This window comes from Seriola dumerili, unplaced genomic scaffold (assembly GCF_002260705.1).
Source record: "Seriola dumerili isolate Sdu_G_001 unplaced genomic scaffold, Sdu_1.0 BDQW01000017.1, whole genome shotgun sequence".
Lineage (NCBI taxonomy): Eukaryota > Metazoa > Chordata > Actinopteri > Carangiformes > Carangidae > Seriola > Seriola dumerili.
Window position 1 is genome coordinate 5,802,283 of NW_019174272.1, and position 69,444 is coordinate 5,871,726.

At 41.5% G+C, this 69,444-nt stretch overlaps 7 protein-coding genes and 2 pseudogenes across 8 annotated transcripts in view; 3 read left to right on the forward strand and 6 right to left on the reverse strand.

Annotated features, from left to right (window-relative positions):
* Positions 1–387: 387 nt before the first annotated feature.
* On the forward strand, positions 388–4,651 carry rorb (RAR related orphan receptor B). Its single transcript, XM_022755350.1, has 10 exons — positions 388–622; positions 1,242–1,327; positions 1,442–1,583; positions 1,824–2,255; positions 2,751–2,872; positions 3,286–3,418; positions 3,581–3,688; positions 3,923–4,033; positions 4,127–4,239; positions 4,471–4,651. The coding sequence occupies exons 1-10, from the start codon at positions 604–606 to the stop codon at positions 4,633–4,635; spliced, it is 1,431 nt and encodes a 476-aa protein (XP_022611071.1). The 5' UTR covers positions 388–603; the 3' UTR covers positions 4,636–4,651.
* A 5,238-nt stretch (positions 4,652–9,889) lies between these two features.
* On the reverse strand, positions 9,890–26,699 carry LOC111229137 (transient receptor potential cation channel subfamily M member 6-like). 2 transcript variants are annotated; one of them, XM_022755335.1, is made up of 40 exons: positions 26,565–26,699; positions 26,349–26,428; positions 26,095–26,133; positions 25,326–25,515; positions 24,783–24,996; positions 24,326–24,450; positions 24,050–24,221; positions 23,720–23,894; positions 23,466–23,589; positions 23,306–23,378; positions 22,881–22,981; positions 22,628–22,762; positions 21,955–22,008; positions 21,596–21,730; positions 21,360–21,479; positions 20,593–20,864; positions 20,093–20,321; positions 19,633–19,779; positions 19,359–19,514; positions 18,413–18,541; positions 17,965–18,216; positions 17,698–17,872; positions 16,963–17,077; positions 16,666–16,862; positions 16,410–16,542; positions 15,422–15,860; positions 14,482–15,175; positions 14,107–14,204; positions 13,147–13,249; positions 12,827–12,873; positions 12,643–12,701; positions 12,498–12,523; positions 12,342–12,392; positions 12,120–12,185; positions 11,710–12,008; positions 11,483–11,565; positions 11,202–11,407; positions 11,029–11,080; positions 10,779–10,891; positions 9,890–10,008 (listed from the first exon to the last, which is right to left on the reverse strand). In XM_022755335.1, the coding sequence occupies exons 1-40, from the start codon at positions 26,580–26,582 to the stop codon at positions 9,914–9,916; spliced, it is 5,991 nt and encodes a 1,996-aa protein (XP_022611056.1). In that variant the 5' UTR covers positions 26,583–26,699; the 3' UTR covers positions 9,890–9,913. The 2 variants fall into 2 exon arrangements, 1 of the variants encoding a protein (XP_022611056.1); XR_002665398.1 differs by lacking the exons at positions 9,890–10,008; positions 10,779–10,891; positions 11,029–11,080; ... (23 more) ...; positions 21,596–21,730; positions 22,881–22,981.
* Positions 26,700–31,957: 5,258 nt separating this feature from the next.
* Positions 31,958–36,933, reverse strand: carnmt1 (carnosine N-methyltransferase 1). The gene is made up of 8 exons (XM_022756594.1): positions 36,797–36,933; positions 36,140–36,335; positions 35,849–36,015; positions 35,474–35,614; positions 35,130–35,308; positions 34,470–34,583; positions 32,878–32,981; positions 31,958–32,790 (listed from the first exon to the last, which is right to left on the reverse strand). Exons 1-8 carry the CDS (start codon positions 36,931–36,933, stop codon positions 32,596–32,598), a joined length of 1,233 nt encoding a protein of 410 aa, XP_022612315.1. The 3' UTR covers positions 31,958–32,595.
* Positions 36,934–38,144: 1,211 nt separating this feature from the next.
* On the reverse strand, positions 38,145–50,048 carry LOC111227273 (annotated as a pseudogene).
* Positions 42,051–43,859, reverse strand: LOC111226267 (annotated as a pseudogene).
* On the reverse strand, positions 43,844–51,730 carry LOC111226281 (dual specificity protein phosphatase 26-like). Its single transcript, XM_022751351.1, has 4 exons — positions 51,552–51,730; positions 50,862–51,073; positions 50,536–50,768; positions 43,844–43,872 (listed from the first exon to the last, which is right to left on the reverse strand). The coding sequence occupies exons 1-3, from the start codon at positions 51,728–51,730 to the stop codon at positions 50,572–50,574; spliced, it is 588 nt and encodes a 195-aa protein (XP_022607072.1). The 3' UTR covers positions 43,844–43,872; positions 50,536–50,571.
* Positions 51,731–52,407: 677 nt separating this feature from the next.
* bag4 (BCL2 associated athanogene 4) lies at positions 52,408–56,668 on the reverse strand. The gene is made up of 5 exons (XM_022759278.1): positions 56,395–56,668; positions 55,689–55,808; positions 55,248–55,478; positions 54,759–55,028; positions 52,408–54,415 (listed from the first exon to the last, which is right to left on the reverse strand). Exons 1-5 carry the CDS (start codon positions 56,482–56,484, stop codon positions 53,945–53,947), a joined length of 1,182 nt encoding a protein of 393 aa, XP_022614999.1. The 5' UTR covers positions 56,485–56,668; the 3' UTR covers positions 52,408–53,944.
* A 467-nt stretch (positions 56,669–57,135) lies between these two features.
* lsm1 (LSM1 homolog, mRNA degradation associated) lies at positions 57,136–59,605 on the forward strand. Its single transcript, XM_022756606.1, has 4 exons — positions 57,136–57,314; positions 57,462–57,530; positions 57,725–57,840; positions 59,060–59,605. Exons 1-4 carry the CDS (start codon positions 57,269–57,271, stop codon positions 59,228–59,230), a joined length of 402 nt encoding a protein of 133 aa, XP_022612327.1. The 5' UTR covers positions 57,136–57,268; the 3' UTR covers positions 59,231–59,605.
* A 2,474-nt stretch (positions 59,606–62,079) lies between these two features.
* LOC111228851 (G protein-coupled receptor kinase 5-like) overlaps positions 62,080–69,444 on the forward strand; it is a 24,462-nt gene continuing 17,097 nt past the window's right edge. The window contains exon 1 of the mRNA XM_022754946.1: positions 62,080–62,536. Within this exon, the coding sequence (XP_022610667.1) occupies positions 62,485–62,536 (52 nt within the window). The 5' untranslated portion in view covers positions 62,080–62,484. The remainder of the gene's footprint in view (positions 62,537–69,444) is intronic.

The window sequence follows — 69,444 nt, forward strand, 5'->3', positions numbered from 1 at the left end:
AACACATTTCAGTATGCACATGCATTGATTCAAGACACATTCATACATGCATACAGTAACACAAACACAGGCACAATTCTCTTTGTAAATACACACTTCTATAAGCATCAACTTCAATCACACAGTGCAAGTTTTATATTGTTCTTAAGGGGGATCATTTAGGCAAAACGTATGCAAATCTGGAATATAAAACTGAGAAAGTTGTACTTTCTGTTCTGCTTGTTGACCTTGTCTGTTGAGGAACCTTTCGGAAAGTTCATAAAACTTGCAGAATTTCCTACAGGTGGGACTACGCAAGGAGATTACATGTGAATGGCTATTTCAGCTGTGGCTAAGCCAGTGCTCAGCAGAGGAGGGAACCTGCTCGTCGGGAAATAATTTAGGATTAGATAGGCTGTCTAATCTCTTTATAGAGAGTGTGCCATCTCAGCAGACATACCTGCCTACCTCTACATCCATCTCATATGACTTAGAAGGAACAGCGGCTTTCTCTTTCCATATATTATGGATAATAAGCTGAAAGACACCACTGACAGGTGCTTCAGTGTGTTACACTGAAATACTTGCAGTTGTTCATATTCCGTGCCTTTGGTTGATCTGTACATGGAGCTACCTATACACAGTGAGTAAAATTTAGACAGAAATAAAAAGTAGTTGAATTAGTGCATTTGTAGATTAGGTAAAAGCTACTGAAACTCAATGTGTGTTTGTGCATGTGTGCATGTGTGTGTGTGTGTGTGTGTGTGTGTGTGAGGGAGAGAGAGAGAGAGAGAGAGAGAGAGAGTTGAGCAAGTGTGGTCTTTCAGCGATGCAACCTGTTTTCTCATTACGGGCAACCTTGCTAACCTGCAGGGGTCTCTCCTTCAAGCGCAACACAAAGAACCCACACACAAGTAATGTCATACTGTTATTTATGAGTGTGTGAATGTGCATGCACGGTGTGCACGTATGCAGTCCTCAATGTCCCAGTCATTAGAAGAACTCCTACAGGGACATACAGAATATCCAGATGTCACTGTGCCCTTGTGAAATCACGCACACATCCACACACACTGTAACCAGGTCCTACAGCCAACCTGGTTATGTACTGTTTTTTTTTTTTTTTACCTCAATTTAGACCACCAACTGAGGTCTAAGAATCTGTGAACTGACTGAATCAGGTGTTGGAAACAAAAGTCTTTGTTCTGTCTAAAATGAGTTTTGTAACACACGTCTTTTCTATCCTCTATTTTTGCTTACAGCCCAAATCGAAGTTATACCATGCAAAATCTGCGGAGACAAATCATCAGGTATCCACTACGGAGTCATTACATGTGAGGGATGTAAGGTGAGACATTAACATTACATTACGTTACATTTCTCTTCATTTTGGCTCAGGAATGTCTGTGTTCTACGGTTACCCGGAAGTCTGTATTCATGCTTTTTGTTGACATGCAACCAGGGTTTCTTCAGACGGAGTCAGCAGAACAATGCATCCTACTCCTGCCCCCGCCAGAGGAACTGCCTCATCGACAGAACAAACCGCAATCGCTGCCAACACTGCCGCCTGCAGAAATGTCTCGCACTAGGAATGTCCAGAGATGGTGAGACCCAGTGTGTCTGTATCTATATCTATAAAAAAAAGAGTAATGATTCATTATCACTGGTCATTTAGTGTAACAACACAAATACATGCAGAGCCAGTGCACATTTGTATCTGAGGTAAAGTTCTTTGGATCAATTGTGCTGTTTTTCCCAATTTTTCTACTTTACCTAGAGGAGCTGAAACATTATGGCAGGTTTTTAAATTTTGTCTCTGTATGTTGCATTTTCTTTCTATACAGCGGTAAAGTTTGGCCGCATGTCCAAGAAGCAACGCGACAGCCTGTATGCAGAGGTCCAGAAGCACCAGGCACGACTGCAGGAGCAGCGGCAGCAGCAGACAGGCGAAGCAGAAGCTCTGGCACGTGTTTACTCATCCAGCCTAACCAACGGACTGTCCACCCTTAACCATGAGATTGGGGGCACCTATGCCAATGGTCATGTCATTGAGCTGCCCAAAGGTGGCCATGGTAATGGAGGCGGAGTCCCGGGGGGCTACTATGGGATGGATTCCACCCAACCGTCTCCAGACCAGTCAGGGTTGGACATGTCGGGCATGAAGCACATTAAGCAGGAGCCGGTGTACGACCTGACGCCTGTACCCAACCTGTTCAGCTACGGAGGCTACCAGGACAGTCAGCTGGGACCCAATAACGTCAGCATGGGAGAGCTAGGTAAAGACCGATATTTTGCTCCGTTTGTGAGATAGACACGGTAGTATGGTTTCACATTTAAAATCTACCTGAATTATCCACATGGAAAATGAATGGTTACCCACAAAGTAGTCCTGCTAGAAAGCGTGAGTCAGAGTGCTAATCTGAGTGCAGAACAGCAGATCAGACAGGCTTACACAGATAGCTGACAAGGTGTCATATTAGTGTATGTACAGCTCAGGCAGTTTGCACATGTTAAGAATTTGTTAAATTTAATCACTTAACACAAATCCAAGGGAATGTTAAATTAAGCAGTAAAAGGGGAGCAACGAGAAAAAAAACAACTTCCTCTAAATATTCAACAGATCATAGCACCTACAGTACAACATGCAGAATACGTGCTTTCCCTACCCATACACATACCATATACCGCTGTATCAAGAGTATAACTGAGCGGGTAAATGAATGGACCTTCTGTATGGAAAGGAATAAATGAGTATGAATCCTCTCCTCCAGATCGTATTGCTCAGAATATCATCAAGTCCCACTTGGAGACATGTCAGTACACAACAGAGGAGCTGCAGCAGCTTGCCTGGCAGACACACTCCTATGAAGAGGTCAAGATGTACCAGAGCAAGGTGAGACTTGATATTGATCTATGATATTTAAAATGTCCCATGTATTTCTGCTCTTCTTGTGTTTCTATTATTCTAGTTACTTACTCTACTTACACCTGCCATACTAGAGGTATAAGCTACTTCATTGTTGCCGCGTTCTTACGTCTGTATTAATGGCCATTTGAAATAATTTTTTCATCATTTTCATCAGTGAACATTCAAATTCAGCTCGTCTTGTCCCCCTCTCTTAACATGGAAATGAAACACATCTGTATTTATTCAGGCAATGGGACAACATAACATACAGGCAACATAAATATGAAATGAGGGTGACAAGATTTTTAGTTTCATTTACTCACATGAATACAACTACTATAACTACTATACTAAGTGCAGAATATATAACCATTAAACTGGGTATGTTTGTTTCCTAGCCCCGGGACGTGCTGTGGCAGCAGTGTGCCATCCAGATCACCCATGCAATCCAGTACGTGGTGGAGTTCGCCAAGCGCATCTCAGGGTTCATGGAACTGTGCCAGAATGACCAGATCCTCCTGCTCAAGTCAGGTGAGACTAGTGGACTGACAATGCCGGGCCAGGCCCATCCCTTTGTCTTGCCAGACGATGTCGCTCAAAGGAGCAAAAGTCCTTTGCTTTCTTAATTCTTTTTGCCCTTTGGTCAGTCTATCACTGTCAGGCTCAAACTATCTCTCTGCCTGGTTCTTCCAGGTTGTCTGGAGGTAGTCTTGGTGCGGATGTGCAGAGCGTTCAACCCTCTCAACAACACTGTGCTCTTTGAGGGGAAGTACGGAGGCATGCAGATGTTCAAAGCTCTAGGTGAGGCATTACTACCTATGCATTTTGTCTTGGTATATATGAGGGAAAAGGCCACTTGAAACAGAAAAAAAGAGGAAAAATGTAAAAATAAATAGATAAATAAATAAATAAATAAAAATCCTCTACCCTGTGAGGTATTTTTGCTCATCAGCACATGCATGACCAGAGTAAGTGTAATGAAAATCTCTTTTTTTTGTCTGCCCCTCCCTGTCCTCTTCCCTGTTTCCCTCCAAGGTTGTGATGACTTAGTGAGTGCGGTGTTTGACTTTGCCAAGAGTTTGTGTTCACTGCAACTGACAGAGGAGGAGATTGCTCTGTTCTCAGCAGCTGTACTAATTTCCACAGGTCAGTGAGCATTCCTTAAGATTATTACAATCATAAAGTAAACAATCTGCATCGCCTTAAAAAAATACTTATAAACACTTTTTTTCCGCTCAGATCGGCCATGGCTGATGGAGCCTCGGAAAGTCCAGAAGCTCCAGGAGAAGATCTACTTTGCTCTGCAGCACATTATGCAGAAGAACCACATGGACGAAGATGCACTGGCTAAGGTAGGCCAAGCCTTTGTAGTGAGATAAGTTGTACCAGGACAGACATATCAAACACATACGGCAGCTCCTCTGGCCTCATGGAGAGGTGGTGCAATGTGGAAAAAAAACAACAAAAAAAAAACACAAGAAGCTCAACTGTTGTACAAAAACTGACTTCTAAGCTTGTCCCTTTCTGTGGTTTATCAGTCTAAATTTCCTTGTCCTTGACTGTCTCTCCCTCTTGTCTCGCAGCTGATCAGCCGAATCCCAACATTGTCAGCCCTGTGCACTCTTCACACCGAGGAGCTCCAGGCCTTCCAGCAGCTCCACCCAGAAACAGTCAACGTCCTCTTCCCTCCGCTCTACAAAGAACTCTTCAATCCCGACCCCAACTCTGCCATGGCCATGCCCAAGTGACTGCCTGTGGTTCAAATGCAACAAACGGTGCCAGCGCAGGACCAAGAAAATAAGACCACAGCCACGTCTGACGAGACGGCAGTGTCGACTATGTCATCATCGTGGCAACCACATATTCCTGAGCTCCCCCAGCCTCATTTCAGGCTGGGGGTCGAGGAATCATCTGCCAGAAACTTACAGTTACCGCCAACAATACTAGGAATGTCCAGCACTTATCCCATCCTGTTCACCGATACAGTCTGAAGAATGTATATATAAATGAAACGCGCCCCAAGTCACAACCTGAGCGGGGCTTCCTCCTGTCTCCTGAACTGAACTGACTGACCAGAAATGTACAGACTTTAAAACATCTAGGAACAATTTTAAGCTGTCAATCTTTAAGAAAAAAAAATGGGTAAGTTAATTTGTTTTAACTTTGAAAAAAATCTTTTTTTTGTTTGTTTGATTTTTTTTTTTTTCACATGAAGACATTGTGAAGTTGAAGAAGCTGGATGGGGGAGGGAAATGTGGATTTAGAGAAGCTATTGTAGATATTCTCCTAGTGCAGAGCGGATTCCAGTATTATTCTTGTTCTGTTAAAATAAGTTAGTCCTAATTTAAATATACAGCAGCCCACTGTGGCTGACTATACCTTGTCTATGTGTTTTTATTTTATTTGATAGTTTCTTGTGTACAGAATTTGTAAAGTTGAGACTTGTAAAAGAATATTGGGTAAAAACCGGGAGCCGATTCAGGTTTGTTGATATACAGAAGCCTTGTCTGGATTTTGTTCATATGTAAAGAAGGTACTAAAGCCTTCTGATGAGAACTTATAGAAATGTAAAGAGAGCATATGAAGGATTTAAAAAGAAAATAATGGCTACTACTTTTCAAGGTGAAGATATATACATAAATATTCTATTTTGCAAGAAAAAGAATCTGGCAGATTTGCCGTCCTATCAATCATTTTTTTCTCGCTGCAATAATTACGTCCAATAAAAGCTGGACTGCTTTCGAACAATCAACCAGAAACAACCAATCAGAAACTAGGACCTCACAATGAACCCCCCACCTCTTCCCAAAGTCCCCTCAACCTTCCCCATTATTTCTTATGTATTAGGGCCTTGACATGAGATTTCAGCAGACAGAAGTGTACAGAAATTTCACCCACAAAAAAAGATAAAATCAAGACAAACTCACAACTTTCCAATCTTCAAAGTGTGTATGAGCGCTGTATGCCCTCATCCCTCCAATTACTATTTGCACAATCCAGTCCATGGATGTCAATCACTCCGGGCTGTGAATATGAAGGACCCTTTTCTCTAAAGAGCAATAACTTTCACACTGCCTTTCTGATGTTACTCCTTTCCTTTCCTCCTCTTCAGCTGTTCAGAACAGGGTAGCAGTTTTAACTGGAATGCACTATATTTGACGATTCATCATTAATTCTGTCTAACAATCATCTCTATGGATGGCACTCATTCCACCACAGACTCTGCAGTGTTTTCAGTGTGACACAACATGATCTGGGGTTAGGACATAAGACAGAGCACTGACTGAAAGATGTGAAGAAATGCTGATCAGCCTCCAGCGATCTTTAACGGCATTTAAAGCTGCAATATTGCATCAATGATTCATACAGGAAGCTGTGATAGACAATCACTTTTTGCTTTTTTTTTTTTTTTTTGTCATTCCATAATTATTAGCACTTACAGACATTACAGTCTACAGTCATTTTTTTTGGTCACTTTTTCTACATTAACATTATGTTGATTTGCATTTGGCCACTATGTAAAATCACACTGGTTTTACTGGGCGTTTAAAACTATCTGATCATGGTGTTGTGATCATCTGGCAGTTATCCCTATCTTATATGGTGAAGGAACAATCATTGAGCAGACACGTTGTTGAGGTTTGTGCAGTTCTGTGTTCAGCCACTAGATGCTCTATATGCATTGGTTTTGTAAAGAGGTCTGTAATGAGCTATGACAACAACAAAAAAATGAGAAGTTTACCAAAATAAGTGACCCACTTCATAATATTAGCACAAAATGATTCTGCTGGTGGTAAATTTACAGTTTGAAATCTTAATTCTTGTTTGATAAATTGGCACTTAGACTCTTACCTCAGCCTTAATTACTACAATTATATTAGTGGACTTAGATTTAGTGCTATTTATGATGACTAAAAGTGGATTTCTCCATTAGCTCGTCTGATGTTTTCAAATATTCATTGCACAGTGGCCAAATCTCTAAATCTCTATAGGCATGGACACAGTCACAGCAGTTATGCGTTCATTAAACACTTGAACCGTTAATGTTTTCACCCCTCCGCACGTTTTCTCCATGTGATGGGCAAAACGGTGTCTACAGCAACGTTAAACATTAGTGTTCTGCTCACATCTATCTGTTCCATGCTGTGTTAGTGATCCATTCGCAACAGTTTCCTTTCTTCAACCACTCCCCCCCACCCTCCACCCCCCCGACCCGACCCGACCCGACCCCAGATCAGAGGCCAGTGACTCTTTAAGACAATCACTTGCTCATTAAGGCTCGATGCACTACACAGCATCTCTCAGGGAGCAGCTCTTTTTCTGTTCGCATTAAAAGAGGGTTTAATATTTTTGCAAATTTACAAAAAATTTAATTATGAAAGAATAACTTTTTAGGATAAAAAATGGCATACTGTACGCTGTCAATGTATGCCTGCAATTGCATCTGCCCAGACAAGGCTTTGATAAGTGTGTGTCTGTGTGTATGTGTGTATAGAGCATGAATTCACTGTCCAAATCTCTTTAGAGCCCAGACTATATAACAAGCATTGTTACGTAGCACAAGAAAAACAAAAAAAATATACATATACATATATATCTATATATATTTACACTGTATGTCAGTGTGCTCTTGTCACCACTGTACACTCATGTTTACTGCTTATTTTGCTGCTTTCGGGACAGTGAGGGAAGTCCACTAGTAAGCTGTGAATCAAGCGCCATCACAACACCCCTGGGACAGTGAATTCCAACTCTGAATATGAAGTTGTTGTGTGTGATGTTTTTATTTTCCCTTGTTAGACTGTGAATCAGAGGGGTGGGATGGGGTTGTGAAAGGGGATGTGCTGGCAAGAACGAGTGGCAACGCAACACTGTAAGTAAGATACTGTAGCAATAAGAACTGGAGGCATTTACTACTGTCATGTTTGCATTGTAAGATTATTTTTTATTTTATTACTATTTACTATTATTATTGTTCTTATTATGACTACTATTCTTCTATTACTATTAGCCTATTGTTGTTCTGTTCTATTTGCATGACGTTTCATTGCAATGAAACATTTGGGGCTTATTTGTGTTTTCTCTTCTCATGATATTGTGGGTTTCGTGGGAGGGGTTATTGGCAGGGTGGGCGATGGGTTTCAGGGCAAATTCTACGTCAATTCAATCAGTTCAAAGCAAAAAATTTTTTCACAAGCTGAAAGAATTTTTAAATAAAATACTCTTATTTATACACAACCAATTTAAAAATTTGTTGTTGGATTTGAAATGATTTTTTTTTTCTCAACCTTTGAATGTGTGAGTTGGTTTAACCAGACAGTGAACGGCCCTTTTCTGAACTGGCCTTATTGAACCAGATCAGAGACCCTTAACCTGCAGCGGGAGGGAACGATGCGGGGAGGGTCATCTATTCTGAATGTTATGGAGTAGCCTGTTCAGTGTGAGGGGCTGAACGCATCATGCGCCTTTACCACTCCATCGACACGGACTGACATCACAGAGCGCACAAGTAAAACCAGTCGTCATTTTATGTGACAACTCGGGCAATTTGTGCAGACATTTTTAATACACTTGGTTTGAAATGCATTTCCTACACTTAGTCAAATACACTCCAACCCAAACCTCCTCCTCCCTTTCCTAAGAAAACCTGTGTGATCGTGTGTGTGTGTGTTTGTGTGTGTGTGTGTCAGTGTGTGTGTGTGTGTGTGTGTGTGTGTGTGTGAGAGACAAAGAAACAGAGAGAGTGAGATGATGTTTGCTCTACCAATGCTTTGTAAACTTTCTTGATGCATTACACATGCGTGCAATTGGAGTAGTGTTGAAAATTGTTAATTTATTGTTTAGAATGTCTTTGCGTCCCAGCAAGAGCAAATAAAACAAAATGTAGCAATGTTCTGTAACCGAAACCTAAAAGGTGCTTGGGCTACAGAACCTCTTTTACACAGGACTAACAAAACAAAACGAAACAAAACAAAAAACACAAAAAAATGACTTTTTTTTTTGTTTTCAAAGTGCCATAGCTAGTGAGGAGACGAGGGATTGGCAGAGTGGGGCGTAGATGCTTTACTGTGTGAGTTTACTTGAGAAACCAATCAAAAAAAAGGGGAACTCCACGGAAAATGTGTATTTGATTACACTGACAAACTGTTTTTACATTTTATGCTTTTTTCATTTGGTGAGAGGGGACTCTGCTTGACTCTGAACTCTGACTCTACTATAACTCCATGAGCTCTACTGTACAGTTTTCATTTTCACACGAGAATGAAAGAGTGCGCGTGTGCATGCATGCATTTGCATTTAAAAGAGCCGCAAACACCCACATTTGATGGATCTGACTGGGTGGAAGTTCAGAGCAATGCAGGGCCCTTAGTGAGTCCTCCTTTGAGATGTATATACAATGTGAAGGTCTGAAGTGATTTTTGTTAAATTCTATATTTTATCGCTTTTGTAGACATTTTGTTGTGGGAAGAAAAAAAAATAAAAGAAATTTTATGGGTGCATTTCTGCCTCGTTTTGTGTCTCATGCATACACATTGTTAGATTATAACATTTAACTTTTTATATTAGGCAAACATGGAACAAGTTTCTCCTGGTAAATAAATCCATAATGTAATTGCCAACAGTAATTGTCTTGATATCAAAACATTTATAAAAGTACAAAAAATAGTCATTTACACTATTGTCAAGAAATCTGTTACTCCTGTGTTTCTTATACTGTTTCATGAGTTTTAGCATAAAGAAATAAACTCTTTATAAATATACTCTGCAACACATCTGCCGTCCTGACAGTATTTCCTGAATAAATTGAAAAAATATATTAGCATCCTTAGTGCAAATTACAACGTATTGTCCAATCATAGATGGCTCATGATGAAATATCGCTCTTCTATCTCCTTGTTTCTACTGTGAAGGAAGAAGGTGTGACGCAGTTCACCTACACAGTATTTGTATAGTGTTTCTTTGGTCAAACATGTTTTGGTACATGTGAGGGTGTGTCTTTTTTTTCCCTACTTCCTGGGTCAGAGGTTACACCCCGCTTTCATAGTCCTCTCGTTCTTCTTTCTCCGACGTCGGCTCTGCCTCGCTGCTGTTCTTGCAGCTGTCCAGATGCTTCCTTAAATCTGAACAACAGAAACATCAGTTAGCGACATGTCGCTCCAATAACACAGTCATTACCACAAGAAAGAGAATACTGACAGGCCTGGGAGGAAGTCCACGCATCCAGCATGAATAATTTGGTTTGATTTGTTGGAGAAATCTTGGAGAGGACACAAGAAGAGGAAGAGGAAATACAACACACCTTTGAAATATCAAAACAACTGTGTCTGAATGTTTGTGTTTGTGTGTTTGTTTGCTAGGCTTGTTTGTTTTTGAGCACAGTTTCTTTCCGAGCAGTTATCCTCTAGATGCCGGTATCATGTCTACCCAGAGACGTTAATTAATAGCTAATCAAAGCTAATGTCTCAGCAGCACATCGCCAGCACAAAGAAATGATTAATACGTAATCAAAGGCCGTGCAGCACAACGCACAAAGCAAGGCCCACCCCCATGCCTCAAACACTACTGTTGTTATAGAAATAAACGAACATTCGTGGCTTAATTAGCTGGCTGTTGGTATGAGCTGTCTTCATTTGAAGTTGTTGGGGATTTATCTCAGAGCCAATGTTGGCCTCCTGAGTGACGACACAGAGGTGACATACGAATACATGCATATACACACATGCACAAGAGAAAAAAAAACACATTATGAGAAAAGAAAATCCTATTTAAATGCTAATCAACATGTCACACACTCATTTAGGCACAAATACAGAACTCTGCAAGTATTATGAACAACGCTGACATGCATGTTGTCTTTGTCTCACGGAGACTGCTTTTGTACATTACCGACCTTCTAAGCCCAGTCTGCGGCAGCAGACACTGCAGGAGTGTTTCTGCAGGAAACCGTTGATGGCAGCATCTCCAAGGTTATCAGGACCAAAGAGCATCTCACTCCTGCTACCACTGCAACAGGGTCAGAGACGGCATTGAGAGACAAGACTGGAAAGTGTTGTCTGTCTTTCAGCAATATATATTTGAGATCATTTGAATCTGAAAACCAGATCTCATCAATAATCTTGATGCATAAATGGTCACTGTACCTGTGGTCATCAGCCATAATGACAGTTGGATCAGTCAGCTCCTCTCCTACTCCTGTCAAGAACAGAAATAAATGAACAAATACAGAAAGAAAGAAAAAACATAGATACACACTCAACAACTCACACGTTGGTACACACACACAGGCTTGCCACAAACACACACAAGGATCTACCTTGTATATCGAGCACCAGCAGCTCTCTGCTGGAGTACTCATAGGTCCAGTGCGAGAACGCCAGCAGCATTTCTTCCAGTGAACAGTAGGGGGTGATCTCTTCTCCTGTGTTGTTGTTGTACTTCCTGAAGTCACCAGACATGTTTCTTTCAATAGTCAGCCACTGACCATTTGAATGCCAGAGAACCAGCGATACATCAAGAAATCTGGTCAATAGAAAACACAGTTACTACATGCACAATCACACACACACACATACGCACGAGAAAACACACACAAACCTTGGTGAATGGTGCATATCTTCGGGTTTGACCTGGTTGAACACTTGCATCATCTTCTGGGCTGCTCTCTGCTGCTGGATCTCCTTCAGGGATGTCAAACACAAAGCTATATAAAGCTATACGTACCTAAATAGGAGCAATTTCATTAAATGGCATTGCCACCGCCTCCTAGAAATATCATCAGCAACAATTCAGGAATTCTCTGCCTATGTGCACTTCACACTTACCCTTAAACAAAGCTGCAGTGCCGTGCTACCGTGGAAGTACCTCTGCCAGGCACGGACCACCTCTGGCCTGAAGGCTTTGACCACATATACGTGACCAGGTCTGAGCACCTCCCTTTCCGCCCAAGTACACAACACCCTGCAGCCGAGCCGGAGCCCCCCATCCAGAGAGCCCTCCTCACTGGAGAGGGGCTGCAGCATTGCAGACAGACCTCGTGACGACCAGGAGGAGACTGCGCTGGATTCAGGGTCAGCATCAGAGGGCACTTCCTCCAGAGAGTAGATGCTCACCTCTTCACCTCCTGAAGAGAATGAGGAAGAAATAAGTCATTGGAAAGGAAAGGAAAGAAATTCATGAGACACATATATTTGTAAAGTAAACAAAATGAATAAACAAAAAATACTGAAGTTACCTAAAATGGAAACAGGAGTGAAGGGGATGGTATGAGCCAGTCTCATCAGATTGTTTCTCTCCATGGCTGTTAACACACAGACACAACAGTCAACATTATTTGGGAACTAAAATACAAGTATAATTCCAGGTAGGAAAAGCTTTTGGGATCTAGTGCACCAAAAATGTCGCAAAAATGCCACTGATTTAATAAAACACAAACTTTCTGCATATGTTTGAATACCTGAATAGTGCGGATACAAATTTTCAGTGGACTGGAATGAGGAGCTCTTGGCTGCAGCAAACAAATGAATTAAAAGTTAATGTCACAATAATGAACAAATGAACTATATAAACATATTTTACAGGAAATATATACAAACTGCAAGTTCTGAAATACCTTCAGGGGCAATACCACTCTGTAAACTGCAACAAAGACATAAAGAAGAAAATTCCATTATTTTATTATTACTATTAAATTATTATTAAAATTTCCAGTGTTTTGAAATTCACTGATATTATGGGAGGACAAAAGAAAAGCGGACCTGTGGCTCATGGATCTGGCCCAGCTGTTCCATGCTGAATGAGTGGGGCTCCACACATCCTGAAGGTCAGTGCAAAGATAATCAGACCGATCTCAATGACATAATATGCTCTCAATATTTCCTCAGTTTTTCTAGTCTTTCCACAATTACTACAGTATATTGCCACAATTTGCCACAGCTTTACCTGATGGGAAAACACTTTCTTCTGAAAAAAGTCCATAGGTTCAAAATCTGAAACAACATTGATATCACCAATGTTCAAATATTCAAAACAAAATTTACACTGTAAGTAACTTCTACTTTGCATATTTTATAAAGCCATTGTTTGTTGTCTCTTTACATACATTCAGTTGTTTGCATAATGAATTCAGAAAGGCCTTGTATGACAAACGGACAGGCTCTCTTATTGTCCTCTGCTTCTCCATCTCCATCTGGCTGAAAGCTTTATACACTGATACAGTACAGCAGGTACTCAATCTAAATAGGATTGTTTATGGTCCTTACTGAGCTGATTGAGGCTGGTTGAGGCCGACCAGCATGTAGGTTCTCCTCTCAGCCACCGCCACCTTCTCCAGCAGGCATCTGATAAATGGGACTGCATGGTTACCTGTTTCCCATAAGACATAAAGAGATGTAAACAGGGCCAGGTGGAGAGTCACAGAGTATAATACCTAGTATATGGCTGGAGGTTATTTGCATCCTGCCTACTGTCAGCCGGTTTCAGCCCTTTGTCTGTTTGTTTCCCTCCAACTCTCTGCTCAGATATACAGTATTTTAATACAGCTCAATTCCCAGTAAATCATTTACATGTTTTTCTGTTTCTATTGTCAGAAAACGGAGCAAGTATGAAATAGTCACTGTAACGTGGCCCATTAAGACTAGGTGTTAACCAGCAGTCACGTCTGAGCCATTAACAAGCTGCTGCTCTCCTGCTGAAATCCTGATCTTATAACCATGATGTCTTCTGACAAAATAACCATTCACATAAGTTCAAGACAAAGACTGTGCTGTGCTTTTGGCTCTATGTTTCTCAGAGAGAAAGGTAAAAACTCATTCACATCATGTGGTCAGCATACAGAGGTGTGCCTGCGGAGGGTAAGCCGGACCTCACGCTTGTGAAAAAATACTGGAAACTCTCTACTGAGGAAAGATGCTAAGCTAGAAAAGTCACTAGATTTGTGGCTGTGTGCTTTTTTGAAAAAAAGTCACTGAAGGGGTCTGAAAAGACAGTTAATCTAGCAACAACGGCACTCAGTTGTCAACATTGCTTTTTCGTGTCAAATCATTTTTCAAAGAGCAACAACCAATGGGGAAACTCCAAAACTCAGCCGACTGACCAATGATGTAACCTTATCAGTGACCTTATTATGACCCATGTAATGTTCAGTGCCTTACTGAACCTTTATGGTAAAATTTCAGTTGTCAAGAATGAAAATCTCAACAGTATGCGCTGTGTCACATTACAGTGTCTGGACTGCTCTCTTGTATCTTCACTGTCTTCCGGGTCTGGGTTTTGCCTCTGCTGTCCAAGACTTGAGTGAAGTCAGAGGACTTAGACCACTCTGAAGACATAAAGACACAAGTCATTAGTAGTTTTTTAGTCATTAATTAGTAACAAGCTTGTTTTTCTATTATCATCAGGGACAAGACACAGAGATAAGGAATGCTACATATCTGAATAATTATAATATTATAATAATCTGTGTCTTTTATAAATGACAAATTCTTATATTGATTGGCGTGTGGAGAAGCGTAAATGCATATTCTGTTGTCTTTAACCATTAACTTGTGATATATAGTTATGTTTTCTAACATCTGAATTACAAGTTTAAACAATACCTCTGCTCTTGAAGCACTGTAGCGATGTGTCGTCCTTGAAGCCCCTCCCACTGGACAAACTCTCTTTGTTCATTGCTTCATTCAGAGAGGGAAATGATCCCCTCGTTGGACTGAGAGTTGCCCCAGAGAAAGTCATATTTTCCACGCTGGATGACAGAGACCTGCAGTAGCCGTAGGGACGGTCTCTGGACAGACATGCCCACCTGGGGGATTTCACAGGTCTTACCCACTGGCTGGAAGATCTGGAGCGAGAACCTGGTTGGCTATTGTCCTGAGAAAAGGCAGGATTAACCAAACCCTCAGAGATGTCTCGAGGGTCAGACAGAAGGAGAGCATTGCTAGAAGCTCTGGATACTGCTATGTCCGACAGCTGTTCCTGTGTCCTTTCCCCTTCTTGCTCTTCCTCCTCTTCTTCATCTTCTTCTTCCTCCTCCTCTTCTCCTCCCTCCTCCTCCTCTTCCATGGAAGTCTCCTCCTGACTGGGATACAGGTACGGGTCACATGTCCAGAGTTTATGATGTGGTGACTCCAAGCCTCTGGGAGGAAGAGGAGACGCACTGCAGGACGGTCCACAGGAATCACACATGAGACCGAGATGAACTCCATGAAAGTGAGAGAGGGAAGGGTGGGACACAGGTCGAGAAGCTCCCAGCAACTTCTCAATGGGGTGGTCAGCAGTGGCAGACTGTGAATCCTGGGAGAAAGATATGTGTTAATATTTAAAACTGTAAAGTTATACATTTTATGTGGTAGTTTTATTGTTCTAAAGCCCTGATGACAATGCTTGGTATCAAAATTATGATTCTTTACAGTCCATGTAAGGAAATTCTCTTTTGTCTTGGCTCACCTCAAAGGTTGAGGTCAGGTATGCAACATTTTCATGCTTCATTTTCTTTCACTTCCTACAACAGTGTTATTATGAATAGAAAACAGTAAGTACCTCCTTTCCTCTTTCCTCTCCCTCCTCAGCGTGTTCTTGTCTTCCTCCCCTGCTCCCCCTGGCTCCGACATTGCACTCCTGTGATGCCAGTCTGCTCGTCGCCAGAGTATAGCCCTTCAGCAAAGAAGGTGGAGTACTTTTACATGACTTTGCCATTAACCGTCGCATACTAAGCACCTCAGAGTCTGCTCCATTTCTGTGCAGGAGGGTCCAGCTGTGAGGAAGGATGTGCCGGGAAGCCGTGAGGGGTCGACACTGGGCCAGGCGCGCCTCCTCCAGTTGAAGGCTGTCAGAGGCAGAGAGCAGCGTGAGAGTGTCCACGGCCTGCACCGAAAGGTCCTGGAGTTGACCCAGCTGACAGTCCAACTCTGACATGCTGTCCTGAATGAAGTTGACCCTCTCTGAGACTTCCCCCACCACCATGCGCATCTCTTCTGCTCTAGAGGGGAAAAAAAGACATTCATACTGTTCAAACATGTTTTTTCCTTTTAATAATTATCTCACAGCTGACAAAAAACATTCAACACAGTCTACTATAAGCTCATACTGATGCCACAAGGTTACAGTAGCAAGTATGTGTTGGTTTTGGCATTGAACGCAGGTGTTTGACCTTCCACTTACTATAAGAACTATACTTTACTTCACTACACATAACTAACTTGTACAGGGCAACAGCACACATGCATGTCTTTAGTTTTTAAAACATTCTTCTTATCTACATTATACTGTATAGAGCCACTGGTACTTCACATTTCTATTCAGGCTCACTGTTTATATAAGATATTATTGATATCCCTGTGCCCTGTGCAAGGATCCAAGTGAAACAAACGTATAAGACCAGTAAGTAGCTAGCAATGGTGATTTTCAGGAGAAGGGAACCGGTTCTGGTGCAGTGGGAACACAAGTCATCCTATCTGATAACACAAACACTTTAATTCCACATCCCACACTCCTGGTTTATACGAATCGATCACAATATCAAACCAACCTCTCAGCTGTGGCTCTGATCCTGTGAATTTGACTGCCGTGGAGACTTTCACTCTTCTCATGGAAGTAGGCCTGTACACATTTCTCCTCAAACTCATGGAGCTTTTTACAATCCTCAGGGCCCAAGTAGAGCTCTGGTAAAGACATGTAAGGCAGGAGAAGCGACTTAATCACTAGACGTGCTGTGAACTGACTTGTATGACGTGTACAGACAACTGCTGAATTATCTTTCTATCCACACAAACTGTGGTACTCACTAAGTCCAGAGCCTCTCTCCTCCCGCTCAGCATCTCCACTATATCTCCTGTAGACGGCTGTCAAACCCAGGGCCATGTGACTAAGGAGGATAAGGGGCGGAGGCAGCCATGGCCTCTCCTGATACGTCATTATGTAGCGATAACGATTGTACTTCCACAGTTTATTGGATGTTGATGCCATGTCAAAGTAGATGTTGCTGTTGGGAAGACAACATTCAGTTCAATAAAAGTACTCTTTACTGGGGGGTCCTCTACGGTAAAAACTTCATTAGATTTTTTTTTAATGAACAGACTTACTTAAAAAATGCAATAAGAATGTTGACCATGATGATATACTGGAAGAACATATAGACAGCCTGGAGGAATGGCGTGAGAAATGAAGCAGGAGGACATGGTTTACCACCGTCACATTCTGTCAACACACACAAACACACAGACTTTACACTGGTGGCACTCAATCACATCATTAACAGTGGGAATACACTGTAAAATGTCAAGGGTTGTTTTTGAGTCACAATGTAGAAGATTTTTCTGAACATGTCTTTCTGAATTTTGATTGAGGGAATGCTTTGGCACATGATGTGCAGGTCTCAAAGACAGAGCCTCAAAAAAAGAAGAAGGATTAACTTGGACTTATACCAAGAGTTTTTGTTTAAATTTTCCGTCCCTTTGCATCTACATGTATGCATGTACATGATGTATGCATGCAGTATCAACTTCTGCATTAGATCAAGTGCTGAAACAATAAGGATAACACACGCATTCACCTTTAGCCTGCAATTGATAAAACACATTGTAATACAAAGTTGAGCCAAGTAAGCATCACTTGAAATGAGGTGACACTCCAGTACCATGATTCACTTTGCTTAAACAAAGTCTTACATCATCTGATCTGTATGTGTCCTCTCATGTAACGAACCACATGTGGCAGATTCACTTTGCAGCTAAGCTAAGAAACTTAAGGCAACACCAAAGCTGTCACAGTTAAAAGCTGGTTAATAAGTATCAAGTGTTTTCTGTTAAACCACTAACGATCTATCTCTGTTGCGTAGACCTCTCCATAGATCATCCAGTAGGGCTGGAAGACAACGTCTCGAGCCAGGCTCCAGGACGGCTCCTCATCTGGTGACAGGATGGCCTTCCTGGAGACCCCAAAGCTCAGCAGAACTATTGCCATCATCACCACGATGAAGAACATGTTACTGGTCTGGGCAGACACATAGAGAGGAAAGTGGGGTGACTAAAAAAGGATTCTCCACTTTCTTCCACTCCAACAAGTAGTTTCCAGTCTCTACTCACCATCTTAGTGATCATGGTGAGGTAAGGACCAGCATGCTGATTGACAGCCAGCAGATCTGTCACCCTGACAAACCAGAAGATGATGTCCAGACAGTAAGCGATGCGCCCTGCCGTCCGGTAGGGACCAACATGCCAGCGCATTGCCAGTCCAGCCAGGAAGAGCAGGATGGCAACGAAATCTGACATGTTCCAGTACTCTGAGAACCAAATCTTCAGCTTGTGGCTCAGCTTCCTTGGCTTAGACATTAGCACCTAATTAAGAGGTATATATTTTTGTTATAGAGCATTAAGCTATACTGCTATCAAACAAGATCCTTTTGTATTGTATTATGTACTTAACTACTTTTATTGTATCGTCAACAATATCAACACTTTTGTAGTGATGCTTTCTGTAGATAATGGATCAGAAATGCACACACAAATGTACAGTGTCTACTGGCTCTCTCACCTCTCTGGTTTTTTCCACTGCAGTGGACAGAATGTACGCTATGACCAGCCACTCCTGAACACTGGGCTGATCGCCCATCTTCACCAGGACAACGTAGGAGAACATCATCAGAAAGGCCAAGTAGAAAATCTAAAATGGAGACAGAGCCAAAAATAAATAAATTAGGAGAGAGACATGAAAAATATACATTAAACTAAAAGTACCGCTTTGGGGTTGTATGCCTCTGCCAACCAGCCAAGTTGCAGTCCCCCCCCCCCCCCGGGTTAGAGAATAATAGCCAGAGGTGTTTTTGGAGAACATTATGACCTCTGACTATTTGGATATAAAATGTCATCACTTCATTTATCCTTATAGACATTGTGTATGTAATTGTGTTAGTAAGTGAATGAATTTGTGAGTTATGGCCAGAAACATATTTTGTGAGGTCACAGTGACCTTGACCTTTGACCACCAAATTCTAATCAGTTTGTCCTTGAGTTGAAGAGAATGTTTACATCAAATGTGATGAAATTCCCTCAGGGTATTCCTGATATATTGATTTCACAAGAACATGAGGTCACTGTGACCTTGAACTTTGACTTTTACCCAACAAAATCGAATCAGTTCATCTTTGAGTCCAAGCGATTGCTTGTGCCAAATCTAAACAAATTCCCTCAAGGTGGTCTTTAGATATCACATTCAAGAGGCCAAAACCCTGTTTTGAAGTCACCATGACCTTGACCTTTGCACTTTGACCACCAAAATCTAATCAATTCATCCTTGAGTCCAAGTGGACGTGTGTGCCAAATTTTAAGAAGTTCCGTCAAGGCGTTACTGAGATATCACGTTCACGAGAATGGGATGGACAGACAACCCAAAAACATAATGCCTCTGGACCTGGCTGTTTTCAGGAAGAGAAATATATTTTACATTCATTCGCAAGTATATCAACACAAACTCCACCTACCGTGTGAAACCAGAACTTGACAACAGGAGCTGTGTAGAATTCATAGAGTCTTTTGATCCAGGAAAGACATTGCGTACTCATAGAGGACAACGTTTCTGACACAGGACCGAGACTTTTGTTATGAGAAGACAGGCCTTGCTCGGCATCCTGACTGCCCTGTGAGAGCAGAGTAGCGTAAGCCAGGAGACGAGAGAAGTACAGTACTAAGGCTATTAGGATTCTGGCTCCAGTTTGAATACAGTGCTGGTTAAACGCACTACTGGCAACACTTTACCGTGTGATCAGTTCCCTCGTGGGCTGGCTTCACAGAGTCAAGTCCAAACAGTACTGCCTCATGGGACTGTGGTACATGGCACATTTCAGCTTTGCTTTTAAACTCAAGTAGCAAGATGGCAGGGGGCAGAAGAAGGCTCAAAATTATCTGAAAGAAAGAGATAACAAGTGTGTTATGTGAGCTTGCACAACTGTCCAGAAACATCAGGAAACATTACATGAATTAATCAATATTCTTGTAACTCAACACAGAATCAAATCAAGTATTGTATCGTGAAGGTGACGCTCGGAGTGCCCACTCAGAATTATGTTTATTATATGTCAGTGCAAATAAATCATTAACTAACACAAGATGACACTTACAATCAGAGACAAACTTACAGGCGTAATAAATATAAACATGATATGAATTTCATCCAGTTCATTTGATTTTGAACTCTTACAATATTTACAATGTTCACCTTCAAGCAGGAGTTTTTTCTCATGTTGAGCGGACCGGTCCAGAGATCTGTGAGGAGGGTCTGGGTGCAGGAGTGTGAGACGAATGGTCTGTGACATGAGGAGACAGCCATCTGCAGACAGGTGAAGTGGCTCCATGCCTCCATCTCTGAAGTCAACAGCTTCATGGCCATCTGCTCGTTCTGACGAAATGCACAGTCTAACACATCCACCGCCAGCTGACCAAACTCACTGAGACACAGAGGCAGGAGACATGCAATCATACTGTATGCGGGTTTTCATACAAAGACCTGCATAAAGTCCAGAACAACTTAAAAGGATATTTATGAACATACAACAAAAACCCACCACAAAATTCAAAACGCAGGACCGAGTCTGCTGTTACTTTTAATACACAGACTCACACTACACGAGAAAAAGATGGACTGTAATTTAAATGGTCATAAATACTGACTGGGTCTTAAATCACGCTACTACAAACACACACACAGTATACACTTACAGTGAATATGACTTGAATCGATCTGCGATGTTGTCGTCCATGCTACTCTGTCGTGCCTCGAAGGCCATGGAGCGGTAAAGCTTGCAGGCTACTGCAGCACGTGCCAGTGCTTCCTCGCCATGTTGCCACAGGAACAGTGCCATCTGCTGCCGCTGCTGAAGCACCGCCCAGACAAACAGGTCGTTGAAGTTGAAGGAAACCAGAGGCGGAGAATCACCAAGGCCGATGCTCAGCGTGATCTCTCGACTGCTCCCGGGTGACGCATCTTGCTCCTAGATGGGAAAGTTTGAGGTGTGGGCAAAAGAATAGGCAAGGGAATGGAAATAAAGAACGGGAAAGGTCAAAAAAAAAGAGAAAAAAGAGAGCAAAAAGGGCAAAGGGACAAAAAAGCAAACAGATAGGCAGGATAACACACAGGCTACAATGTAAAAATAAAGTGCTCTTTCAGTACACAGTAGACCTGGTCAATATGCAAAATGTCCGAAGATAACGTCTGTTATGATTTGGAGGTGTATAAATAAAACTGAACAGAATTGAATTGAAAAAATAAGATGTTTATAAAAGGCTAGTTTTAAGATGTTTAAGATAGCTTATGGCTTAGCTAATGGGGATCCAAATCAATGAATGAAGAGGATTTCTCAAAAACACAAAGTATAAATGTAGTGCAAATATATATATATAATATATACACAAAGGTCAAATGTTGAAGTATAGGTTTGAGTGACTTAAAAAAAACCATCCCATACTGAAATAAACACCCCACCAACCTTGCGTTTGTAGGGCTGAGCAGTTCTAAAGAAATGCAGGTCCTGCAGACTCCTTGAAGTGTTTGGTATTAATCCCCGTCTCCTTTTAGACAAGAAGGTGGAGCTGTTCCGTCTACCCTCCTATAAACAATAATGAGGCCAGTGCATTATGTGCCAGGGAAATTCAAGAACAATTACAATTAATAAACACAAGAAAAAAAAAAAAAAAGAAAAAAGTTCTAACTATGAACGCTCACTTTATCCTGCAGGCGGCTGTAGGCAGCTCTGAAGTGTTTGCGTGTGTAAGTGCTGCGGTACGCTCCTCCTATGAGATACTCTATCACCAGGCCGATGTCAATGAGAGAAAGACGGTAACCTGTGGGGAGAGAAGTCTACTCTCACACACATACACACACAGATACATTAAATACACATATACTATACAGATATACATGTCTGCTACAGTTATCAGTACATATCTACATATGCCTATATAGCACATAAATTCACCTCAACTCAATATCCTGTGTAAAAGCTTATAATGTCTAGGTGAGCGGGGCTCCTCGTGGTGTAACTTAATATTTATATGATTATATCCTTTCTCATCCTCACTTACCTGTTTCACATCTTCAACAAGGTGGTGCAGGAAACGATCCGTCTGCCCATGTGGCTGTGGAGAGAAATTTGCATTATTATTCAGAGAGAGAGACAAGTAAACAGAAAATAAAACTACAAAATCAAAGCAAAAAAAAAAAAACATACTGGTTACTTTTTAACACAGTTGCATATTGCATGTATGGAAGCAGCTCTGGGATCAGTAGCTTGTTTCTTAGAGGGACTTATTATTCCAGAGTTATGAATAAGTAAATAGGATTTAATACACAAAAGATAAAGGCAGCGTGAAGAAAGCCAAGAGTGATTGTAGTGATGACAAACAGTTTTGTGATCTCAGAAGGATCCTAAAACAACAACTGGAAAAATACCCTGGATGCAATTGACCACAAAACACAGAGAATAATGGTGCAAAACACTTACAGTGCATTATTGTGATTTCAATCAAAGCCACAGTTTTGGAATTTGTGCTTCAAGAGCCACAAACAAAAGATTTGATTTCCTTCTCCTTGTACAGCAAAGTGAGAGCCAAGGAAAAACAAAAGAAGAAATAGCACAGCAAGACAAACAAATGTACTGTGGGGTGAAGGTATTTTCTGAAAAAAAATCTTTTAATAAAGTTGCAAAGGAGAAAGTGATAGAAATTAGAGGAAGATAATTAAATATATAATAATAACTGTGTTGTAGAGCTCCTCGAGGCGATCCACCGTGAGGAAGCGACTCATAGTCATGCCATTGTCAATCAGCAGTTTGACAAAACTGTCGCGGTCCATCACCAGAGCATCCAGCATGGCTTGCTCCAAGGAACCCACCTAGATACAGCACATGAAATGAGGACAATCAGTCTGATCCCACAACAAAACAACCTGAGAATGTACAACATTCCTCATGTGCAACAATGGCATGTAATTAGACCACAGTCAGTCACACCTGCCAGTGCTGTCCATACACCAGGACGTCTTTTTGTGCAATGTCAGCCCTGTCCCAGACAAGAGCCATACTCAGCTGCTCTGCAGGACTGGCCTTGGTGCCTGTTCACCATACAGAAAACAAAAAAACAACAGAACTTATATCTCTGCATGCCTATGGTAAAAAACACATTTTTCGAGGCTGACATTTTGACTTATCATAGAAGTAAAAGCCCAATCATTAGTCCAGGTTAATGATTGTTGTTTACTTCAGGTACACCAGTAAGTCATGTTGTTGAGCCAGTCTGCACAAAACCAAGCCTGGAACTGGTCAATGTACAAAGAATGCAGCAATTGTTAATGTTATCAATTACACGTGTGTGTGAGTTTTCCTGCAATGACGTGTCAAAATGTCTATCGTCAAACCAAGAGGAGGAAAATGATTACCCTTAAGAGTAGCTGTCAAGATGGCTGCATCAGGTGTCATCTGGTCCTCTGACTCTGAGTCAAAGATGGTTATCTGTTGTGCAAAGACATATTGAGTGAGTAGTCAGTAGTCCATGTGTCAAGTCACAACACGCACAGTCCCAAATGGTGTTTTACTTACAGACTGTCTGTGATCCATACACTGCAGGAGGAGACTGTAGAGGTGAGAGGCCTCTGCTCTGTCGACCCCAAACACATCTCCAATCTTGATGAGGAAGTCCTCCTTAATGTCTTCATCCAGCTGTCTAAAAAATCCAGTGAATGTGTAGGTTATATTATATACAAATTATATACAAAAAATGTAGTTCCACTTTACACAGTTAGGAGGATCCATTAGACGTTCTACTGTAGATACACTGACGTGAGCATGAATACCTGTCAACAGCAGTCTGCTTGTGTAAGAAGGCGAGCAGGTCAGCAGCCCTGCCCGAGCCCTCGAACACTAACACCGGCACAGGGGGCACATTGCTAACATAGTCCAACACTGTGGACACGACAGCAGGGCCTCCCTCCACCACCACACACACCACAGGCACTCCCTGATTCAGTCCTACAGAGGAGGAGAGGAGTGGGTTTCTCACTTCCTGTATGTATTACACAATAACACACACACACACACACACACACACACACACACACACACACACACACACACACACACACACACACACACACACACACACACACATACACACATTGACTCACGAGGGTGTATTTTCTGTAGTTGGATGTGTTTCTCCAGCTTCCTCCTGAGGCCTTGCTGGCAGCCATGTTTTCCCAGCGTACCATCATCCACCAATAGAAAGTGGGAGTGGAAACCATTGAGACAGGCTCTCTTACTCAAAGGGTTCCCCAGTGGCTGGTAAGGCCTGAACAGCTGAATCATTTTGAGTGACAGTCACATCAAGTGCCAACCAGGAGTCAATCATCATAAAACAATGAATTAGAATATGTTTTGGCGTCAAAAATTTTAATACTTACATCCCTGCCGATAAGGTCCATGTTGTTTTCAATCACACCCCACGGGGTGATGCCGACTGTGTTCCTCTTCCTCAGGTTGTGGCCCCCGAATGTTTTCACTGCTTCGCCCACATACTTAGACACACCTAGAGAGTATGCAAAGAGCAGCTGAATGCACAGCAAATATACAATTCAACAGTATAGTAAAGAGTTGTGCTGACTCAAGACAGGCATCAAACACACCACCTTGCTGCATAATAATCAAACAGCAAACTAATGGACACAAAAGATCAGACCGAGGGACACTGAGAGCGATGGACTGATGTTTCACACCAGGACCAACACTGATTATACTGAGCCTCATCCTACCTTTAAGCTGCCATGCTGGTAATGTGAGTACATATAAGACAGTGGCCCAAGATCCAGTGTCATTTGAGAGCAATAAGAAATACTGACTCACACAATTTGTAACACTTACCTGTATTAATGCCATCAGTGAGTATCCATGCCCCTGTGCTGAGGGCAGCAGTGATCAGCCCTTTGCTGAAGGCCTGCTTGACTTTAGGAGGCAGGGTGAAGTTTTCTGAGCCTCCCTGGACAGTCAGCAGCAGCTTGGGTCTCTCCATCTGCCATTCCTTCAGCATCAGTTGGAGCAGTACCTCTGCCTTTGAGTCCACAGCCACACGAACATACTGGAGAGGAAACAAGTGGAACAGTTTGTGACTGAAAGGCTCTTTGTGCTTTTCTCAGGTACTGCTAGTGATTGTTTTGCCACTACTGGTTAAAACAGATGGTATCTTTGCTTTCATACGGCTCGCTAATGTCTGCTTACATCATAGCAAAACAAAGCTTGTTTATAGACAACCATCAAAAGCCCGATTCCTGTCTTGTTCACTCCAGTATGAGTATTAACCTTAATTTTAGGGATAATACTTTGTCAAAAAATAGGAGTTATCTACATTTTTAAGTTAATTTATTTTTTTGGCCTAGAAACACACAGACAGTTTGTAGATTCACAGACCTTGGCTCGACAGACGCGTGTGGCAGTATCTTGAAAGTCTATGGTCCCATAAGCGTTGGTGGGACTGGCTTTGGTATGGAGCTCTATGGACCAGTCCTCTTCCATGTCCTGTCCAGGACCAGGACAGAGGGATGTGGGAGGAAGCGACTCTCGCCAAGAGTGCTCCCCCATCAGGCGGCCACAACAACATCTGGCCAATGCAAATATAGGTAACTGATCATAGCTAGCAGGTGGAAAGCGAAACATAGAAATATAAACATCATTCATCCTAACCCTAACTCTAAATTGCTTTATTCTTTCTGACCCTTTTAAGCTAAAAAAAACTGTTGGTGTATGTTCTGTAAAGCATCTCAAAATCAATGGAAGGTTGTTGGGTATAATTCACCTGACAGGCCTGTGACCTCCCCTGGCCAGGCTGCAACAATCCCTCGCTTTTTCCTGTTTCCCTCCCTTCCTCTTCACCTCTCTTTGTCCTTGGGTCTAATTCTCTGTGTTTGGTTGTGTTCATCATTTTACAGCCAACAGAATTAAATACATCTCTCACTCATTCATAGATCTTCTATGCTGTTGATACTTACTAACTTTCATATGATTAACAGAAATGTTGAAATAAAGGGTGTGGGTGGAAAAAGTGACACACAAAAACAGAACAAAAATCCACACAATAGAAAACAAGAGCTTCATTTGAAAAGGGGAGAGGGTCATTAGGGGGGTATGTCAGGGTTTGAGGATCAAGACACATACAAACGCATAATTCATAAATGTATACCTGATCAGGCTTTGGCATACTTGACATACTGGAATACATCTGGAAAAAAACAGGAAATAACATATTATCAAAGAATCCACATGGCCCCTATTCCTGGAAGGAAGGGCTGAGTGCCAAATAGTTCTGTTCTCAGAAATATGTTGTTTCCCGTAACAAACCAGTTGTTCTTCTGAGAATCATAAAATCTTGTACTGTAGATATCTTTTTTTAAAACTCTTTAATGATTCAAGTTTACCTGTGTAAGTCCACTTTACCTGTGTAGGTCCCGAGAGGAAGGGATAAACTTCACACACTCTCTCTTGCAGAAGGTTTCCTCAATCCAAGACTTTCGTGACTGAAATAAGAAGAGTAAAGGATTACTTACAGTATACATATCCTGGAGCAGCTAAGTAATATATTCTCAGCTTTATTGTCAAATCCATCCTCCAGCAAGAAAACGCATTGTTTCCGGAAAAAATGTAATCAGTGACCTTTTCAGTGAAGCTCATTTCATTACACTGCCGCCAGCAGCCTGGATGCTGGTCCCACAGGGAAGTAATCGTATGTCCCTCCCCGTCATAGAAACCTGAACTGCACTCTTAAAAACACTGACGGGATGTGAGATCTAACAGTCAGCCTCTCATTCAGCTTCACAGAAGTCCTTTCTTTATGCTTTCCCTGGTCTTTCAAGGTCTGTCCTGCTCCTGTGCTCCGTTTCCCATCCAAATTCAACAATGGCCTTGCTGAGAAGAATATTGTTGGTAGGAAACATACACACATCCCCTTCCGGAGATTAGTACACATGGTCGGGGGCTGGTGCACGCCCTCCCTGGGTAGGACTGTGTAAACACTAAACAGGGCTCTGAAGTGTAGCTGAATGCATTTCTTCATAGACAATAAACCTCACTAGTTTACCACGTGCCACAGCTGCAATTTTAGAGCTGCCACATGACTAAGAAATGAAACACAAATCAGTTATAGCACCACTTAAAAGGTCATATACCAATATGGTAGTTTTAAATATAGTTAGTTATGCTGATTTATGGCAATATAATTTAAGATGTGGGCAAACAAATGAAGCTGCTCTGCCTGAGACGTCCACTATTAGCATCCTTGATAACCATTTAAACAAAATATTTGATTGTATACGTTATGTCTGTGACCATTCAGGAGCAACTTCACATCAGGATCACTGGTGTTTATGATAACTAAGACAGATGCCGTGCACTATATTTTAAGATTACCATCAGATAAGGAGCTGACTATCTAAAGCTAACAATGTTTTCCTCCGAGATGCTGTGGAGTTTCAAAAAATGTAAATACACAGTAAAAGTACCAGTATCCAAAAGTTGTACTCAGTTAGTTATGCTAAGTGTTTACCCTGAGCAACATAAGTTAACAAAACGATAAGACCACCATAAAGTCACAACTAATTATTATCCAATTAAGTTGAAATGTAGCTAAACAGTATACCGTATAAATGATATATTATTAATTTTAACTAGATGCTGGAGACGATATTAAACACAAAGTCCAGTCTTAGCTAACATTTAAATCAAAACGAAACTTTGCTAACATTAGCTGTATGCTAAGAGCTAATAAGTAATAAATAGCGTCAAGTTTTCAAACTCTCACGAATAGCTGAACCTTTTGTCCACACTCGCTGGACACAAGCTGGCCTCTAATAGAAGGATTAGTTACACATAACTTACCATGGCTGTACACTGGAGTTAAAGGCGTGTAGCGTTTAATATGAATGAGTCCACAGAGATCTTGAGTCAAATCCCCCCACCTCATCATTAGTCCTGACAAAGACTGACTGCCCTTTTATCAGCCGTGGTCCAAAGGGCAGAGAGAGTTTTTCCAAGAAGCCTTGAGGAGTTCATGACCTCCTCCTCCTAACACACTCCGGACTGTTTCACTTCCTGAGCTGGTGGAGGTGCTAGTACGCCCCCCACCCCCCAGCCCAAACAGTAGGGGTTAGGAGTATATATATTCTGTAAGGACAGTAGAGGAATTACAGGCCAAATTAAACTACAGCAAACAAATATTCAATAATCAATTTTACTATTTTATTTTAATTAATTTCTTGCTTTACTGTATTTTGACAATTATTTGTCAGTTATTTGGTACCATATTAACTTTAAATATCGTAGCCTCCTGTAGCAGAATATATTTGATTTAATTTAAGGATGCGTAAAAACATCCGACCTTCTGGTTCATTCAGCTTTTCTTTTCTTTAAATAGCACTGCCCCTGACAGATACACTAATGAAAAACAGTAAAATTTGAAACCACAAAAGAGTATAGAAAACTGTTTTAATTGTCAATGAAGACAGCTTGCTGTGTCAATCAGCTCTGATTGACAATGAGATTTATGAGTAACATCTATTAAAAGTGCTAATACATGAGGTGTATTCAAAATTTCCCACATCTAAAAGTCAGTCACATAATCTAAACACAACTCGAATGAGTTACACCAAGCAAACTCTGACATATTATAGATTATAGAGAGGTTATAATATGAACTGTCAAGTACAGACCCAACTTTTCATACCCAACTCATTTTCAGCATGAGTTGGGTATGAAAAGCGTTATACAAAAACACAACTAATTGTTGTACACCTGTAGTTTTTAGTATTATTTGAAAAAAAAAATTACAATAAAAAACGTATGTAAAATTTGAGCATAGGTGTACTTCCATCATTTTTACAGTAGTTACAGATCTTGTTGTTGCTTCACCTAAGTCACTGATCTTACACCAGCACAAGGCTCACTTACGGCAGCCTGTATCAATCTTACTGGACTAACGTAGCAGTCTCAACATCAGGCTGCTGTCTCTCACCTGGGTGCATTTCTAGCAAACTCAATGTGCTCCTCATCTGCTCAAGAGCATCCCATTATTATCATCATGTCTTCATGCTGATGTTAGCACAGAGTCAAAGAAACTCACTGCTCCCATCACATTCAGGTCTCCATGGCATCAGAAGAAGAGTCTTTCATTTTTGACTTTGGTTTTATTTGGGAATGGCGACTGACATCTTCCAGCAGTGAGAGGTCAAGCTCAGGTAAGGGTACCCTCCAGTACTGAAAGGAGTTAAAAGTGCAGTCTTCGGTGCTGGTGTCTCCATCAGCGGCCTATAAGAGCGATGAGAAAGAGAGAAGGACTGAGCTCATGAGAAATGTCCAAAGCAGCTAACAGTAACATTTTAGACTGGCACATCAACCAAATTAGGACAAAACACAAGCCACTGAGATTTTGAAAGGAAGCGGTTTAATACAGGCTGTACACTGGGTAAAGGATGACATCTAGTGGCCATTTACTGCCATCACACCGAGTCACATTCTCTGGACAGCCCAACGATCTACAGACTGAAAATTACGGACTTCTGCTACATTATTAGTAACTTACTTTATCTTTAGCTTTAGTAGTGTCTGGAACCGCGCAGTCCTCTCGGGGTCGTTTCTTGAGGCTCGTGGGTGAACTGGAGCTGCCTCGGTCCTGGAAACTTCCAGAAGTCTGCACCGTCAAAACATTTGCAGCATGCTTCCTCCTACTGTCAACGTGCGTGGTCTTACGGTAAAGAGCTGCTGCTGCTTCTTCTTCTTGTTCCCGCTGTGGGTCTTCGAAGTAGTACGGCCTCTTTCTGCAGCGGCTGCCCAACAGAGCCAGCAGGGACGGCGGGCTCAGGCTCACACCCCCGGTTGGTGGCGTGCTCTCCAGCTGCATGTCAACACTGCACAGTGCGCGGCAGCATCTTTTCGAGGGAGAGTCGTGCAGCAGCGTGTCCTCAGCCCGTCTCTTTGCCATGAATGTCAGCTCTGTCAGTGCTCTGCTGTACTGGAGTAAACCTACAACACGTGCTAATATAACTCCGACACTACTAGCTGCTTGTGTTGAGTATGGATGTGTTCAGTTCTGTGCGTCAGTCGTAAAACATTGAGCACCGGTAGTACAATTTTTGCGAGGCAGTCCGGATAACCAACCAGAGGAGAGCACTGGTGTTTGTCCCCGCCCACAGCCTTGTACTCTTCCTGTGGCGGCACATTCATACTGCTCCACGCGTTCAGTTTACACATTACAGTAACCTAGGCCTTAGCCAGGATCTTAGACATACTTGACATACATGAGTCCATTTCCTCCCTCTGAACAGATTTTTTTCTCTGTGTACCAAAGACCTAATATATTCCTGAGAGCCAAAGAGTTTAGTCAAAAAACACACGTTTAAGCTGGGCACCTTATTTTGTCCACATAATGTTGCCACTATGCACCAAATATGTATTAAATCCACAGTTGAAAATAGTCCCCAACAATGCAATTAACACTTCTGTTTCAATAACATTTGTTAAAAACTACAGTGCCCAGGTGTTTTAGGAAATAAATGAGTCATTTTAAAAATGAAACTGTCATTGTCTTTGTCAATCTAACCAGATTTGTGTCTTCAACATTAATGTCTACATTTTATTTCAAAGCTTTTATCACACTGGCAGGAATCAAATTCTGATTAGGCTATATTAATTTATTTTTTTTAAATATTAATTTTGTTGTCTTTAGAAGTAGTAAAATGTTTATTGTGTATAAAAATACTAGAATCAGCCTATAAAATACCCATCATATTTGTTAGGTGTTGTAACACCTAGGACAGGTCCTCAGTGGTAGCTAGCCCTGAAGGTAATGATCTATTTTTTGGCATGCCACTTGATTTTTTGGTGACAACAGTGAATTCACTGGCTCCCAGTTCATGTTACATCAGCCTTTGACATGATACTATTAACCTGTAAAATACTGAATAGGTGTGCCCCTTCTCAAATGTGAAATCTATCACAGCTTTATGCATCCCCTGTTATCAAAGCACAGGGATCCCTTTTGTCAACAGAGTTTAAATTCTCACTGCTGATGTTAGATAGTCTGATTCAATCAACTTAAAACTCCTTAAAAAGCTTAAGGCCCTTTCCTGCAGAGGGGGGGGCTGTGTCAAAATATAGTTTTAAGTCTTTCATTTTCATGATTTCAGCTGTTATTGCGCTTTCATGTTAAATGTAGCTTCGTTAATTTGGCTTTAATCAGGTGACCACATGACAAACTTGTGGCTATGTATTATTCCAGCAGAGGTATACTGAACACTATGCACAGAAAGGAGGAAGAAATGGTGTTAAGTGGCATTTATCACAACATTTTGATTTGTCATACGAAAAGCACAGACATTATAACATTAACAATGGCTCTGTTGGATTCATATGTCCTAGCTGTTGTTTCCTAACAAGGTTCTGGGTTAGAACCTATCTGCCGGCCAGGGCCTCTCTCTTTGAAGTTTGCATGCTCTGATTTGAAATGTGACATCATGTCCTTTTTCATGGCAGTGTGGGGAAATTTCGTTCAACTGAAACATGTGACTGTACATTCAGTCATGACAGTGCAACATTAATTTCAACATTTTTGTCCCCACATCTGTGCTTTTCCTACTGTGGCATCTATTCTGTCTATGCACATTTTTAGAATTATTAAACATTTGATTGAAAACTTTACATCTATATATCCTCCTACACATCACTCAGTGAACACATTTTAGCAGTTTGGGTTCTCATGCAATTATGCACCATTATGCATAATTGCACCAGTGGGGCTGAACTTAATTGTTTCCACTCGTGCAAAATGTCTGCAGTGAAATCTATGTATGTTTAGGCAGCTTCGTAATCACATGACCCTGTCGAACCTGTAACCTGCCTCCCAACTGATTAGAGATTTTGATGAAGCAAAGAAAATGCTGAAAAACCAGAAAATCCTGAAATTAATTAAAACATTTTTATATTCAATTTTTGTGTTATGTTCATGTTAAAATTATATCAAATGTGATATAGTAAAACTATGGAGATTCATATTTTTAAAATGTTTGGCTTTATTCCAAAGTGTGATTACAAACCAGAAAAGTCAATGAAAATCATCTCCAACTTTAAAATAACGTATTCCTGAAAAGCAGAAACATGTTTTGATAACATTTTCAGAGGTGACTGATGAGCAATGCAAATGAGCAGATGTTGTTATTGGCACCATATTTGAAAAAAATAAATAGATCTCAAAAGCAAATGTTCATGTCACATTCTCCATTCACAAAAACACAAACTCTCAGGCAGTGAAAGTCAATGGAGATAAGAATGAGTAAGTCTGCAGGCTTATTGGTTAAAAACAATATACTCTTCATGGTTTGTAGCTGAGACACAAACCACTAAAGCAAAGTAGCAGCCAAGGGTGACTGACTCATCGCACACCCAAGGATGAAGAAATATATAGTATTTTGACGTTTGTCAGATGATAGTACTATAATATTTCATATTACCTGCGGTGTTAGGCAAATTTCTCCATGAGATGCATCATAAAAATATATATATGACAAAAAAGAAAATTTATGTCCACTGATTTTTTTCCTTCCGTTTCCATTTTTCTTTTTCGTTTTGTCAGTCTACTCTTTTCTTGGTCGATGTTTGTGCTCCTCTAAGTTCACTGTTTTTGTCAGAGGAGCTCTTGTCACGTCAGGCTGTCAGTGCCCTCTCGCCGTGGTGACTTAGCAGCCGGAGGAGAAGTCTGTTGTTGGTCGTCTTCTTGACAGTCAAAGTACAGCTCTGCAGGTTTTCGTGCCACAAAGAAGACACAGTCATAAACGTATCTCAACATAGAGCGGTCGTTCTCTGTGTAGGTGGTCTGCATCGACTCCTTCTCCACCTGCAGGAGAAATATGAAAACTGCTTTACTACTGGAACAAGATTTCTGATATTAAGTTATGAATAATGATTAAAATCGCTGGTTTACCTCAATGTTGAAGCCAAAATTAACCATTGCTGTCCTAATGTCTTCATAGCTGAGTTCAACTGAGAGCTCATTTGCCATGTTCTCAAAGTGATACAGCAGTGGACCTGAATAGACATTAAAGATTTAAACTGAGATTTGTTCACCAAGAAAATATCATTTTTAAACATTTTTTCATCCTATTGGACATCAGACCGAGTCATACAGAAGTCCTTTATATTGAATAAGAAAAAAAAAATCACCCCAAAAAAAAAAAAATAACACTGATGTACATTTTCATTTTTCTCTCTCTCTATATATATATATTTATTTGTTTGTTTTCTTATTTGCTGATAACAGGTCAAATATAACTGATTATATTGATGTGTGACCTAATACATCCAAAGCATTGCCACTATTTGAATCAGAAGATTGGCTAGGTTCAGCTCCACAAGAGACACTGGTCCCTCTCTCTCGCTCCAGTCTCGCATATGAAAATGTCTTCACAGAGAAGCAACGTCTCTCAAGGCTCAACAGATCTTAATAATGCAAAGAATTGCCAATTGATGTGTTTTTATTTAAGTAAATTAAGTAAAATGTGGAAAACCAATAAGGAATAATTAGGTTGATAATAATGGTTTAAAAGTGTTGTACTTAGTCTCTTAATTATTGATGGGAGTGTTTTGGGCATAACATGCAATAAACCAATCAGAGTGCCATCTCCCATTCTCTTTAAAAGCCAGGCAAGCTTGCACCTTGGCACACTGCTATTATAATGGTGCAGTGTTTCACATAGAATTAGATTCTATTTGTGGCATGTTGTGACTGGCCAGTGAGCCCAGTCCCAGCACACACACTGCAGCTCTGTGGGCTGAGGGAATCAATGTGCGGCACACAGTTCTGCAAACAAGCAACGGCACAAATCATGTTATACAGCTTTTATGTTGTAATATTAGAAGTGTAAATACATTTTCAGTTCTTAATGAAACTTTGGTGTTACATATTTAGTATAGGTGATGAATGGGAAATACTGTGGTGGATTTACCAGGTAGTGAGAAAGAAGACTTCTCTGCAGACCCTCATTTATGTCCAAGAGACATATAACACATGGCAATGTTATGCAACACACAACATGCCACAAACAGTGCTACGACCTTCAGAGTGCTGTACTGTAACGTTCCACTTGATATATCCAAACATCTGAAGTGTATTTTCAGCTCACTCTGCTTGTAGGTAACAGGCAGTGTATGTACGTTGAACACCTGCCAATGTAGACGCATATTATTCTCTTGATAATGCACTCTTAAAATAACAGTGAAATACTGTGGCATTAACCTTAGACCAAGTTTTTGTCGGTCCATCACGCAACTGCTTTCCATTGCCTCAAGATATCAAAGCGCCAACAGTGCCCCTGACCACACCTCATGTATTCGCTATTTAAACAACATGGGCTCTGGACAAGAAAATGACAATTGCGTCGGTCTGAAACTAGCAAAGACACTTGCTTTTTCGTTTTGCACCAGTTTCGCTGCACACGTTGATGATGATGCCACCACTTCCAACAGCAGGTTATGTATTCATGAATAGCATTTTGCTCTCCTGTAGATTTTACTCACCCAGGTTGATCCACACTCCACCAGGCTTCAGAATCTTCCAGATAGTCTCTACATACTCTATGACATTATGAGCTGTGTCAATAAAGAAGCAGGTAGCCACACAGTCCCAGGAGTCTGACAGAGACAGAAATATATTATCTAACACGATCACTTTTAATTAATATTACCAAGGTCCATAATTCACCAATGATCAATTAACTATGTGCTTTTTAGAGAAAATGTATATTATATAAACTTTTCACCAGATGGAGCAGTCTGCTGATATTTATTCATTATAGTAGTAAGTACAATATAGTAGAATTTAATCCATCAAAAAAAATCTATAAGATGTGTATCCTTAATAAAGCCCAAACATAACCACGTGCATTTTTGCTGCCTTTTAGTTATTTTGTAATGTTTAAATGCTGCAAGGACACTGGGTCAATTACAACTGTTTTGTAGAGCCAACTGATGGCAAAATACAGCATGGGAGTTAGCTCTGCCTGAACAGACATTTTGAATGGAAATATAGTTAATTCTTCCATTTGCGATATAGCAAATTCCTAGAGGAGCTAATGATTACATGAAGTTGCCTGAAGTTCTTAAAGGTATATGCCTCTCCCATGCAATTTGACTGCTTACTACAATGGTGAAAGCTGAATCCCAACAGCATTTATTTACCTGTCTCAGTGTAGACCTCCACAAAATCCCCTGCTACCATTGAAAAGTCCGAAGTTAGAGGTAAGCTCTGTGGGTTGACATCAGGGAATCTGATTGGTCGTATTTGGTCGGAGGATTTCTTATTGTTGCTGAACTGGTGGATCCAAGGGTACAGGGTCAGAGCGTTCACCTTTTCACACCTGAATGGAGCAGTTCAATGAATTGAATTGTGATTTTCACTTACAAATAATTAACAGAATTAAGATATATAATTAAGCGTGATTAATACATGGTTCCATTTCAAGCAAGCAAAGATATCCCTAAATGAGTGTATCGTTAAAGAGGTGTGTTAGTGTCTGTGTTACCTATTGAGAACAAAGTTTGAGGAGAAGAGCATGAAGAGGCTCCATTCATTGCCCTGGCATATATAACCCAGCCGTGCTATCTCCCAGGCTAGACGGCCAAGCCCAGCACCCGGAACCAGCACGCTCACCTTAGACACATCACTGACATAATAAAATGCACAAAATGCACATATCACATGGAAAACACTGAGTAAGTCACATTATCAGAATTCACAAGGAGCTTTGAAACCATAGGCCATGAGAAAGCATTTTGTTTTTATCATTATGTAATCATATGCCTTTATTTCTGATTGTTCTATGTGTATACTTAGGCAAAATAAGTAGCATCTCTGGTATTGGCATGCATGTATCTAAGGGAGTATGTGTGTTTCCTACTATTGGTCACTTGGGAAGAGTCTTTGGATCTCTTGGATGATGGGCTGGTAGCAGGAGTCCCTCTCAGCCTGGCCTGACTCACTCCAGTCTCTGACAAATTGCTTTACTGTTGACTTAAGCTTGTCCATGTCAAATGTAGAGGATGGGCGAACCTTCCTTGGATCCTCCTGAAGGAAGAAGTAAATCTTAAATTCTTAAAGTAAATCACAATAAATAAACTAGTACACCACAAAAAGCATCTGTATATGCAAGTACGTGCCTAGTACATGACTAGGTTTTGTCAAGCCTTACCCTCTCACCATACCCAATGTTCTCAAACATATCAAGGCTGTTGTGAATGATGGCCTGCAACACCTCTTGGTTGTGGTCCGCACACTGGCTGATCCGGGCCAGGTTGGACAGAACACCGGGAAGTAAATTCTGGTGGCGCTGTGGCAGGCTCTGAAACTGACGCTCAGCACGCTTCACCTGCTCCTGGAGATGGACCCTGATAGGAATAGACACAGGTGACAGTTAAGGTTCACAAGCTTTTTCACTAGCACAAGCAGTAGGTGTAAGGACTGATTTGAACTATGTGGGTCTAACCCTTTAATGCAGATGGTTCCTATATTATTTACAGTCTTCAAGTGAGATTTCTACATCACATCATTCCTCTCTTATGCATGTTTTAACATGTGAACAGTGTTAGAGGGAGCAAGGGTGGGACAAATTCTGACCAAGTCAGGACATTCATCAGATAAAGGACACCGGAACCTAGTTAAATACAAACTGATTTGACTATGGGAGGCAACGACCAACGCTTGAATAGAGATAAACTATCATAATTAGCGGTTTCCCTCCAAACACGGTTAACTGTCCTTTGCTATTGTTGTTTGCTAACGACATCGTTTATTGACACAAGCTGCCGTTTCTTGTCTCGTTCTTTATCTTAAAGCATTCTTATTCTACCTGTAAAATTTAAAAGCATCGATTATTCTCCAGAAATGCTGCCTTTCCAGTCTGGCCTCGTCTTCGGGGCTGTATTTTATTCTTTCTTTTTGAAAATATGGTCCACCTTGCGTCCCTTCTCCTCCGGTTTCGGCCATGTCTGAAACAAACTTACGGCCGTCCAATCAGAACGCGACTAAGTTCTTCTTCGTGATATTTATTAATTCAAGCAGATCAGACTCCAAGAGGCGTATTGCTGCCGCCCACAGTCGGCTGATTACACTGCAGTTAATTGATAGGATGTATCAGTGATTAAACAAATAAAATAATACAGCCATAGTCAGCAGATTATACGAATTATGAGGACAAATATAATGTTTACACTGTAGTTATTCATATAGACAGTAGGCTATTTGTAGTTAATGGACTAAAACATGTAAACTACCCTACCTTTTCAATCTTTCCGAAGGAAACCCTTCCCCCTCGTGATTGTTACAGAAAACTAAATTACATACATAATTACTCCAGTATCTCCCTTTTGGTACCCCCATATGCCTGGTCCAGTGGCTGTCATATGAGGTAATATGTGGCTTTTATTAAGTGGGACAAACTACTTTGATTGTGTCGGGCTGCTTTAAAACTAACTCATCATCTAATACTATTTCTTATATGGTGAAGGACCATCTAGTGGCTGTTTAAGTAATAAATAAGCAGGTCGTAATACTTAAAATTATTTTGTGTTATATCTGGGCTGACATAACGATTTTACTTATAAAACCATCTGTTCATATATAGCCAATGCTTACCTTTTCAGTTAATAACCAACCAAGGCAACCTATGATTTAAGAAAACACAGCAAAACCCTCACATACAGTATATGACACATATCAGAGAAAAGGGTTCATATGTATATAAAAATATAGGTAGGTAATGGTTTTATATATATATATATTTATAGAAATGGTTGTGTCATATCTCATGAGAAGGGTTTATGTTTAGCTAAGCTAACCAGCTGCAGCATCAACTCATTAGATGTGTCATAGCTAATGAGATTAATGTTTTTCTGAATGGGCCATCTTAGGGACTGCAGAAAAGCTCCTGAGACTGAAAAGACATTGTTGTAGGATGTATTTAAAAATGCACCATAGTCCCCAAATTTATTGTATTCATTATTAAATATGATCTCTGTAATGACTTGAGAATGCCTGTTAATGTTTTTCCCTGTATTATTTTTACTTCAAAATAGACATGTAAAAGTGTTTGCTACATAATCAGACATAAAGGAAGAGACCAGACTTTTTTTTTTTTGTTTAGTGTTTATATTTTATCTGATGCAACAGCTGTGCTTGAGCCAACAAAATCTTTGTCATCATTCGTTTGGGTTGGTAATCTTGCCAATGAAGAGGGTGTCTTCTGTGATGCGGTCAACGATGATGACCATAAATGGACGATTGAACTTTAAGACAGGGATGTGGTGGAGGGACAGACGTATGATGCCGATGCCTGTGGCAGCTGTGGCGGTGGCTCCGGCCTCATCCACATCCAGGGTAGCTTGGTGCACAACCTGAAGCACAATACAGGCAGGGTGAGATGAGGTGAATGAAGTACTGGGTAGGAAATATGCATGCAATGACATATGCTTGTTGTCCTTACCTCTGACACTGCCAGTTTTTGCCCCTCTGAAATGCCACTCAGGTCTGCACGATCACCAAACATGTCTGTCATTCCCATTTGAGTCAACACATCATTCAGCTTGTAGGAATTCTTGATGGAGAACTTTGGAACAAATATGTCATATGTCCTATGAAATTGGAAAATAGACAAACATGCAGTGATTGATCTGACGGTGATAATTGATCTGACAGGACGAAGATGAGTAACTTATTCAGTGTCGAATCATGCATATTAGAAACCAAGAATTTAAGGATGTTATATGATTTCTCCCAAACCTGGACTTCATCCACTTCAGCCATTTGGAGATGTGGTCTGGGGAAATGGCATTCTCCAGTTCTGCCATATCATTAGGCAACATCAGCAGCATGGAGTAGGAGCTGTTGAAGGGAAGGTGGAGGACTGATGTGTTAATTGTAAGATCATGATAGATGTCAATGTCTTCCTCCATATTCATCATCTGCACTGGAACCTGGAAAATGACAATTTAAGCAAAAAGTCCCTTAATTAATAAATATACACAGATTGATGGCTGCATGATGTATAATTATTGTAACTCAAGCCCACTCTGAATAAATGATCAAACTTCAAACCTTGGTGTTCTCAGCCACATTGAAATCCTCCTCCTTGGTCAGTTTAGGTTCAAATGGAGTCTGCCACTTTCCTGTATGATGGTGATGAGTGGAAATAAAACCCAGATCACGGTTGATACATCAAACTTAAATATGTGACCTCAGAACAAAAAAAGACATGTAATTACATGATACCTTTTACCTTTGAAGTAGATGTAGCTGATGAGATACATGACTGTGTTTGGATCCAGATTTTCAAACCAACTTGTCAATCTTTCCTTTGGTCTTCTCTGCCACATATGTATTGATGGTATTGGCACTGTCTGTGGTTTTGGTGAAGTCAACATTAAACCCCTCTGAAAAAGTAGGACTGTTTCAAGACCTGCAGGAAATCAGGGTGTGGCTTGAAGCGGTTATCCATGAACACAGCCGTCCCTTCACTGGTGTCTTCTTAGACAGCTTGTTTGACCTTTCGAGGATTGTATGGAAAGCCTGATCTACATTTGCCTGTGTCAGTAGGGAGCTGTTGAAGCCCAGGACCCGCTGAAAAAGCTGTTCGTGGTGTCTCCCCCGTGCTCCTACAGACAGGGCGGCCAAGGCGATGGACACACTTCTTGTGAAAAGATGATGTTCTTGCCCTGTAAGTCAGCATGAGCCGCTAAACTTCCTGTACAGACTGTAGGTAAACTCTTTGTTTGCTGAAGTCACCAGTGAGACACTGTGTACCAGGGTCAACTGCAGTGTCTTGGCCGCGTCTCTTCCTTGCCATGACCTAAATGGTGATGGCTTTCTTCCCACGCAGACCACTGCTGATAAGATCCAGATACTCAGGGCTGCATGCATCATGGTGAACTAAGAGAGAGGGTCAAAAGCACTGTTCATTTGGGTTACCAATGTTTGCTAGGGCAAATACTCAAACATACAAGTAATATGTTGTTTTAAAAGGACTTTTCTTACAATGAGTTATTGGTTCCTATAAGAACACTTTTCTTCACAGTTAGAGTTTTGCGTCATTTCACAAACAGATTTTTCTTTGAACTACCGGTCAAAAGTTTTACATCATGTCCATTTTTCCAGGTGCTATTTAGATTTACATAATTCAATGTCTCAGTGTTTCTGAAATTAAAACATAGAAAAAAAACAATTTAAGAAAACGATTTAGATTCTTTCTACAATTGAAATGAAACATCTTTCAGAAAGTTTGTCTGAACACGAAGTTGCAGTGTGTTACACTTGTAGGTTGCTTTGCTTTCATCTTCTGCCCAGTTCATCCCAAACCGGCTCTTCCCTCATGTGAAACTTCTTCTGTTTTTTTTTGTTCCAATGTTTTGGGTTATTATGAAATCACTCATTTTCATTCTTGCATGTTTAGTTTAGATTATTTAACGTAAGTACAGAAATACATAAGACTTCCAGCAAAGTTTTCAGGGGCTTTAAGTCTAAATTCCTCATATTACACTAACACAGTCATGTGTAACTGTGTGTGTGCGCATCTGTAAGTGGAGCAGTTAAACATGTTATATATGGGGGGGAAAAAAACACGTATTGCTAAAATAATTAATGTCTCTAAATCTCTGTAAATCTTTTTAACCACTTACCTCCTTCTGGCCGCTGCTCACAGTGTGTCTCATCAACCACAGACAGTGAAACACAGCAGAGAGGGAGATGTCCCATTTTATGCGTTTGATGGAAGCGTGTCCTCGCCTGCTATGCCTCTGTCTCGCTCTCCACTCTGCCACACCTCCTAATCAGCCTCATTGTCCTCACCTGTTGCCCCCAGCTGCACTCGATCTCCAATCAGGCCAGTATACAGGCCAATGCATCCCCGGTTCACTCGCTCTTTACCAGATTGTTCTCACTATCATGCTGGACCTTCCAGCGGTCATCTCCGGACTGATTTCCCGTTATCGACTCTGCTCGTCTCTGCCCCGGTAAACGCCTCAGCCTTCTGTCCCCGACCACGAGTTCTGCCTGTGCGCTTCCTGGTACCCGTCTGCTTGTCCCTGTCCCTGTGGCTGTTTGGCGCTCTCCAGCTCCGACGTCGCAACGTGAGTGCTTCCCTGCTGGTTTCCCGATCCTTCGTCTGACTCCGATTACCCGCCCGCCTGCTTCCTCCTGGTTCGTCCTGGTTCGACTGCCCCGCTGACTGCTCACCTGGTTCTGATCCTCCTGCTCCCTAACACCCGGCACCGCCAGCCCCAGCCCACTCACCTGACCCACGGCTCTCCAGCCCCGGACCCCATCCTCTACCCCTAATACCCGTGTGTGTGTGTGTGTGTGTGTGTGTGTGTGTGTGTGTGTGTGTGTGTGTGTGTGTGTGTGTGTGTGTGTGTGTGTCATGGCTGATGATGGCTTTGCCCAGTAAACAAGAGTCTCCCCAATTCACACTGCAAGACCGGGTGAGCTCAGGTCAATGTCCACCTTCCAAGAGGGGGGTCTATCATTCAAGGATGCAGGAAGTTTAGATGTATATGACGTAGCTTTTTCCGCTCACGGTTGATGCCAGACAGCAGCCTGATGTGACATCAGTGCTATCTTTGTCCAAACTAGTCCATTAAAAATATACAAAGAGTTAAAAACGGGAAGGGGACGAAGAGGGGGAAAAAAACCTTCTTACACGTGGCTGTCAAAAAGAAATCTGTTTACTGATTAACTGAGAGAAGTAGCCTGCTCTAGCAGTGGAGAGAACACGCTTGTATTTTGACACAGACTTGTGCAAGGTAGAGTGCTTAAGATTTTGATTTACACTCCAATCTCCTGCAGGCCTGCTTCAGGGCTTGTTTCTTCAGTAAACTATGGTTTCGACCTCCTATAACTTTCTGGTTTTAGTGGCGAGAGGAGCAACTGAGTCCAAGAGGCTGGACAGAGCTGTGTTTCTTATTTCTAAGGAAAAATTTAGAGGCCTGCAATTGGACTTTTGAGAATGCCTGTTGATAATGATTTTCCCTGTATTAGTCTATTTTCTTCAAAATAGACATGTAAAAGTGTTTGCTACATAAGCAGCCATAAAGGAAGAGACCACAGACTAAATGTTTTTTTTTTTTTTTTTTTAAGTGTTTATATTTTATATCTGATGCAACCGCTGTGCTTGAGCCAACACAAAATCTGTCATCATTCGTTTGGGTTGGTAATCTTGCCAATGAAGAGGGTGTCTTCTGTGATGCGGTCAACGATGATGACCATAAATGGACGATTGAACCTCAAGACAGGGATGTGGCGGAAGGATGCAGTTGTGACGCCGATGCCTGTGGCAGCTGTGGCGGTGGCTCCGGCCTCATCCACATCCAGGGTAGCTTGGTGCACAACCTGAAGCACAATACAGGCAGGGTGAGATGAGGTGGATGAAATACTGGGTAGGAAATATGCATGCAATGACATATGCTTGTTGTCCTTACCTCTGACACTGCCAGTTTTTGCCCCTCTGAAATGCCACTCAGGTCTGCATGATCACCAAACATGTCTGTCATTCCCATTTGAGTCAACACATCATTCAGCTTGTAGGAATTCTTGATGGAGAACTTTGGAACAAATATGTCATATGTCCTATAAAATTGGAAAATAGACAAACATGCAGTGATTGATCTGACAGTGATAATTGATCTGACAGGACGAAGATGAGTAACTTTTTCAGTGTCAAATCATGCATATTAGAAACCAAGAATTTAAAGATGTTATATGATTTCTCCCAAACCTGGACTTCATCCACTTCAGCCATTTGGAGACGTGGCCTGGGCAAATGGCATTCTCCAGTTCTGCCATATCATTAGGCAACATCAGCAGCATGGAGTAGGAGCTGTTGAAGGGAAGGTGGAGGACTGATGTGTTAATTGCAAGGTCATGATAGATGTCAACGTCTTCCTCCATATTCATCATCTGCACTGGAACCTGGAAAATGACAATTTAAGCAAAAAGTCCCTTAATTAATAAATATACACAGATTGATGGCTGCATGATGATGTATAATTATTGTAACTCAAGCCCACTCTGAATAAATGATCAAACTTCAAACCTTGGTGTTCTCAGCCACATTGAAATCCTCCTCCTTGGTCAGTTTAGGTTCAAATGGAGTCTGCCACTTTCCTGTATGATGGTGATGAGTGGAAATAAAACCCAGATCACGGTTGATACATCAAACTTAAATATGTGACCTCAGAACGAAGAGACATGTAATTACATGTATACTTTTTACCTTGAAGTAGATGTAGCTGATGAGATACATGACTGTGTTTGGATCCAGATTTCAACCAACTTGTCTATCTTCCCTTTGGTTTCTCTTGCCACATACGTATTGATGGTATTGGCGCTGTCTGTGGTTTTGGTGAAGTCAACATTAAACCCTCTGAAAAGTAGGACTGTTTCAAGACCTCCAGGAAATCAGGGTGTGGCTTGAAGCGGTTATCATGAACACAGCCGTCCCTTCACTGGTGTCTTCAAGAAAGCCTTGTTTGACTTCGAGGATGAATGGAAAGCCTGATCTACATTTTTGCCTGTGTCAGTAGGGAGCTGTTGAAGCCCGACCGCTGAAAAGCTGTTCGTGGGTCTCCCCCCAGTGCCTCCCTACAGACAGGACGGCCAAGGCGATGGACCACACTTCTTGGTGAGGAGAAGATGTTCTTGCCCTGTAAGTCGGCATGAGCCGCTAACTTCCTGTCACAGACTGTAGGTAAACTCTTTTGTTGCTGAAGTCACCAGTGAGACACTGCTGTTACCAGGGTCCAACTGCAGTGTCTTGGCCTGTCTCTTCCTGCCATGACCTAAATGGTGATGGCTTCCTTCCCACGCAGACCACTGCTGAAGATCCAGATACTCAGGGCTGCATGCATCATGGTGAACTAAGAGAGAGGGTCAAAAGCACTGTTTCATTGGGTTACACAATGTTTGCTAGGGCAAATACTCAACATACAAGTAAATATGTTGTTTAAAAAGGACTTTTCTTACAATGAGTTATTGGTTCCTATAAGAACACTTTTCTTCACAGTTAGAGTTTTGGTCATTCACAAACAGATTTCTTTTGAACTAGCCGTCAAAAGTTTTACATCATGTTCCATTTTTCTCAAGGTGGCTCATTTACGATTTAACATATTCAATGTCTCAGTGTTTCTTGAAATTAAAACATAGAAAAAAAACAATTTAAGAAAACGATTTAGATTCTTTCTACAATTGAAATGAAACATCTTTCAGAAAGTTTGTCTGAACACGAAGTTGCAGTGTGTTACACTTGTAGGTTGCTTTGCTTTCATCTTCTGCCCAGTTCATCCCAAACCGGCTCTTCCCTCATGTGAAACTTCTTCTGTTTTTTTTTGTTCCAATGTTTTGGGTTATTATGAAATCACTCATTTTCATTCTTGCATGTTTAGTTTAGATTATTTAACGTAAGTACAGAAATACATAAGACTTCCAGCAAAGTTTTCAGGGGCTTTAAGTCTAAATTCCTCATATTACACTAACACAGTCATGTGTAACTGTGTGTGTGCGCATCTGTAGGTGGAGCAGTTAAACATGTTATATATGGAAAAAACACATATTGCTAAAATAATTGTCTCTAAATCTCTGTAAATCTTTTTAACCACTTACCTCCTTCTGGCCGCTGCTCACAGTGTGTCTCATCAACCACAGACAGTGAAACACAGGCTGGACAGAGGGAGATGTCCCATTTTATTAGATTGATGGAAGCCACTGAACTTTAGCTTTGTTTATTTCCTTGATCTACATGGCTGATGATGGCTTTGCCAGTAAACAAGAGTCTCTCCAACTCAAACACTGCAAGACCGGGTGAGCTCAGGTCAATGTCCACCTTCCAAGAGGGGGGTCTATCATTCAAGGATGCAGGAAGTTTAGATGTATATGACGTAGCTTTTTCCGCTCACGGTTGATGCCAGACAGCAGCCTCATGTGACATCAGTGCTATCTTTGTCCATTAAAAGTATACAAAGAGTTTAAAACAGGAAAGAAAAAAAAAACTTCTTACACGTGGCTGTCAAAAAGAAATCTTTTTATTGTTACTGATTAACTGAGAGAAGTAGCCTGCTCTAGCAGTGGAAAGAGCACACTTGTTTTCTGACACAGACCTGTGCCACTGAAAGTAGAGTGCTTCAGATTTTGATTTGTGCTCCAATCTCCTGCAGGCCTGCTTCAGGGCTTGTGTTTCTTCAGTAAACCATGGTGTCGACCTCTTTAACTTTCTGGTTTTAGTGGTGAGAGGAGCAACTGAGTCCAAGAGGCTGGACAGAGCTGTGTTTATCTTATTTCTAAGGAAAAATTTAGAGGGCCTGCACACGTGACGGTGTGATGATACAGTAGTGATTTTGTTTTGGAGAAATGTGTCAGATGCTTTGTGAAACACTACGTTGCCACAGGTTAAAGGAATGGTGGCCAATGTGTGGGGATTTGCATGTTTAAAGAACTTATGAGTAGTACGGCGGGGGAGGGAGACAGTCTCAATATTATAAATGTGGCTATCAGGCGGATAGTCTATACTATGGAGATTTTCCTCCCTAAACTTAGATTCTAGATGAGTGGACTCCAAAACCGCACTTCCTAGATCCCTAGCACGCTCTAATCACCTGCGACCTGCTGAGCACTACGTCCCAAGTGTCAAATCTGCTGTAAACACCTGTCTATATAGACATTACTAGACAAAACAGCAGCGCCTTTTCTGGTGGGATGAAGGCCGTCTGCTTTCAGCAGGTCAGGGCAGCCCCAGAAACACCAGTTATCTACAGAACTATATCCCTGCTCTTTTCAAACCTTTTTGAATGAGATTTTGTAGTTTGTTCCACTTAATAAAAGCCCCAGATTATCTTCTATAGTTACAGTGTAACAGCTTTTAATATAATGTGAAAACAAAATGGGGCTTTCCACTGGACCAAGCGTATGGGGGAACCAAAAGGGAGATACTGGAATAATAATTATGTATGTAATTCATGTAAGAATTCTGAAACAATCAGAAGAGGGGAGAAAGAGATTTTCTTTTTTTTTTGTCAAGTGGAAACTGTTGCTGGGGTCCACTCTCCCCACATTTGCCACCCAGCGTATAGATCTTTAAATAGAAAACTATTTTGATGCAGAAGCATAACACAGGCCTGTGAAGGCTTGAGGCACAAGCTAAACCTGCTAAAATGTACTATAATTAATAATGATAATTATTAATGTTATTAGCTGTCATTACTATTTTTATCAGGAGGAGCACTACAGTTGCCATTACATTACTATCACTGTTACTGCCTCTACTGTCACTATTATTAATATCGCTATCATTGCACGTTCTTGCCCCCCCCGATCGGTCGAGGCAGATGACCACCCACCCTGAGTCTGGTTCTGCTTGAGGTTCCTGCCTCTTAAAAAGGAAGTTTTTCTTGCCACTGTCACCTAGTTCTGCTCTTGGTGGGAATTGTTGGGTCTCTGTAAATAATATTATAAAGAGAAGGTCTAGACCTGCTCTATTTGGAAAGTGCCTTGAGATAATGTTGTGGATTGGTGCTATACAAATAAAAATTGACTTGACTTGTGTTGGGCTGCTTTAAAACTAACTTGTCATCTAACTAATACTATTTCTTCTATGGTGAAGGACCATCTAGTGGCTGTTTGATTAAGTAATAAATAAGCAGGTGGTAATACTTAACATATTATTTTGTGTTATATTGGACTTTTGAGAATGCCTGTTGATAATGTTTTTCCCTGTATTATTTTTTCTTCAAAATAGACATGTAAAAGTGTTTGCTACATAATCAGCCATAAAGGAAGAGACCACAGACTAAATGTTTTTTTTTAAGTGTTTATATTTTATATCTGACGCAACAGCTGTGCTTGAGCCAACACAAAATCTTTCTGTCATCATTCGTTTGGGTTGGTAATCTTGCCAATGAAGAGGGTGTCTTCTGTGATGCGGTCAACGATGATGACCATAAATGGACGATTGAACTTCAAGACAGGGATGTGGCGGAAGGAAAGAAGTGTGATGCCGATGCCTGTGGCAGCTGTGGCGGTGGCTCCGGCCTCATCCACATCCAGGGTAGCTTGGTGCACAACCTGAAGCACAATACAGGCAGGGTGAGATGAGGTGGATGAAGTACTGGGTAGGAAATATGCGTGCAATGACATATGCTTGTTGTCCTTACCTCTGACACTGCCAGTTTTTGCCCCTCTGAAATGCCACTCAGGTCTGCACGATCACCAAACATGTCTGTCATTCCCATTTGAGTCAACACATCATTCAGCTTGTAGGAATTCTTGATGGAGAACTTTGGAACAAATATGTCATATGTCCTATGAAATTGGAAAATAGACAAACATGCAGTGATTGATCTGACGGTGATAATTGATCTGACAGGACGAAGATGAGTAACTTATTCAGTGTCAAATCATGCATATTAGAAACCAAGAATTTAAGGATGTTATATGATTTCTCCCAAACCTGGACTTCATCCACTTCAGCCATTTGGAGACGTGGCCTGGGCAAATGGCATTCTCCAGTTCTGCCATATCATTAGGCAACATCAGCAGCATGGAGTAGGAGCTGTTGAAGGGAAGGTGGAGGACTGATGTGTTAATTGCAAGGTCATGATAGATGTCAACGTCTTCCTCCATATTCATCATCTGCACTGGAACCTGGAAAATGACAATTTAAGCAAAAAGTCCCTTAATTAATAAATATACACAGATTGATGGCTGCATGATGATGTATAATTATTGTAACTCAAGCCCACTCTGAATAAATGATCAAACTTCAAACCTTGGTGTTCTCAGCCACATTGAAATCCTCCTCCTTGGTCAGTTTAGGTTCAAATGGAGTCTGCCACTTTCCTGTATGATGGTGATGAGTGGAAATAAAACCCAGATCACGGTTGATACATCAAACTTAAATATGTGACCTCAGAACGAAAGAGACATGTAATTACATGATACCTTTTACCTTTGAAGTAGATGTAGCTGATGAGATACATGACTGTGTTTGGATCCAGATTTTCAACCAACTTGTCTATCTTCCCTTTGGTCTTCTCTGCCACATACGTATTGATGGTATTGGCGCTGTCTGTGGTTTTGGTGAAGTCAACATTAAACCCCTCTGAAAAGTAGGACTGCTTCAAGACCTCCAGGAAATCAGGGTGTGGCTTGAAGCGGTTATCCATGAACACAGCCGTCCCTTCACTGGTGTCTTCTTGAGACAGCTTGTTTGACCTTTCGAGGATTGTATGGAAAGCCTGATCTACATTTGCCTGTGTCAGTAGGGAGCTGTTGAAGCCCAGACCGCTGAAAAGCTGTCCGTGGGTCTCCCCCCGTGCTCCTACAGACAGGGCGGCCAAGGCGATGGACACACTTCTTGGTGAGAAGAAGATGTTCTTGCCCTGTAAGTCGGCATGAGCCGCTAACTTCCTGTACAGACTGTAGGTAAACTCTTTGTTTGCTGAAGTCACCAGTGAGACACTGCTGGTACCAGGGTCAACTGCAGTGTCTTGGCCTGTCTCTTCCTGGCCATGACCTAAATGGTGATGGCTTCTTCCCACGCAGACCACTGCTGATAAGATCCAGATACTCAGGGCTGCATGCATCATGGTGAACTAAGAGAGAGGGTCAAAAGTGCAGCACTGTTCATTTGGGTTACACAATATTTGCTAGGGCAAATTCTCAATAAACATACGATGAATATGTTGTTTTAAAAGGACTTTTCTTACAATGAGTTATTGGTTCCTATAAGAACACTTTTCTTCACAGTTAGAGTTTTGGTCATTTCACAAACAGATTTCTTTGAACTACCGGTCAAAAGTTTTACATCATGTCCATTTTTCCAGGTGCTATTTAGATTTACATAATTCAATGTCTCAGTGTTTCTGAAATTAAAACATAGAAAAAAAAAACAATTGCAGATTTGAAAACAAGGAATCTTCTTGTTGAACAAAATTTAATCTAAATTTTTGACTCATGCAGCAGCCGAACACACTTATGACGTTCTTTCTACAATTGAAATGAAACTACGTTCAGAAAGTTTGTCCGAACACGAAGTTGCACTGTTGCAGTGTGTTACACTTGTAGGTTGCTTTGCTTTCATCTTCTGCCCAGTTCATCCCAAACCGGCTCTTCCCTCATGTGAAGCCTCTGTCTGGTTCTTTCCTTTATTATCTTGCTGTAGGATGAACCCCCCGTCCAACCAGCCTGTCTTCCTTTGTTACTTATTTTTTTTCTAACCATTCTGATATCAATATACAGCCCTACTTCCTGCCGTAATGTGTTGTCCCAATAATGCATCAGAGGGTGTAATAACACAGTTTGTTCCAACACTGTCTTCGTACAACAAAACAAGTTGTGTGACCTGTAGGAATTGTTCGCAGTCATTTTCAAGTCTTAATTTACTTGCATTGCTGCAAGAAAACTGTAGGTTAACCAATGTCTTAATCCCTGAAAAGGACCTGGTTTCTATGAATTTTACATGATTTTTCAGTTTTTGGGGACCAGTGTGTGTGTTCTAAAATTTTTGACCAGTAGTATACAGTAACCTATATCTTTTGATTTTTCTGTCACTCTATGTTCTTCTTGCTGCTTTGAAGTGGGCGGGGATCACTTAGATAAGGCAATAACACCTACTTTTGTGAATCAATTAATCAATCTTCTTTTTGGTTGTTGTCAATCAAACCTGATGAAATCACTCATTTTCATTTTCATTCTTGTATATTTAGTTGTGATTATTCAACATAAAGTACACAAATACATAAGACTTCCACCAAAGTTTTCAGGGGCTTTAATTTTAAATTCCTAATATTACACTAACACAGTCATGTGTAACTGTAACTGTGTGTGTGCATCTGTAGGTGAAGAAGTTAAACATGTTAATAAATGAAACAATATTATAAAAAAATATCTATATATATTATATATATATATATATATATGTGTTGCTAAAGCTCTATAAATCTTTTTAACCACTTACCTCCTTCTGGCCGCTGCTCACAGTGTGTCTCATCAACCACAGACAGTGAAGCACAGGCTGGACAGAGGGGGATGTCCTATTTTATTAGACTGATCGATGCCACTGAACTTTGGCTTTGTTTATTCTCTATCACAACCTCTTACTTGCTTGGTCACTGTATTTGTTCTGTGTAATGATTACTGTTCAACCCGTGGTATCAAATGGAGATCGCACAGGATAAATGCAAACGCCAAGTCGCCTACATGTACAATAACATGTTAGTGATGATAGCAGTCTCCAGCCCATGCTCCTTACCATCCATATCACACAGTAGAAACCCATTGGATGTGTTTGTATGTAAGAAGTGTTGATGTGTAAATTAAAATGACTGCCAGACATTCGACAAAAGCTGCATCAGATTTATATTTCTAATGTAAAACTTCAATCCACATGTACAAATTGACAGAATATAAATATTTTTTACCTCAAAGTTCATTGGAATTAAACATGATCCAAGAAAGGATCAGGTGGTGTTTACTCCCTTTTCAAAAACAATCCTAGTAGTCCTAACAGTGAAAACGATAATGAAATCAGTATATCTCATCTCTGGAGAATACCTGAGCTGTCGGACCAGTAATACTATCAGACAGGGTTCAGTGATGTGTGCCAAACAGCTGGCCATCTAGTTTGATTAGCTGTCTGAGGAATCCACGATTAGGGATTACACCACGGTTCTCTTTCACAGCACAGATAGCCTCCACGAGGGTCAGGTTCTGCTTCAGCATCAGGTAAGCCAGGACCAGGGTGGCAGAACGGCTCACGCCTACGTGACAGTGCACCAGTACTTTGCCTGAGAATCAGAGAAACCTTACATTACAACGTTCATTTCTAAGCAGACACCAAATCCAATTGCCTTTTTCAAACCCCCCCCCTTCACCCTTACCTCCTCTGCGGAGAGCGCTGTGGATAAAATCTGCCGCTGCATGAAAGTTGACGCTCATGTCAAAGTTACAGGAGTCGTGAGCCTCTATGCCCATGTAGGTGATGTTCATACCCTCATAGATGTCTGGCTGTCCTCTGCGTTTACTGTGAGCTGCGTTCAGGATGTGTGTGATACGGTGCCTGGACAGATCAGCTGTGTTCTCTGCACTGTGTCTGAAAAACACAACACTGTGTCTGACAATAGGAACAATATACAATCAAAATGCTGCAGGTGTTTCCTAATGAACCATTTGCATGCAATGAATTTCATAGTGATGGATTGATATTTAGAAAAGTACTTCAGACATGTGAGTTATTACTTATCCGAGATCTGAGACATGCTTTCATGCCCATGCATTAGTGGAAACTCTCACATATCGAAGCTGTAGTTTACTCAAGTTCCTAAGGTGGAATGCAGCTTGAGGTGTCTTAGGTTACTCATCGTGCAATTAAATCTGATTTATGATCAGTGCAGCTCTTTCACACATGTGGACTGAATCCAAGTCCAGACTAGGGTGACATTTGTAAGAAGGGCTCAGCCTTCTCGCTCTGTCATAAAAATAACATTCAGAGAGTAAAAAGTTACAAGGCCATGCTTCGTTTTTGTCTGCCAGTCTGTGGGTGTTTACCAAAAGAAAAGAGAGTTACTTACTGGTCACCAACATAAAGCCTTGGCCAAACTTCATCTGCATGGCTGATGATGGCTTTGCCAGTAAACAAGAGTCTCTCCAACTCAAACACTGCAAGACCAGGTGAGCTCAGGTCAATTTCCACCTTCCGAGAGGGGGGTTTATCATTCCAGGACGCAGGAAGTTTAGATGTATATGACATAGCTTTTTCCGTTCGCAGTTGATGCCAGACTTCTGATGTGACAGCAGTGCTATCTTGTCCAAACTAGTCCATGAAAAGTATACAAAGAGTTAAAAATAGAAAGAAAAAAAAAAACTTCTCACCAAAAAAAAAAAAAAAAAAAAAAAAACTTCTTACACGTGGCTGAAAGCTGAAAGAGAAGTATTCCCAAGCAAGCCCTCTGCAACTGCAGAGTCAAACGGAGCAGAATGAGTACCAGAGGTGGTTTTAGTCTCAGGCTTCTGTGCCTCAGATTCACTCACCACAGGGTGTCCCAAGTGTTGTCAGGCCATTTGACCCTCAAATTAAATGTGGCTTGTGTGCCTCAAGCCTTCACGGGCCTGTGTTATGCTTTTGCATCAAAATAGCTGTCTATTTAAAGATCTGTATGCTGGGTGGCAAATGTGGGGAGAGAAGACCCCAGCAACAGTTTCCACTTGACAAAAAGAAAAAAAAGAAGCAATTTCTTATTCTTGGATTTTGCAACAGAAGGTGTTTCTACTTCTACTTAAAAATGACACATGCTTGGTTATCTTGTTTATCTGGTGCCACTATCCATAAAGAGCTGAATGTTTCACAATTAGAGAAATTTACTTTGTTAACTCTATATTTGTACAATTTAACAAAGTGAGAGCAAAAAATATTCATTTGATCACAGGTTAAAAAATATACTGACATTTAATTATTTATCTGTTTTTTTTCCTCACTTGTCATAACTTCAATATTCATCAGGCAAAGATTCCCATCTTGTGTTGGAAACATGCATTACATCTGAAACTGTACAGTTGTGCTCCATCGAAACAGAAAATTAACAGCACAAAAATGAACACGTATGACAGGTGATTTTTTTTCTCCATGCAAAGCTTGTCATCTTATTTTATTTTATTTTTCTAATTATATAAAACCATCCCCTGAAATATGGCACTCTTTTTTTTCTAAATCAACACATCAAGAATGGCTGGGGAAAAAAAAGACCTGCTCTACACAAGAATATGGACTGTGGTGCAAATCTGGGTTTGATATAACAAGGATATCAGTACTAGAGTAAACAGAAACAATTATCAAACTAAACATATGATCAAATTGCTGTGATCAACATTGTCCTTAAGCACAAAAAACATTACGAAAAAAGTACATCCTTTCCTTTACAGCAACTGATTTCTGACTTCTGAAAACAAACACAATTCTCTTGCCTAGTTCCTATGTATGTTCTAAGTGTTCAAAAAGGGAGAAGAGGAACACAATTCAACAGCTTTTCAAGTAATTCATAACCATTTCCTTATGTATCTGCAATAACAGTAGTTCCTAGATTGAAATACATGGCATTCATATGTAGGTCTGATTCTAGGTCCGCACTTAGGAAGCAGTTTCATCCAAAAAGATGGAGTAATGGGGACAGTAATCTTCAGGGGGTTTTCACTAATCTGCTACAATCTAGGTCCAATTATGAGCTCGGAGATGTCATGACTGTACTGAGTGCTTATCTGATATTACAGTGCATGCAGGGCTGGGAGCACAATTGAAAAGGAAAGCATTGCACCTATTCCTGCAGAGACATGAAGAAATAAGTATGGGCAAATAAGTGGATGGACCCTGTCAGGTGTGAGGACAATATCGTGAACATGCAAATGGTCTGTGACATGTAATAATTAGTCAGCTAAGGAAGTGCACGTGTTGTTTTAATGTAGGGTCAGACTAAAAGCGACCCACGATCCTGAGGGACAGCATGACGATAATCTGAATCTGTATCACAGGTTACAGACAACTAACAGTTGCAATGTGGCACTAAATAAATCCATCTTCCAGTGACTCTGCCCGGCATAATGCTGGCAAAGGCATGACATAAAAAATGAGCTGAGCAAGAGTGTCAGGTTGTGTTGACAGCACAGCCGCTAACTGAGGCTGAAAGTCTTGAGATGTGTACAACCATCAGTCTTGCACTTCTACTACCCACATGTCACTCATACCAGCATAATTAGGCTTTGAAAGGTTGATTCCATGTACCAGTAATTGCTCTTGTTCTTGGGTCCATGCCATTTACTTCAGGCATTTTATATCATGGTGGTGGGGGGAAAAAAAACCTAAAGATAACACAGCTCCAAAGAACAAGACTAGACCTTCACCGTGTTCATGGAAGATCTGGAAGAAGAAAAACAGCAAGACTTAGTGACCCACAAACTGATGAATAAGTCCAGTTCAGAAAGCTTTCTTCTCCAGCCGGTCCAGAATGGCCTGGATCCTCTGTACAGCCTCCTTTCGGGCTTGCCGGACATTCTCCTGTCCCTGAGTCTCCACAGAGTCCAGCTCCAGCAGCTCTTTGGTCAGCAGTTCCTCCAGACACCGGTAACTCTTGTCTGTCTTTTTGCCAACAAACTCATCAACATCTTCCTGAAGCAGCAGCACTCTGGCCATGACCTGCTGGACCTTAGCAAGGCCGGGGTTATCGCTCAGGGGCTGAAGTCCAGCCTGACCTGGAGCTGGAGCTGGAGCTTGGGCCGGGGCAGAGGGTGGGGGCTCACCTTGTGAAGGATTAGGCTCACCTCTCCCGGTTTTGTTGTACATTTGGGGAGGTGAACTTATTTCTGCAGGCTTTCCGTTGGGGGGATTCGGGGATGGGGTCGGTCTGGGTTTAGGTCCCACTTGTGGCGCACGTTGGTGCTGTTGGTCCTAAAGCGATACAAAACAAAAGATTTTTTAAGATACTTGTTAATCCTCAATCTCTATAACATTTAAGCACAGCATTTGTAAATTGTATTGATTTAGTAAAATAATCACTGCCTATACTGTGGTGAAACTAGACGTGTGTCCTGATATTTATAGCTGATCAAATTCAGATCAACACAAGAATAATGTGTGGTTGTACCTTTTCTCAACTTATCAACACCACTTTCTCAATTCATCTCTTGAGGTTGTAATACACTGCATGTTTAATTATGTTTTATACTAGCCTCTCCTTTCATTTACCTCACATAATTAACAAAACCACTCCGAAAAAGCTTCAGATTCTTACCTTGGGTTGGTATGGTGGCGGAGCTCCAGTTCCGGTCCCTGGCCACGCTGGAGGATGCGGCGGACGGACAGGATTTCCGTAGTGGTTTTGTGGAGGCTGCTGGCCCGGCTGCCATTGCTGCTGTGAGGCTGCATACGCCCCAGAGTGTGCCCACGCTTCAGCCTGAGGACTGGGATGGAGAGACTGGCCAGTGGGGTATGGGGGGTTTGGAGGCATCGCATGACCACCTTCACTATAGTGAGGGTACGGTCCAGCAGGATATCCAGGAGCCTGAGAGCAGAGGTAGGACAGGTATATGTAGTATTTCCAAAAATATTCAGTTTCCTTTGGGTGTGAACGTAACTTTGGTTCAGAGAAAAAGACAAAGAAAATTATACTACAAATATCACTCTGTATAGTATACACAGTCAGAGATAATTTAATTTAATGTTACATTTGGTAGCTACTATTTCCTACATTTGACTATGGTGTGTGTTTAAATGAACTCACCCCTTGACAGTGTGGACCCGGATAGTGATGATGTTGGTGCTGAGAGTGTGGCTGACCAGACGGCCCACTGCTCTGCTCCGCTGGACAGCCCTGGTTAGGATAAGGACCTGGACCTGGTCTCTGGGGGTCAGCACAGTAGAAAGGGTTGGATGGGTGGAAACCACTTGTGGAATACTGACTCTGCGCTGGGCTGTAGACACCATGGCCATTTGGATAACCTCCAGGCATTACCTACATGAAAAGCACAAGGATGGGGAATAAATGATGGGAGATAACACTGTCTCTGTGTAAATGTATACGTCAGTGATGTAACACAGCAGCAGACTATAGTAAAGTGTAAGGTAAAGGTGAAAGCACTTAAGAGACTTAAGGTAGTGAGTAGATTTACTCCTACACCATCGGATTTAAAGGGCCAGGGTTACGTTGCATCATGAGCTGTACCTGTGGATTGTATTGTGGCTGAACATCTGATCCCGAGGGATAGGTGTTTGCATAGTGTCCTGTGGAATGAGACTGAGGATACCAGTAGTGTGAAGGGTAGCCTGGATACTGAGGAGCGTCCTGTGAACACAGAATAGCACAAAGGAGAGTTATTTAAAGAGGCGACTTATTTAAAGCAGATATCTTTCTGCTTAAGTCCCAGTATTTATAACCTGAGCTGCGATGGGTAAAAGGTAACAATCAGGAAATCATATGCTTTTAACAGCCCATGCCATAAAATACAATAACTCTGTAAACAGTTGCATTGACTCACTCATTACTTGCTAAACCAGTTTTGTCCAAAGCAGACAAAAACTGACCGAGAGGAGGCCATGCTGAATATCTAAAGAAGGGTACTCGCTCGCAAAAACATGTCTTGTGTGTTTGGACACCACTGTAATAATTGTCGTACCATTAGCGGTGTCGTCACGTCAAGATAAACGTGACAAACTCGGGCAACAGCTGAACTAGCAGGGCAGCGGTAACTATTACATAATGCCAGCTAGCTCCGTTAGCCGTTCAGCTAGCATGGACAGAGCTCTACGCAAGCTAGCTGTTTAATAATGTGATTCTGTGGAAACTCAGGTCGTTTGTTTAAAAAAATAAGCAAACCCAATGACAGCGAACAAGCCCTGGGGATTTGTCTAAGATGTATCCGCTTACTTACCATAGTGTTATTCCAGTTCCCGTTATTTCCCGAGTTACAAGTCGAGGGCCAGCCAGACTTCAGATCTGACTGCATTTGATGATGATGCATCAGCTACGCGCGTTCCCCGGCAGCCGTCCTGTCATCTGCCATAGCAAATAAAAACACAAACCTTTAACAAGCTTAATGTCACTAATGGCCCAAACTGTTAACGTCGACGTTGGTGTTTTTCTACAGAAGTACAGATCGCCTGACTGAAATCAGGAAATGATTGAATGACGCCGAGCTCGGGCAATCCGGTCCTGTGTCTTTAATGAGGGGCACAATTCAAACTACAGATCTCTCACTCTGCTGCTTTTTTCTCTGAGGCGCCAGGTTCTGCTATCAGTTTTGTTCGCACTGAATTGACAAAAAAACAAAATTGTGTAATTGTATGGAGGGTCTAATGTATGGGTGTGTTTCGATGAAATAAAAAAAAAAGGATAATGTATGGAAACACAAAGAAATTGCTGCGTTGTTTCGAATCTGGCACTGTCTCTAACACATATACGATCTTTAGTGTCGCGTGTGCGTCAGTAGACGCTATTAGCCAATAGCAAAACGTCATAAAAATATTATATTTTTTCGATAATAACCACTATCTTAATATTCAAAAACTATCCGTCTTTGGTGCCATATTTATTTAAAGGTGTATAATTAAAGCACCCGCCCTACAAAGTTTACGAACAGAAACTTAACTGCAGTCTGGCGCCCAAAGGGTTAAACGTCTACAGGAAGTTTATCCCAGGCGTGTATAAAGACGCTTCCTGTGCTCTTCTTGAAAGAAACATATTTTGAAACATTCATGGCTTAACGTTACATAAAGAAACACGAAGCAGATAAACAGTTGCCCAAGATGAACTACGTACCAGGGACGGCAAGCCTCATTGACGACATCGACAGTAAGTTGGAGAGGAGGGTGGAGGGAGAGGTGGTTTAGTGTAAAAAAAGATCGTTTCAAGATGTGGCATCGTGACTGACACAAACTGGATCAACTGTAACCGTCTAATACTGTCACTGAACCCGTCTGTGTTGGTTGTGTCCCGCAGAGAAGCACCTGGTGCTGCTCCGAGATGGCAGGACACTGATCGGATACCTCAGAAGCATTGATCAGTTTGGTACAACTCATTTAATTGTCTCTCACTTGTTTCTCCGCATGAGAAGTGCAGAAGACCAATCAAAACATGTACAGCTCATGTGTAAATGATTCGCACCATTCCCACAATTCTCGTGCATTTGTTTTTGTCTGAAGGTGCTATTCTATCTTAAATTGCTCTGTATCTCTCTAACGTGTTTCTCTTGTCCCCCTCAGCTAATTTAGTTTTCCATCAGACAGTTGAGCGGATCCACGTGGGGAAGAAATTTGGTGACATCCCCAGAGGAATATTCATAGTGAGAGGAGAGAATGTGGTCCTGCTGGGGGAGATAGTAAGTGGGAATATCCTCGTTTTATTTGTGAGTGTATGAGTTGTAATAACACAAAATGGGTTTAAACAAGACCAGCTGTCAAGTACTATTAGGCCACAGTTAATAATAATAATAATATAATTTGCCCTCTGGCAAAACGATTAAGTTAACAGTAATGAGTTGTGGGGTAGAGGTTCACATGAACATGTGGCCAGTTCATGGCTTGTTTTGTATGCAGCCTCCTCTGGCAGCATTTTATGGCTAGAGTCCTGGAGGAAAGCTCATGAACTACAAACGTTGAAAACGTGTGAATCCATCTCCCATCTTGATGTGCTATAAAATGGTAAGCATAGAAAATAAAAACACAGTTAAAGATGTCTGAAACCTACAGATAAATGTATCTACTCCTGCTCATCCACTTAAACAGGCTCTTACGCACAACAATAGAGAAGAGTTAACGTCCATAACATTTAGTTTTTGTCATCATCATGCATCTGTAGTGTGTGTGAATAGTTGCAAAGATGCCTTACAGGCACATTACAGGGATATTATAGGACTGCTGAGGCCTGCACACAGCACAAACATGACTCATGAACCCAGACTCTATATCTCACTACTATAAATATGCATCATGCAGTCAGTTCATGTAATCAATGAAGAATGAGCCTAGAAGTTATGGGCATCAGAGAACGTGATGATGTAACACAGATACAAGGCGCCAGTACACTGTTGTCGAGCTCGGTGCTTCAGACGATGATGTTAACATCTTTCGTGGTTCAAGAGGTTTGTGGTAGTCTGATAATTAGGCTGATTTGTAATTTCAGTTTCACTTCATTATTCATTCATCACTCATTAATTAATTTCTATTTTAGTTGCTGCCAAAAATGGAGATGTTGGCAGTGATTCAATGCAGGTTAGGTTTGTGGTTGAGCAGGGCTAGTGCCTTTTCAGATATATCTAGTGAGTTTGGATGATCTGCCCAACAGTGGCGAGTCCGTCTCAACAGGAAACTACTTTGATACTGTATGGTAGAAGGTCTTGATGCTAAACCTGAAGCGAAAGTGCCATTACTGTGTGATAAACAGTGAAGACTAAACACAGCTGATCAACCAGAAAAGCACAAAACGGCTCGTATGACTCGTTCAAGTGTATTTGACCTGTGGTTTAACGTACATAATAGTTTGTTAGAAGCCTTTAGCAGATATGGTAATATCAGATAATATGGTCTCTGTCTCTCCAGGATGTGGATAAGCCCAGTGACACGGTCCTGCAGCAAGTTTCCATTGAAGAGATCCTGGAGGAGCAGCGGTTGCAGCAGCAAGCCAAACAGGAGACGGAGAAAGTCAAAATGCAGGTCCTGAAGGACCGAGGCCTCTCCGTCCCCAAAGCCGATAACTTAGACGAATACTAACACGGCCTTCATTTTTCCATGAGCCTCCTCCTCAGTTTGTACGGGACTGATTTAAGTTTTCTGGTGAATTTGAATTTGAGAGAGCATGGCTGTGTGTTTTTTATGGGTACATGGCTGCATCACAATGGGCCTGTTTACTGTAGTGTACTGTGTGAATTTAATTTGAATTAGGAGAGAAAATGTGATGACTGCTCTCACTTTTGCAGATCATGTCAGCAAAATGATAAATTCATATGTTTGTCTTAAGATCACTATGTTGGCAATTAAGCAATTATTTTACAGCAGCACTTTCTATTCATGATATGGGTAGTCTTATTGTTTGGACACAAAAACTGTCTGTGCTCTATTAAAGAGTTGATTTTTTTTTTTTCTTTATGGAATGCCTGCTTGGGAAAAACAAAAGTGTGTCCTCACATTATCTGACCATGTTGCCATTTCAGTTTCACTCACACTGTATTTAATGCTTTACTGTTGAGGCATTCAAGGCTGAGATATTTAGGTAGATCTGGGCTCATAGCAGCCAGTGACCTCCTGGTCCTGTGTGATGGCGCCACAGTCAATGCATGCAGACCACCTGGCACTCTGCAACGTTGCATCAAACGTGAGACTGATCGTGCATTTGTTTGCCGTGCATTAGGAATGGGCATAATTCATTTGGGTAATTCTGTTAAGGCAGGCGCCATATCAGTGCATCAGACAACCTCATGTCCAGTTTATAGAGATAAAGAGCACGGCCGGAAAAATCGATCCTATCTGCTTTCATCAGTCAATAAGAAGCTTGTTAATCGTTTGTCCGGATACAGTGAGTTAATATAAAACAGGCGCCGTGCAAGCGCCCTGTGACCGGGACTCAGTGGCGCGCCGCCTCCCGCGCGCGTTTCGCCCCCCTCTCCTCCGCCACCCCCCCCCCCCTCTACACACACACACACACACACACACACACACACACACACACACACACACACACACACACACACACACACACACACACACACACACCGGGTGCAACAGGAGGCAGGGCGGCGGTTTTCTGGGTGCTGTGATCTCCACGTGAAGTAGCCTTCCGCCGAGATTCAATGTATGTTGATTTTTTTTTTTCCTTTTCACTGTGAACACTGTACAGCAGCCTGTAGATGGGAAAAAACGTTTTAAGAGAGATGTCATGTGATGTACAGTTATAAAAGAATGATTTCCGGTTAGACTTCAAAATAAAACGCTTGCCTTAAGGAGACCAGAGCTTGACTGGGGTCAGGGGTTGTAGGTCTGGCTGATCAAGTTGTACCTTTGACTTTACCTATAAAGATGCGGTCTTATTGGGCTCGGCTTTCATTCTTAATACAAGTGAAGCTCAGTCACCATGTGCTTTTTGAGACGATGTTAAGATTTAAAATCATTTAAGACTGTCTTTCATAAAGCCTCATGCAGTGCTGCTTCCATAAGACCTGGAAATGATGGAACCCACAAACCATCAACTCACAAACAACTAAGAAATCAACAAATTATAATGATGATAAAAGTGTAATAATAAAGATCAAAATATGAAACTGTTATCTTAAACATGGTATGGAGGCGTTTCCCACTTTGCCAACGAAGAACAGGTCTTAATTTAGCCTCAATGACACATCTTGTTTAGTAGAAACACAAACATGGTTCCACTCAAAAACATTGTGTTCTTTAAAGTGTGTTGTCTAATTAGTTGTGGAGAAAGAAAAGACTGGCAGCTTAACACTGCAGTCCTCAATTCTGTTTGGAATATATTAGAGCTGCAACAATTAATTAATTTGTTGACTGGAAAAAAGTTGGTCTGCAGGTAATGTGATAATCACTTCAATCTCTTTTCAGACAAAAGTTCAACATCTCTTTGGTCTTAACTGCTTCAATGTGAAGATTTGCTGCTTTTCTCTGTCATTCTCTGTCAATTTAAATATCTTTTCAGTTGGGAGGAAATTTGAGGAGTTAGGGTTATGATGGATGGGGTTGGGTTCTTAAACATATCTGCTCTCTCTCTCTCAGCTGAATCTAACAATCTTTGTTTTATACCATTTACAAACTCTGATAAAGAAAGTACAGTGATACAGAATCAGGAACCACACGATTTACGTAAACAGCGTCTACTGAGGATCTACAACCATAAATCTTCTCGTCCAGGTTTATCCATGTCCGCACATAGACAATCAGCGGAGGCCAAGAGGCTCCTGCTTAATGCAATGTGTCCATAACTTTATTAAGAAGACAGTTCTAGTTCATCATGCAGATAGTCCACCACCAGAGGGCGACTTTACCTTTTTCCCACTCAATATTCACTACCACAGTATTAAAGCTACTAACTTTACTCTCATTTGTGTCATTACAACAGAGACAAAGTGAAGTTTCTTTCAAGACAAAGAAAGAATGTGCATGTACCTGGCTTTACAACAAGAGTGCCTGCAGACTTGATGCATTTATATCTGGTAATGTAATGTGTGATAGAGGTGTTACAGGGGCTCGCAAATGTGTAGGAGGTCATAGTGACTGCTTTACACGTGGTAAGTTGTAACAGCTTCAATGAGAAGAGACAAAGACTGAATTTTAATATCAATGTTTGGTTTTTTTTGTTTGTTTTTTTTTATAATGTGGCCTTCAGCTTCTGTTCAGGCTATAATGTGCCATGAGGTAGAGACAGAAATCGAACCAGTAGTAGGCCTAGTGGTAATTTTATTTTGCAGCCAAATTGCCTGAACTTCTGGTGGAGTTGTTTCTTTCTCTGGCTTGACGCAGCTGTGACAGAGAGGGCCAGCCCATTTTGATTACGCACCAAACAGAGGAGGGGGGGGGGGGGGGTGCGCGCTGATGTCCTCTCTGGTGCACTCAGCCAACCCCTGCTGTTGTAATGTAAAGCTGGTAGTATCCTGGTGTACCGCTGTAAAGAATCCGCTGAAAGGACCCGCTTTGAATACATCGGTGCCTCCAACTTAATTATTTCCTGCATCGGAGAGATTCCGCACCCACATTACGCATGGAATGGTTTTGGGGGGATTGGAGTAGAAATGCAGCGCCGCACTTCCAGCCCACAACAAGAACCATGCCCAGCTTACATTGCAAGCAAATCTATGACATCCTGTTTTATCCGTTATGACTTTGATATGAGTGAATTTTGCTCGGATACCGACGAGGAGTGAAGAAGACACACACAGCAGACAAGCTTAAGGACGCTGTTTACGCTGCAGACGCCTGTGTACCGAAAACCTCTGCATTTAGGATTTTTTTTTTCTTTGATGGAGCTGGAGAACATAGTAGCCAACACTGTACTGCTAAAAGCGAGAGAGGGTAAGTTGACACATAAAGGAGCTAAGTGCAAATAGTAAATAGGCCTGGCCGTGTCACATTTTGCGCTCAGTATGCAGAAAAGGTGGGAATAATCGTAATGATGACAGCACTAGGTAGCCTGCGGACTGTACGGCTCACTACAGCAGGTAAATCCTACAGATGCAACAGAAGAAAAAAAAAAGTCTTATGCAATATTACAGACAACATCAACACCTCACATTGAACACTGTTCGTTTGTGATCAGTTTTAACCTGAGATCGGTCTCGTGGATTATCTTATTCTCACAGATTTTGACAGCTCATATGCGTTTTCCCACATAGGAAAGGGGGGGAGATCTGCCTCCCACATCCGCTTTCGCTGTCTGTGCAAATGAATGCACTCTTTCGCAACATTATACATGCTGAGGCACACACACACACCGAAGCGGGGAATAACTCATTTCTAGAGAGGGAATAAATGAATGCAGGCTGGCTGGCATTTGAACGGTGATCTGATGACGTGACTGGTGTTGAAATCTTTGTATGGGGCCTGCACAGAGAAAGACTCAGGTTATCAGTGTGTACGCGGGCAAATGTCCGAGAAGGCCAGCTCATGCAGTTTGACTACATGGTCTGATATAAGAAGGTATAAAGTGTCATTAATAGGTGTTTTTGAGTGGGTCGTGCAGAGGGCAGGAGGAAGGCCTGCAGGTAAACATCATGCAGTCTGACTCTATGATTGTTTCTCATGAATGGGCATCAGTCACTGCAGGTTACACAGACACTTATATTCCAGTTTGAAGTATTGTCAGAAGTTTGCTAATGCGTTGTAAATGAAATGATAACTATCATATAAAGCAGAGCTGTCTCAGATGTGTTCCCTGGATGTCATACAAGGGAATGTTTCTGTAGCAAATTATCCAAGAGAAGTTGAATTATGAGAAAAAAAAATACTGTCTTTTCCGTCTTAAACAGAGATAAATCCAAGTGATTTGAACAAATATGGAATAAAGTTTTTCCTGAATGTACTCTGGCCCTACTTAAAGTCTTCTGGAGATCCCCAAACTTGTTCTGGGAACCAGCTTGTTAAAAAAAACAAAACAAAAACACACTCCAACATCATACTTCCTTGGAACTCTGTTCTGGGTACTTAAATCTCTTTTTCATAAATTCGTTAATCTTTTACGAGCAGCACTGAAAATGATAAGTGATTCAGTGTTGTAGCGTGTCAAACATGCACACTCTTTCAAGTGCACACACAAGTTTTGTTGCACGCAGGACCTTGTTTCATGTGGCAACAGTCTCTGTGGAGTTGCAGGCTGACGCAGGAGAAGTCTGCACGCCTCCTTCCATTTATCTCACAATGATGACATACGGACTCTATGGAGAGGGCAGAGGGAGTTTCATGGGAATTAATGGAATAATAAAGTGAAACAGGAAGCTGACACTCTGTCGAAATCCTGATGAGGGACGCATTCGCCTGAGCGTCAGACTGGACGTTTGTTTCATGGGAGCAGAGCACGACTGGGTCGGGTGAATTAAGCTTCATGAATTAATAAGAGCAGTTAATGACCCATGACAGATCTCGCTTGTCCCAGCTGCTCCATTGGTGCTCATCCAGTGCCGGCCCTGACTGTGTGTGGGAGAGAAAAAGGCCTTTTACAGTTTCACATTAAGGGATGAGATGGTTCTTTGAGTTAATAGCTGAGGCACGACTTTCTCACCAGCTTGATCAATGGCCCTACAAATGCAGCCATGCGAGACTTATTCAACAGTTGAGTAAAGATTTGTTGCAGTGTGCACACTGAAACATGTCACAGGTTGTTGTGAGCGTGTTACTGGCTGTGTCCTTTAACTGTCTGAATCATTAGAGGTTTTATCTTACACGGCCCAGTGCCAAAGGCTGTGCAGATCCCCGTGTGCCGATGGTAACTCCTCTGCTTCTAGTACAGTATACACCGAGGCTCACTTTAGGTCACATACCAGCAACAGTGAGAGAATGTGAATGGAGCAAGTAAAGAGTGTTTATTCCTGTTTGTTAATGCGATTGCGTCTCCAGCCACAGCCCAACCGACAGACATGTATCCTCTGTCCCGGGGACGCATGACAGGAAGGCCCAGTTTACACTGCCTTGTCTATGCCAGCGTACTCACACCTCCCAAATCAGTAAAGCAGTGTGAGCGGCAGCAAAGCTTAGAAATAAAAAGCTATTGATATCCCCACGGCAAAAACAGAAAAACTGGCCTTGAGCCAACCTTGTATCGCTCTTTGGCTCTTCTGTGTCAGCAGTGACTGCTCTGACACAACTGGGCTGGGTTTTACTGCAAAGGTCCTGCAAACACTATTCATTGATTATGAGAACTTAGAGGCAGGAGGTTAAAGCCAACTGGAACTTTTGGATCAAAGCGGATTTATGATCAATATGCAGTATCATGATAATCACAGAGTGGAAAAAAAGAACACAATTTGATTTCCATAGGAAAAAGAGGCAGCTCTGTCCATAAAGAACCATCTTGTGAGGTGACCGCTGTCTTACATAAAGCCAAATGGTATTATACACTATCAGTCAGATGCAGCCCATAAGCTATTTAATCAAATTGATCGTTATATAACAAACTGAGTGGGCCACTGCCATCCGAGCTCCATCTTCCTGTGGAGCTGCTCTCCGGTCTCTGTGGAAGATACTTTATGGATGATGAGTATGCAGTGAAATGAAACACCCCGGTCTCCAACGTGGTCATCTGAGTATCATCTGACAGCTACAGTGCTGTTAACCATGTCAGAGCAGCAGGAAATGCTGATGTACTGATGTGAAAAGCTCTGCTGTCTGTGTGATCTCTGTCAGCCGAGGACACGGCGGGGTCACAGCAGATTAAGAAGAAGTTCTTCAGGCCTGACATGCCTCTTTGTTTCAGCGAAAACTGTTTGGATGGGGCGTTTTAATCTTAGCTGACACGTTGGTAGACTAAGTGTGCAGGTTTAATACCAGGGTATACTGTAGATTTATGTGTGCGTTAGCAGATGAGGCGGGTGGGGGTGAATTCCTTTGTTTAAATGTAACCTGAAATCGGCCGTTCTGGCGAGAGCAACATCAGTGCAGTAGACCCTGAGCTTATTGTGTGTGTGCGTGTGTGTGTGTGTGTGTGTGTGTGTGTGTGTGTGTGTGTGTATGTGTATGTGTTTGTGTGTGCCTCTGCCTGCCTCCCCATTCACAACTCTTGCTGGCAGCAGTCGTAGATTCCAAGCCAGGCGAGCGAACGTCATCGGCTGTCGAAGTGAATGAGAGTAAGGGCGAAAAACTGCATTGCTGCATCCAGATGCCTTACTTGAATTGTGGTAACGGAGCCGGGGTATTTAGTTTGGGCTACTAGACTGAATTCCACTCCACTGCTTGCTGGCTTTCTCATTTGGACTGTCGTGTTTTTGGATGTTGTAGTTACATAAGACAAGATCAAGTAAAAATCACTACAAATTCAATGCAGAGACCTGCTTTATATAGTCGATACAGTACAGTAAAACTGGTAGAACACATCTATCTTCATGGTAAAATGGCCTGAGTATTAGTTAACTTACATGTAAGTAAGGTGAGACATGATGGAACTGAACTATCGGCTTTTTACCCTGGAACAAAAGATTTAAATCCAGACTTGTTGAAAAGAATATTATGGAAGACTATTAAGGCCTTTTGGTCATGATTCGTTTATTTGTTTGTGGCCTATGGAGGAATCTCTTTAAAGGAGCTATCTTTAAATGTTGTTATTGCTATATAGCCAACAAAAGCATTAACAGCAATTTACTTAGTTATCATTCTAACCAACTAGCTCCAACCTGATTGGCCCGTCTTGTCACTTTATAACCTCTTGTATGAGAAATGCAACAAAAGCTCTTGGCAAGACTGGTAAGTTAATAGCTATTAATACTAACCTTAGCTATGTACCAATAGCAAAACTTGGAAATTGTTCCTTTAATGAATCAAGGACCCTATTTGATAGCTTATAAATATAAATGTATGCTTTTAAACGTATGATTTAGGTTAAGCGATTAGCTGACTGAAATAAAATCAATGTGCAACTATTTTGACAGTTGTTTAATTGTTTGTAATTTTTCTGAAAAATGGCCAAAGTTTTTAGGGATTCAGCTATCATGTTTTTTTTTGCTGCCGATACCGATCATCTGTAAGTGATATCAGCTGTTCCACGGCCAATACCAATCATTTTTGGCATGCATTGCAGATGGTGTACGTTATATCTGACTCATATACTAAAAAAGTTCCGCACGGCCGAAATGTTGTTTTGTTTTGGTGGCCTGTTGCACGCTGGTGTATTGAGCATGGTGGGCGGCGGGTGTATACACCAGACAGCACACAGTGCTTCTCTCAGCCGCAGACACCAGAGTATTAACCACAGGTGATTGGTTTTAAGGAGATTCGTGACTAGAAGCATTAATTCTGATCTACCAATCATTTATTTTTTTATCAAAATCATCCGATAATGATCAGCAGCCGATATATCGGGGCATCTGAAAAAAGTTTTCAGTCTGTAGCTTCTCCAGTTTGTGACTTTACAGATTTTTCTCAGTTTTAAATCATTGTAAAGTGAGTCTCTTTGGGTTTAGAAGCAAGACATTTGAAGACGTCACCCTGACTAAATGATTAACTCAAAAAATAATCAGCAGATAAATCATTTTTAGCAGCAGTCGTAGTGTGATTACATCTCAATTAGTTGCTATTTGATGAGCTAATTTCATTAATATCTTATTATATCCGGCATTAGTCCAGAATTATATGGCTTTTAATAACTGGACTACATTGTGTGCAAAAGCACAAATGGGAGAAAAGAAGAAGGGAAAACCTTACACAATCAATACCTAACCATGGTGGTATCATTTGACATCCATTTGGGAATCCCACATTCAGATTGCAACAAGCCCTGATTGGATTGTGTTGTGTTAAAAACCAATCCTATCATCTTTTTCTGCCCCATTGAACTCTCAAGAGGATATTTTGATTAGCACAAACATCACCTACCAGCTGATTAGTCAAGAAGCTATGCATGAGACAAGATAACATAAGATTACAAGCGTGAGGTATTTGTCTGTACAAGTGATTTGTGTAGGCTCTGAATGTACACAGTGTCTTCGAGCTCCTGGAGCAGAGGGGGGGTGGGGGTGGGGGGGTGGTAGTGGTTGTCTTGCTTTCTCATGTGATGCCACAGCAAGTCTCTGCAAGCTGGGGGGAGCAGTTGTTGTTACAACTAACAGAATTTCAGCGAAATGAGCTGTGTAACCTGTTTGACAGTGCAACCTCGACCATCAAACACACAACACAGCCCTTTGTTGTTCTGTCTGATCCGCCTCCTGTCAGATAATAGTAATGTCAGTATGAATAATATACAGTAGACACTTTGTTGTCACACAAAAACTTTCTCTCCCACTCCCACACAAACAAAAACACTTGCCTGGAGTGCTCCTCCCTCAGGACCCCTCTGAGAGGACGGAGCCATGACATAATGCCGTGGACTTTTATTGGGTAGAGAGCCTTAATGGAGGGGAGAGTAAAATACACAAGAGGGAAACCAGCCTGTCGTTTCCTCACTGACGGGAAAAAATGGGGAGAGTTAGAAAAGAACACTTCTGAAGAATGTCTGTTGCAAGTAGCTGCGGGGCTGTTCGTGACCCGTTCTTACACATCTCATATTCATCACTTCTCTCAGAAGTGATTCACTTGGATTGTTAAAGCAATAGCTGTGTGTTTTTTAAATGTTTTCACGGCCGGCACACATGCTTCAGGAGCACTCGACCTGCAACATTAGACCCTCTAGACACTGTTTACTGTCTGTCAGGGTTACTTGAGATACTGTTAGTATTAGGTCAGTGACCCAAAAATAAAATTGCACCATCCACCACTTTGATCCAGACTGAAATGTTTCTTCGATACTGTGGGGTCCAAAAGTCTGACTTTCAAGAGTCTGACAAAGGACAGACTTTTGGACCCAACGGTATGTGTGAACTGCATTGCATTATGTTGACAGGTGTTCCTATTATTTTGTCCACCACCCAATCAAATCAGTGAGGGCAGGCTTAACAACAGACAAACCTCTTTGTATAATGCAGTGCACTTTAAAAGCACCACAAAGTGCAGCCTCCAAAATGATCACACAGTTGATACAGCACTTCTTTAACACAGTATCAAAAACTGAACATTATGTGTTAGACTGCGTTAGTTTTAGCTAGGTGTTCCTAATAAACTGACAAGTCAGTGTGTATATAATACATGAACGTGTGAACAACTGTTCACATTTTGCACACTTTATTGCGTTGTGGATTTAATTGCCCATCAATCTACTCCGAATAACCCATAATGACAAAGTGAAGACACCTTTTTAGAACTCTTTGCAAATTTATTACAAATCAAAAATTGAAACCTGTCAGTATTTGGACTCTTCTACTTTATAGAAGCCCCTTTGGCAGCAATTACAGCTTTGGATAAGTCTCTAAAAGGTTTGCACATCTGGATTTGGGCAGTTTCTCCCATTCTTCCTGGCAGATCCTCTGAGGCTCCGTCAGACTGGATGGGAACCGTCTGTGAACTGCCACCTTCAGGTCTTATATAGCTTCTTTTCTTTTAAATGATTTCTGACAATTTGCCTGTATTTGATAGTCTAGAAAGAGACAGGACACCAGGGCAGACATGCAAAGGTCTCTCGGCCTGGTATTGAGTACGTTGCGATCATGTGGTTAAGCACCTTAACCATTAGGCTGCTGGATGCCCCCCTGCTGAGATATTTTCAGCACAGTTTTAGTTCAAACTGAAGTAAAGTTTTCTGCATCAACGTTTAAGTCAGGGTTTTTTTAATGTGAATACTTCAGAATTAAAGAGCAAGCTCTTGCTTCTTGGCTCACCATCTTCTACCAGCAGTTCTAAATGGACAT

What these genes read in the sequence shown, in the direction of transcription:
- rorb (XM_022755350.1), top strand. An exon ending in TCAAGATGTACCAGAGCAAG is followed by an intron (nt 2,873 to 3,285) that starts GTGAGACTTGAT and finishes TTTGTTTCCTAG; the next exon opens with CCCCGGGACGTGCTGTGGCA. An exon ending in GCAGATGTTCAAAGCTCTAG is followed by an intron (nt 3,689 to 3,922) that starts GTGAGGCATTAC and finishes TTTCCCTCCAAG; the next exon opens with GTTGTGATGACTTAGTGAGT.
- LOC111229137 (XM_022755335.1), bottom strand. An exon ending in CACGCGTCTGTCGAGCCAAG is followed by an intron (nt 24,997 to 25,325) that starts GTCTGTGAATCT and finishes TTTCCTCTCCAG; the next exon opens with TATGTTCGTGTGGCTGTGGA. An exon ending in ACAGTGCTTCAAGAGCAGAG is followed by an intron (nt 14,205 to 14,481) that starts GTATTGTTTAAA and finishes TTATGTCTTCAG; the next exon opens with AGTGGTCTAAGTCCTCTGAC.
- carnmt1 (XM_022756594.1), bottom strand. Translation starts at nt 36,933, where the DNA reads ATGGCCGAAACCGGAGGAGAAGGGACGCAAGGTGGACCATATTTTCAA. An exon ending in CTCTTCCCAAGTGACCAATA is followed by an intron (nt 35,615 to 35,848) that starts GTAGGAAACACA and finishes TTATTATGTCAG; the next exon opens with TGATGTGTCTAAGGTGAGCG. An exon ending in GGAGGTCTACACTGAGACAG is followed by an intron (nt 34,584 to 35,129) that starts GTAAATAAATGC and finishes TGTCTCTGTCAG; the next exon opens with ACTCCTGGGACTGTGTGGCT.
- LOC111226281 (XM_022751351.1), bottom strand. Translation starts at nt 51,730, where the DNA reads ATGTCATATACATCTAAACTTCCTGCGTCCTGGAATGATAAACCCCCC. An exon ending in AGGCTTTATGTTGGTGACCA is followed by an intron (nt 51,074 to 51,551) that starts GTAAGTAACTCT and finishes TGTGTTTTTCAG; the next exon opens with ACACAGTGCAGAGAACACAG. An exon ending in CAGCGCTCTCCGCAGAGGAG is followed by an intron (nt 50,769 to 50,861) that starts GTAAGGGTGAAG and finishes TCTGATTCTCAG; the next exon opens with GCAAAGTACTGGTGCACTGT.
- bag4 (XM_022759278.1), bottom strand. Translation starts at nt 56,484, where the DNA reads ATGCATCATCATCAAATGCAGTCAGATCTGAAGTCTGGCTGGCCCTCG. An exon ending in AGCCACAATACAATCCACAG is followed by an intron (nt 55,479 to 55,688) that starts GTACAGCTCATG and finishes CTTTTCATGTAG; the next exon opens with GTAATGCCTGGAGGTTATCC. An exon ending in CGCCACCATACCAACCCAAG is followed by an intron (nt 54,416 to 54,758) that starts GTAAGAATCTGA and finishes GTATCGCTTTAG; the next exon opens with GACCAACAGCACCAACGTGC.
- lsm1 (XM_022756606.1), top strand. Translation starts at nt 57,269, where the DNA reads ATGAACTACGTACCAGGGACGGCAAGCCTCATTGACGACATCGACA. An exon ending in CCTCATTGACGACATCGACA is followed by an intron (nt 57,315 to 57,461) that starts GTAAGTTGGAGA and finishes TGTGTCCCGCAG; the next exon opens with AGAAGCACCTGGTGCTGCTC. An exon ending in TGGTCCTGCTGGGGGAGATA is followed by an intron (nt 57,841 to 59,059) that starts GTAAGTGGGAAT and finishes CTGTCTCTCCAG; the next exon opens with GATGTGGATAAGCCCAGTGA.